Source organism: Neodiprion virginianus, chromosome 5 (assembly GCF_021901495.1).
Source record: "Neodiprion virginianus isolate iyNeoVirg1 chromosome 5, iyNeoVirg1.1, whole genome shotgun sequence".
In the NCBI taxonomy this organism is placed as follows: domain Eukaryota; kingdom Metazoa; phylum Arthropoda; class Insecta; order Hymenoptera; family Diprionidae; genus Neodiprion; species Neodiprion virginianus.
The window spans coordinates 10,712,366-10,784,454 of NC_060881.1; the positions used below are offsets into that span (position 1 = coordinate 10,712,366).

Here is a 72,089-nt window from a genome sequence, read left to right on the forward strand (position 1 = left end):
CACGATTCCTCTGTTTCAAATTATTATTGTTATTCTTTTTTTTATTTCTGTAATTTCGAGGCTTTGACTCTTCCGACTGCACAAAATCTCGTCTTTCTGAGGTGTTTTTGGACACCTCAATTCGACGAAGCTTGTTCAACCCAAAATATTGTTTTCGCATTGCCTCCACCTCAAGGGCTTTGGCCGTTGCCTTTCGTAGAGAAGTGAGACCCGATGTCCCAACGGCCTTTTTGATTTCTGGATCACTAATTGCGTTTGAGAAAGCTTGGGTCGCTAATAAGTTACGAGACGGCTCGTGGTCAGGCAAAGCTACACGAGAAAGCCGTTCAATATCCTGGCTAAGTGTCGCAAGGTCTTCGTCTCGTCCTTGTCTTCTGGTCTGTAATTGAGCTGTATATATTTCTGTCAGATGGTCATTTCCGTATCTTAATTTGAGCGCGGAGCCAAGTTTTCCGTAATCGGAAATTTCTTCCTTAGACAATGCCGTTAAAACATTTAAAGCCGGCGTTCGAAGACAAGAGGCAAGACTGTTGGCCCTCATGGCGGAGTCCCACTGATTATGCTTTGCTATTGTGCTAAATTGACGCTCATACTCTGCCCATAGAATTTTTCTATCAAAAATTGGCGGTTTTAAAGGACAAGAGGGTTTCTCGTTAATCTGAGAAGCAACCCCAGGAAATCTCGAATTATTTAATTGACTTGAATGAGAAGATCGAGGCTGAACCTGAGACAGAGGCTCCGAAAAACCAACCTCATTATTTACACTTGTTCTACAAATTGGGGATTCGTCTACCCCCCTAATAAAATGCAGACCTTGAGTCACGAACATCCTGGAATCGTCCTGGGTGTTGGACCTCCCGAACAGCGGGAACGTGAACAGGAGAGGGAAGCGGAGTAACGACTCTGGAACCTCGAGGGGTGACAGCCAGTTCTCCTGAGTCGCTCACCTGATGGATAGCCTGAAGAGCTGCCACAGTCGTCCGGAACAGTTCATGAAGACTGATTTCGGATCGTTCTTGAGCTTCTCTATCAAGCCTTCGCTGCTCCAACTGAGAGGCAAGTTCCCTTTCTCGTTGTTCTCGTTAATTAACGAGTTCTTGCTTTCGCTGCTCTTGTTGCTTTCGCTGCTCTTGTTGCTTTCGCAGCAACTGGACAAGTTGCTGTTGTTGTTGACAAGCCGCATCCAGAAGCTGCCGTTGATGTCGTTCGGCGGATTTTTGTTGTTGGCTTTTAATCTCTAGTAGGTCGATCGGTGAGACTGAGACCATCGCAGGGACAGGCAAAGAGTCCACTGAAGGTGCACAAATTGTCTCGGGAACCGGCGGATCTCCCATGATGGAATGTTCTTCTCCGCCACTTTCCCGACGACGAGAACGTGTCATACGACTGCTCCTCATAGTTTATTTCACGCACTGAATTGACTTATTTGAAAAGAAACTTAAGATCCCACTTTTGACACCAGTGTAACGATCTTAGACGTTACGGAAATAAATATGGATCCGTGAGTTTGATTAACAAGCCAAAATCAAAGGCGTAAATAAAACGTTGTGAAAATGCTTCAATTGCGTAATATGTGTTTCTCGTTTAAAGTCTGAAACAAGACTGTTTCTACAACAATGTTTGTTGATGCAGCAACCTTATTCGGCTAAAAGACATAAGAGGTTTCTAAAAGTCTTGTATCTATGATGACTATTAGATCATTAAAAAGGGGGCAAAACGGGTGATTTCACCCTTTGTAACAATATTATAACGAATAAAACATTGGGGTCGTGCCACTCCTAACTCCGTAAACCGTAAATCAGATAATCTGGATCCCCGGGGTACAGAGCATCAACTTGCTTGATACGTGGTCGTTGGTTATCGTTTGAGAAATTTTCAGCAAGTGTTGGAGGTCGAAAGCTCTTCATGGGAGTGTTCAACGCTCGTATCTCGCACTTGTTCATAAATTGAAGACTTGTATTTAATTTTACCTGAAACTACGTCCGCAATGTTTTAGCAGTTTCAATCATTGCATTCAAGATCTCGTTTATCTCTTCGAAATAGTTAACTGATATGAATTGTGACGTTGCACCTAGAGTGCAAGTCATAACAAACCCCAAACCCGCGGGGAAGAGCCGAACGGGTGAGTCCTGTCCCGTCGGGAAAGGCCCGAACATAACCGAAGCCCCCCGACGCTCGGCAGAGCCGAGCGCCAGCAGCAGTACGATCACGGCCGTGACAGCATCCAGACCAAAGCAGCCTAGGCTACGAGCGAAAGAGAGAGAGAAAGAAAGGACGAGAGAAACCACCAACACTCACACCGACACACCCCGCTACACGCACGCCGACGACTCCAGGAACCAGCGAGACCCAGCCACACTCCACCACACCTCGAGACACACACACACGCCGACGACACCAGGTCAGCCTGCATTCTACAGCCGATCTGCTCCTCCCCTCGCAATACCAACCCTTTCTACCCCACACTCCACGTCACACTACACCACCCCATCCCCTCGCAATACCAACCCTCCCGACTTCACATTCCCCGGCACCTCGCCCCCCCCCCCCCCCCCCCCCCCCCCGCGCGCGTACCTGTAAGTGGTATTAAGTAACGCTAAGGGCTGAGGCGTGATCAGCCCCCGTTCGAGTCTACAACCCTTTTGTATCTTTCTTGGTATAAGTCGACTCACCCCCCCCGATCGCAACGCATGTACCACCTCCCTCTTGTTCACAAAATACACACACCAAGTTTTACCTATTACATCCGCCCCGTCTCTAATTGTCTCCCCCCACCCCCATAGTATTCGTGCGGACTCAAAACCCGTCACAGAATACAGAATGAGATGGAGGCTTTTCACCCTACTAACAGCCGCGATTTTGGTGTTCTGTGTCGTATAAGGCGTAGTTCCGTTCGTACGGTCATGTAAAATCGGGTAGCACTCCTTGTGTTACTCCCGTCAAGCTCTGTACCTACTTGTTTCAACCTTTGTACTCGTTTTAACCTTTGTACTTGTTTCCTTCAATCATTTTTATTTCCAATTCATTATTTTAATTTTCAATTAATTCATTTAATTTACCACAAAACATTACAAGCAATGGATTGGGCTAAAATTGGCAACCTTGCCACACGTCAATTTAGCAGTCAGCTTTTGAAAGATCTACCGCCTCAAAGATTACCCATCCCCGGACTGTTAGTACCAATGTTAAAAAAAGCATTTGTGCCTGCAATCCTGATGACGACTACTATCGATCAGTATGTCCCAGAGTCTCAGACGCACCAGGATCAACGTCACCAGCACTTTTACTTGCAACAGATAGCTCAAGGTTAGGAATGCCAAACATACCTGCAATACTAAGCATTGCAAATACAATAATTGACACTGAAGGAGTATACCCTACTGACCACACTGACCTAGATACTTTTGATACAGAAGAAATACAGCTCACGAACGCTATTTTCCCAACTGGACTCAAGAGAATAGGAGTTCACTGTTACAACCAGTGAATCCGGAAAGCTGTCTTATACGTCGCTACTACGTGGCGAGTCCTTTCCGCTCGGGGGCGTATCAATATTGGATGTCGTGTTCCTTTCCTTTATACATTGTAACGGACAGCTCTTCAAGAACGCATAACAATGCCCCGTGACATACACAAATCACACTATAACGGACAACTGATCGAGACCACCATCAACACTGACAGTGACCTACAGAAATCCAAAATAATAATGAAAAGACGACGGACGTTGACCAACGCATACCAGGACGATGACCCATAACAGGATACACATATAGGGGAAGGACGTCGTTAAGATAATCTGGCAACAGCTCCGGGAGAGTAGAAGTTGAAGGACCACGAAGAGCGGTTACCAGTTGTCCGGCAAAGGGCCGAACTGCGTCATATTTAGACGAAATGTTACTCGGCTAGAGAACATTCTCGAACTTAGCTTCAAAATGAAGACGATTCTTCTTGACCTTGATGACTTGTTGACTAATATTTTTCTTGGATATGAAGATCACAACTCAAAACACTTTATATCTGCATAAACATCCTTGCTGATTATCTAATAGTCTAAGAGCCAGCTTAAATCTGACAACACATTCTTTACGGTATCTGAAATTTCGTCCAGTGAGACTTCTATACCCAGTAAACAAGCAATGGGTACTAGCTAAGCCCGGCCGCGGTAGGTTTGGGGTGCCTCAGGTGAGTCAGGTATGAAAATTAAGTAAATTTTTAAAGTATTTTACGGCGTCTGCCGTTTTAATATGTCATAATATACCTCTAGAAAAATTGAAAAATAAATATGGCTGCTGATTTTGAAGGTTGCAACATCCTGGCAGCCACTTTTCAAAATTCGGAAAAAAAAAATTTTTAAAGTATTTTACGGCGTCAGCCATTTTAATATATTATTTATTGAACTATTTTAAGCCAATATTAAAAATGGCTGACATTTTTTCCGGTTGTAACTATCCGGTTTACAGCGAAACATTACCTGCAGTCTATGCTTAGAAAACATGTGGTACAGTAAGAGTAGTAGTTTATGCTCTCTCTCTCTATCTCTTTAGTCAAACATTTTCTCCTTTTATGTTAGGGCTGAGTGGTGGGGATTTAGTTCCTTTTACGAACACAAAGGCACACCAGGCCCAACGGTTTATGGACAAATATATTTCAGTCAGTTGCATGTTGAAAGTATTCGCTGTGAGCCTCGCTCGTGCCGCCACCTAGCGGTTTCAAAAGCTAAATAGCCGGCGTGTTAATTTACATTAGAGGCATACTGATAAATATCCAAATCAGCAAAATATTATCAAATAAGTGATATTTCCATTGTAACAGTGAAGTGAAAAGTTGAAAATAATAACGAGTTGAAACTCCAGTAGTATGTAGCAATATAATATTAATAAATACACAATGAAAACCACTACCTTTTACGAATAAAGGTTTTTATTATTCTACTTGATAGTTTTTGTTTTATTAGAAAAAATTGGTGGCTGTAAATTTACTAAGCCGCAGATAACATGAATAATATTACCGATGCAAAAGAACAAATGTTCTGGAATTTTATACAAAATTTGATATGTTTTAAGTCGTTGCATAATTCTTTCTACATGAATTCGAACTCTTGCGATGTTGTAAGTCAGATCTGTTTCTTCTTTCGAAGATTCTGATTTTTTTTCCAAAAATGGTGGCATAATAAGTAATACTCGTTTACCACTTGCATCAATGATAGATCTGATTTCAGGAAAACCTATATCTGCTAAAACCACATCACCATCTTCCAATGAATCTACCAAATTCGATTCAAGAGTTAATTGGGAATCACCTTTTCTACCGCCAGCAACTTTCGATTTGAAACAGATAAACCCAGATGGTGTGATTCCAATCAGTACTTTTGCTGTAAAACCTTTCTTATAATGAAAGTAACAGTAAATACGGTCGTCAACACTTGACGGAACATCTATCTTGAATTCAGTGCAGTCTATGATAACCCGAGTATTAGAGTACTGAGGTTTAAAACATTCCGGCATAGTTTTCTGTACGGCAGCTCTACTTGGCCAAAACACTAAATTTGCAGTTGACGAATTCAAATATTGTAAAGTTGAAAAGAATATCTTGGAGACAGTTGACCGATGTAAACCAAAGAAAATTGCTATGGCTGAAAATGTCAGTCCAGTTTTTATTTTCACTAAAAAAATTAAAAGCCTCTGTTCTCTTGTTATTGTAGATCTTTCCGATGGGTTTTCAGTTTTAGATAATAAAAAATTAAAGTTCTGGAAGTTCACTCCAGCAATATCTAATAAATCTTCATCGGTCTTAATAGATGGAAAACCACAGAAACTACGCTGTTTCCTATTTTGTTCAACTACAGCCTCGTTAAAACCAACCGACTTATCTACTCTATCTGTTAACGATGTGCCGCATTGTACCTCTTCATCTTTCATTTTTTTCCTATTCACAATAGTTTTGAGAGTGGCAATTTCCGGTATTTCAGTTTGAACTTCAGCATCGCAGTAGTTAGTCATGTAAATATATCTGTTACAAGTGAAAGCTTTTGTTTGTTCGATACCAGCAGAACTTACAAAATCTACTTGACACTCTTGATCACTTTTTAAAATTACTTCGGCACTGCTTATATCCATAGGTTCACGTCCACTATTATTGACAACATTGTTGGGGTCGTTATTAACTTGATTTCCAGTATCACAATTCACTCCGATGTTACGCTTGTGAAGAGTCTTTCTTCGGTTCATGAGTCGATTGTACCTATAATTAATAGATACATAGGTTACTATATAAATATCGATGTATATATTATTCAATTTTAAAATTATTTTTTTACTTCTCATACATTTACCTGCTCAAAACAGCTCTTTCATTTACTTGCTTTGCATGATAAACTAGAGGGAATAGAGTTGGCGCGTAGCTTGGACTCGCAGGATCATCTGATTTTTTCTTGCCAATGAAATGAGCATTACATATTAAATGATGAGTTTTTGGACTCCACTTTGAACCATCAGGACAGTAAAAAACAATAATACTTATGTATTTATACAGTGTTTCATGCAGATAGCATAACAGTTCACCTATTGATATAGTTGGCTTGATTTTAAAAATATAGAAAACTAAGGCATCGAAAGTAAAGTTATTTTACTTACTTTTTTCTTTTCACAGCAGCAATCCATTTTTGCCTTTGAACTATTTTATGTGATGCAGTTGGAAACTTATAAAATATACAATCACTAGTTTTACCGTTATTTTTGCAGTTAACAACACAACAAGTGTAATTCCACATACCGTCTATTGTTTCTCATACAAAATGCTATCACAACACACGCTGGCTCAACTCACTACTCGCCACCCCGCGCGCTGCGATCGTTTCGCAGCTCCCCTCCAAGCAGCGGCTCACAGCGAATAGAGACATAATACTGTGAATAGTTTTTATTGCATTTATTGATTGTTAATTTATTTTCCATTACTTTTTCAATATGGCTGATAATTTAAAGTGTGTGATTTGTGCCTCGGAAAAAGACGAAAAAGTGCTTTTATTTTCTGAAGAAACTTTAAAAAGGTGTCAGCGTATTCTAGACTTACGAAAACATCATAACCTAAAATACAAAGATGTAATTTTACCTTCAGATCTTTATGACTGTGGATATCATCGCAGTTGTTATCGGATTTTCACAGCTTTAAAGACGAAGTTTTATGAAAAGAAAGATACAAAAATAAAAGATGTTGCGCCTTCAACATCTCAATCTAATACGTTATCAACGGAATCACTATCTGCTCAGCAGCCGTCAACGTCAACAGACAATTCTATGATTGCTGAAACTGTGACTCAAAATGTTGATTCATCTATAGATTCCTCTGTACTAGACGAAGTTGTAATAGAGGGTAATGATTCTCAACTGGATACATCGTTGGAAGCAGGCTTCGTTAAAGATTCTGATTTATTAAATTCACCAACGGATATTTTAACGGCAGAAAATGAAAGTCCAATCGTAAAAGGTTATATTTGTTTTTTTTTGTGAGAAAAAAAATAAAAAATTTCATGGTAAAATAGAAAATTTGCGCAGTTGTAATAAACACCAGTTTGAAGAAAGTATTATGAAGAATCTTAAAATTAATTCAGACTATTACAATGAAATGTTGGATAAGCCGCAGAATATTACGAGTAATAAAATATATTACAATGAAAAGTGCCGAACAGACGCCAGAAACAAAAAAAATTACAAAAAAGTCCTGTTAAAACATCGTGGCATATTTCCCGTGAATATCACCAAACTGTTTTTCAGGAAATATGCACTTTGATCGAAGAAAATGTAATTAAAAAAGGACGTTGTTATTTTCTTTCATTTCTGCATAGGCAATATATCGATTATTTCAGCGAGTTAAGTAATGATATGGGACATACCTTAAGTTCAGTAATTTCATCACAATATTTAGAAGAAAAAATTCGTGTTCAATTTGCTGGGAATATTCAAATACTACAATCAGGTCATAAAAAAGTAATTGCACCGAAAGGCATCACTTCTATAGATGAATCTTTATTTGCTCATTTAAAAGAAAGAGACATTTTACAAGCAGCAGCCTCGATTTTACATAAAGAAATAATGAACATTGAAAAATCGAAACTCCCAGATAATTTAAATAGTCAAAAATTGATCCAAGGTGAATGTTCAGTCCCATCAAACTTATCAGATTTTGTGGCTTCAGTTATTGGAAGTTATTTTCGCAAACGACAACAAAGTGAGAGTTTCAAACGTCATGTCAATTCTGTGAGCCAAGACTTAATTTATATGACTCACAATGGAAATCTTAAAACTCCCAAACATATATGTTTAGGTATGACTTTGAAAAGTCTCACTAGCAGCCGTAAGGTAGTTGATATTATCAACCGCTACGGACATTGCATTAGCTACAATGCAATTGAAGAACTTGAGACTGAAGCAACATATACATCGACTTCTCGAGCTGGACTGTGTCCAGAAATCATCAATAGAACTGATAATTTGTCGGTGGGTATTGCATATGATAATTTTGATAGATTTGTTGATACGAAAACCGGCAAAGATACTCTTCATGATACAGTAGGGATAATATATCAAAACATCGATCCTACCCTTGAAAATGTTGAAGAAATCGAAGATGTAGATGATTTGCGAGTAATCCATTCTAAAAGACGTCGAAGACGATCTTTTGAAGCAATTGATCCGGAATTACCGTTCTTTCCTAAAAAAAGTAAAATGAGCAGTGGTTTTCAACCTGAAGTTTCTGAAAGAGAAGAAGAAAATATTGTCATCCACGAAGATCTGTACAATCGTATCGATACTGTTTGGATGCTTAGCCATGCTGTACATTTACCAGATATCCCAATGTGGGCAGGTTTTAACAGTGCTGTAACAAAAGATGACAGTCCTCAGCAATTAATTTCTTATCTCACTCCAATTAATGCATCTCCAACAGCTCACCCAGTAGTTTTAGAAACAATGGAGCAATGTATGAAAATTTTAGAAGAAATCAACCAACCTTACATGCAAGTAACATACGACTTGGCTATAGCAAAAATCGCTTTTCAAATTAAAGCCACTGAGACAAGTCCAAAATTTTCCAAGTTATTTATACATTTGGGTTCTTTTCACATCATGCAATCTTATTTTAAAGTTATTGGGAAATTCATTGATGGTTGTGGACTGTCAACAATTATGGTTGAGAGTGAGTTGCTTGCGAGTGGGTCTGTAGCAAGTTTTTTAGATGGCAAACATTTTAACCGGTGTAAGAGGTTACATCCTATGATGGCCTTAGGATTGCAAATTCTTCATTTCCGATCTTTCTTGGAACAGGAAAAAATTGAAATAACTGATGATATATTTCAAGAATTGCAAAGATTAAAATCTTGCCAAACACCAATATTTTTTATTCACGACGAAAAACTCAAAGAATTGTGTGCAAATTATGCTAAATTTGAGGAACAAACTCTCCATGGTGATTTTGGTAAAACTGCTCAGTTTTATATGGTGTACGTAAAGCTTGTACATTATTATTTAACTCTTAGCAGAAGTATTCGTTTGGGAGATTTTGAGTTATTCAAAAATTTTTTACCTAAAATTACAAACTTATTTTTTTTATTTAATCACCAAAATTATGCAAGATGGACGGTTACGTATCATTACAACCTTCTGAAAGTTGCTTCAACTCATCCAGGGCTAGAAGAAGATTTTAAAAAAGGGTTCTTTGGAATTAAACGTACGGGAAAACAATTTTCGAGGCAGCCGATTGACTTAACTCTAGAGCAAACGATCAATGCGGATGCTGCTAGGCGACTAACTGGAATCACTCATTTGACAGATTCCATCGCAGCTCGTCAACGTTGGGCTCGTAGTCATGATATTCGATCAACTATTATTATCACCCACGTTTTGGAAGAGATAGGCATTAATAAAAAACAAGATATTTCAGCAGAGTTACAGCCATCGAACACCAAAAAAAATTGCGAGCAACTGGAAAAGTTTGTAAAATCTTTTGATCAATACATCAATCCATTTAGTGCCCAGTTACCTCCGAATCAATTGTTTAACATATCATCTGGTAAAGCTGCTTCAACTCAAGTAGAAGACTTTCTTCTGAACGTTGAAAAGATTGGTGATGATCTTCGCAAAGCATTCATTTCTGAATGTTCATCAGATATTAACCGGTTTGATAAAGCAATCAAGAAAATACCAATTCACAATTTTTCAAGTCAGATAGAAAAAAAAAAAAAACGTGAAAGTTGGAGGAAAAAATCAAGAAATCAAAATACAGCGGGATTTATTTGGACGCATGTTGGGGCTATCAATGGACTATAAGATCGATGTCCTCAGAATTTTATCATATCCGATAACTCCTGTGCCTCTTTCTCTATGCCATTTGGACGGAGGAATTCACAAAACAGATAAGTCAGCGCTTGCTAAATCTCTTGAGGCAAAAATCGACCATGATCCACCAAGTCACGCTGATGTATATTTGATTGACGGTTTCTTTATTCTACATGCTATGAAAGAAGTACCCAGGACTTTTGGTAATATTTCAAAGAAATTTTTGCAAATGATTACTAAATTTTCAGCATCCAGAATAGATGTTATCTTTGATCAATATTGGTACCCTTCCATCAAAGACAACGAACGGAGTCTTCGACATGAAGCACCACTAATTGATTACTCGATTTATGGACCAGACCAAATCAGATCAAGTGACTTTACGAAAGAAATGCGAAATACCAAATTCAAGGAAGCTCTTATTGAATTTTTCACTATACATTGGGCAACGGATGATGTTGCGCCGTTTATTGGAAATAAATTGATCCATTTGAATTTCAAAAATTGTTATTCATATAGATCCAATGACGGCAAAGTCGAGTCAAGTATCGTTGAAGATTTGTGTTGTAAATCTCATGAAGAAGCAGACAGTAAAATTATTTTCCATGCTTGTAGCATTATTGATCAGTCTAATATTGTTATTAGAGGTTCAGATACTGATATTTTAATAATCATGCTGGGCAACATGGTTAACTTGAAAAATCCTTCTTCTCACATTTGGATGCTAACCGGGACAGGAAACAACGAAAGGTTTATTGATGTCAGCAAAATATATACAGAACTTGGTCCACTTTTAGCTAAAAGCTTAATTGGCTTCCACGCTTTCACTGGTTGTGATTTCAATCCAGCTTTTTATAATCGGGGCAAAAAAAAACCTTTCACGTTACTAAAAAATAACGTTGAATTTCAAAAAGCATTCGCTGCTTTCGGTGACATTGGCCTGACTGAGGATACCATACGTGAACTGTTTAATGTTATCCAGAAGTACACTTGCAGTATGTACAATGCTAAAAAATCCATCGATGTTGATGATGGGAGATTTCAGCTGTTCGTTAATTTCTACAAGGCTGTAGATATGAACGAAAATTTTAATAAAAAAGTCCGGAGCTTTGATGCAAGTTTGATCCCTCCGTGTAAATCTGAACTGTACCAACAAGTTTTGAGGACGCATTATATTTCCAGCATTTGGAAAAATGCTCATGCGAATGAGCCCACATCACTGAATCCCCTTGAATACGGCTGGATGGAGATGGAAAACCGTTACGTATTTAAGTGGTTCGAAGGAGACCAACTTCCTTGCTTTGTCAGCGACTTGATTCTAAATCCTGAAGGTAATGACAGCATTGTAACATTTATTGTAACAGCATTTTAATTATCATAAGCTCATTTGAAAATTTGTATTTTATTTTTACAGAATCTGACTTGGAGGATGAAGATGACTTGTCACTTTCTGAAGACGATTCCGAAGATGAAAATTAATTATAAAATATTTCATGGTTATTTCATTGTTATAAATTATTTCCAAAAATAAATATATTCTGATATGAATAATGAATATATCTAATTAATGTTTGATTTTTTTTTTCCATCTTTATAATAATTTTATATTTGTTAAAGCCTTATAATGAACCTTTTTTTCTTTATTATACACATTTAAAGTAGTAGATCGTTCGTTTCATTGTGTATTTATAAAATTTTTTACGTTGACTAATATAATTTTAATGTTATATAAACTTGACGAATGTGAAAATTACAACTGTGAACATACATATGCACGGACTACAGGTAATGTTTCGCTGTAAGCCGGATAGTTACAACCGGAAAAAATGTCAGCCATTTTTAATATTGGCTTAAAATAGTTCAATAAATAATATATTAAAATGGCTGACGCCGTAAAATACTTTAACCTTCAAAATCAGCAGCCATATTGATTTTTCAATTTTTCTAGAGGTATATTATGACATATTAAAACGGCAGACGCCGTAAAATACTTTAAAAATTTACTTAATTTTCATACCTGACTCACCTGAGGCACCCCAAACCTACCGCGGCCGGGCTTAGCTAGTACCCATTGCTTGTTTACTGGGTATAGAAGTCTCACTGGACGAAATTTCAGATACCGTAAAGAATGTGTTGTCAGATTTAAGCTGGCTCTTAGACTATAAACCACTTTATTCAATTTTGTTATAACGGAGTTATACACTATTATAGTATTTTTGTTCGTGACAGATGTTTAAATAAATTGGTTTTGAGGAGGGCCCCCATCAGGGCTGAAACGCCAACACTATAAAAAAATTAGCTTCAAAATATTAGAAAGGAACTTCAAGCAAAGAGATTAGTTCGTAATTAAAAAGATATTGTGAATTTAGAGTCCACGATAGCCCGGGAACTCCAAAGAAAATTAGTGAAGATAGACTAGAGCCGCATATTTAAAAAACGTTAGAGCTGTAGGGACCATTTTTAGGAGCAGAACCAATAAATTCTGATCATTATTATTATTTCTCCATTTTTATTTTATCGTTTTGTTCTTTACTGTTGAATTTATAACCCAGATCGCCGACCTCGGACGATATCAATGTATTTGAATCATCACTATTAAAGCAAAATTACAGCCCAAACATACGCTCGTCCGTCTCGTAAAACATGTTTCTCTAACATAAACTTTCTCCTCGAAAAAGGGGGGGGGGGTTAAACCGACAGCCAGCCAAGGTAATCCCTGGTCTGGAGGGTAGGCGGTCTTTACGGTCGGTAACCCACTACTGAAAATAGGCAGTCGACTTAGTTTACTCCGAGTTCGCAATTAGAAGGGAGGACTGGTAAAAGCCCGTATCTCCGATTAGGTGACATACGCCTCTCACTTGTCTCCAGCTGGAAGCAACGGACAACAAGCCCTTGTCTTACCGGAGGGAGCAACGGGCGGAGGTGCCTGTTCACGCATCAAGGCGGCTTTGGTGATACCCAAGTTCACATGGTTCGACTGTTCAGGGTTTTTGGGTCTGATAAACTGATTCTGCTTTTTACCCATCAGAGGGGGTTCCTTATACATATTCGCTCATTGAAAATTGACAAACACCACAATAATGGGTTTTTCTCACCCGCTTTGACCTCGAGGAAAACCGTACCCGTTACAACATACGTATAAAGAATACATCCGTCATTTCGATTTATATGGAGGTGTTTTACAGACTACTTGGCCTACCTTTACCCCCCACCTTTTTCGATTTTCTATAACCATCGCGCAACTTCAATCGCAATGCTTACCGGTCAGCTATGGATCAATATTAAATTATTTCCAATCGCTTATAAATATTCGGCAGACAATCAACACTAGAACGACTGAAGTATACAATTTATTACGAGTGAACGCAGATTTATACATTAGGGCGGTCTTTGAATTGTCATGCTCCCAGGGACTTCTCGCTCTGAAAGTGATGAAAAAAATTCCCTGAAACTTTTCTACGATAGGCCATGAGTGTGACTATCTGAAAAAATACACATCATCATACCATGCAATCTGGATGAATTGCACTTCCTCTAAATAAAATAAGTCAATTTCGATGGTTTGCAATTCATAGAGATTGCATGGTATGTGTTTGAATCCGCTCTGTAAATTAGCGGCATTCTTTTTTACGTTCAATATTCTTAATCTTTATTTTACATTCTGTAATCCTAAATCTCTGCGTGCACATTTTAGTCACGTTTCAAGGTTCATAAAATACTCAACTACTGGAAGTTCCCATTGCTTATTGACGAATTTCTTCGACTGATTTACAAAAAACGATAATCCATACGCCTATCTGCCACATCTGGCAGCCAGTCTTGCAATCTCGACAATTTCTCTACTCTCCTACTAGTTGTTTACAACATTGTGATCGCAACTCGTTGGTCGCGCGCCTTCCAACCCACGCGAGGCAACCAGCCTTTCACACTTTCTAATCACGCGACCCAGAAGAAAGTGTGACGTCACGCGCGCCGCTCACGCCACCCACGCAGCCGAGCGCGTCGCGTAATCAGCCAACGTGGTCTCCCGCTGCCAAAGACCAAACGAGGCTGCAATCAGAGACGACCGATCAGACCGATCGGCAGGACACTTCGGGTTCACCTTGTCTTGACCGACTCTACTGACGCTGACGCTACAACGCCACGCCGACGTTACGCCACTACGACGTTTTACTGACGCTGCGACACGTTCTAAGACAGACCGGACAGCAGACTGATTGCATGACGGATCCTGTTCAGCTGGCTGCGGCCAGCCCACATACAAACACAGCAGCTTCGGACCCTCCAGCTCCTTGGGTACTGCACCCTATCGATATCCCGTCACGGCCTCTCACCAGACCTCTAACTGTACTACTTTCTTTGTGGGATGTAGGGAGAGCTCGACTAACATCACCTAGCTACTGCGACGCATCCCGGCTCCAGTTTCCCCGTCTCCCGAGCCGCAGCGCTCATTCGTGTCGACTGCCACCCAGGCAACCGACAGTAAGTAGGAGTCTCCAGTAAAGACGACTGAGAACCGCCGTCCCCCGACACCACCAAGCTTTCCAGAGAGCCAGTACACGCCACCACCAAGGACCGAGACCGACCCCCCTCGACGCCCGACATCCTCGCTGCAGCCTCCACAATTCAAGAAGACAAAGACCTCTCCTATTATCACGTGGCAACTATTACTCTAACTTGTACATATGTAAATAAAATAAATAAGATGTAAAATAAACTCAAAAATAAAAACAAACTCATCTTTGACTTCAGCGACCCACACCTTCCACGCGGTTCGGTCGAACTACTAGCTATCAAATAGCGAACACTAGTAAACACCTTTGCCTACCTACCAATCCTCTAATCCTCACTTTTCGGTCCTTGTTTTTTATGACGTGTATCATAAAACGCCCGCACGTGCATCTCACATTGGGAATGTACGTTTCCGTTTCTCGCTCACTTGCTCACTCCCTCTCATTCCTTCGTACCTACACACTGCAATCGTTTTTTTCGGCGCAAAATTTTCCTATGAGTGAACATTTCTCCCACTCCCAAGCAAAATTCATCCCTTCTCTCAAGGGAAACTCCTACCCCTTCCAATGGTTTGTTGGCCATCGGAACTCAGTTAATTTTCAAGAACTACTTCTAAGATCAGATTCGTTTCGACCAACGCGAAGAGAAGACCAACTTATTTCAACTTCCACAATTTCTTCTCACTGCCTTTATCCGGCGTGAATCTCGTACAACATTATATCAACAGTGTATTCAATTCATTTAAAGTTTTTTAATAAATATATTTGTTGATTTAAAACCTTCTAACATCGAATCATCTTTGAGGCAAACCCAATTGTCCCAAGGACGCCAGTGCATCGAAAATCTTTCCCTATTAGTTTGACGAGGATTTACAACCCTCGTTGGTAAAAAACTTCTTACCGCCATCGATGCCGAGCGCAAACATGATGTGTATTTTCATTCCGATCGTTGCACTCATACCCTCTATACTCTCGTAGTTACAGATTTTTTTGAACACTATAGATCTTCCAATGAAATGTACGGACAGAAAAAAATTTTTTGTCGGGTTATTTCCATGAGATACTTCGATCACAAAGTGGACCATCTCAGAGTTCTTGCAGAGTTTGAATATTCAGGGAATTATTTCAATTCATTTTAAAGCGCTCATTACCTCAAAGTATAAAAATTCAAAATTCACCCTGCTATACATCCTGAATACACAAATAATAATAAAACTAAGAATAAAAGATAATTTTTCATATATTTCAGAGAATGACATCGTTCGACCAACCATTTTTTGTTTGTTTTCGAGAACTCCATGATGACGAAGGTCGTGGAGTATTCGCTGTGAGCCTCGCTCGTGCCGCCACCTAGCGGTTTCAAAAGCTAAACAGCCGGCGTGTTCATTTGCATTAGAATAATACTGATAAATATCGAAATGAGCAAAATATTAGTAAATAAGTGATATTTTCATTGTAATAGTAAAGTGAAAAGTTGAAAATAATAACGAGTTGAAACTCCAGTAGAAAATATGTGACTAAATAGTTGTGAAGTAATTAAAACCAAGTCTTCAGTGACAATTTGTAGGTTAAGAAGTTCAAAACTAATATATTTCAACACATGGATAGATAGACAACATTGATACTTAAAAAACTGTCATGTATACTATTAAAATAAATAATTTTTCAATGGAAAAATCCGTAGTCATGGATGTTTTAATAAGGACAGGATTTGAAAAAATCACACACAAAATAAACTTCGAACCTGCAATGGAACTAAAAGGCATAAATCTATTTAAAGCCGATCATGTTCGGAGTGTACAAGAGTACAGGCATAATGGAGAAAGTTTGTTTATTCAAGCTGAAGTTGGTCGACAAGCATCCGTATCTTCTGAGCCATATAAAGTACAGTTAAACGTGAGCAATCATTATTTTTGTTGATTACGATGTTACTGAATAATATGCTTCACAAAAAATTCAAGTTCTGGAAGTTCACTCCAGCAATATCTAATAAATCTTGATCGGTCTTAATAGATGGAAAACCACAGAAACTACGCTGTTTCCTATTTTGTTCAACTACAGCCTCGTTAAAACCAACCGACTCATCTACCTCTTCATCTTCAATTTTTTTTCCTATTCACAATAGTTTCGAGAGTAGCAATTTCCGGTACTTCAGATTGAACTTCAGCATCGCAGTAAATAGTCATATACCTGTCACAAGTGAAAGTTTTTGTTCGTTCGATACCAGCAGAATCTACAAAATCTACTCGACACTCTTGATCAGTTTTTAAAATTACTTCTGCACTGCTTACATCCATAGGTTTACGTCCACTATTATTGACAACATTGTTAGAGTCGTCATTAACTTGATTTCCAGTATTACAATTCACTTCGATGTAATGCTTGTAAAGAGTCTTTTTTCTTGTATTGTATCTATAATTAATAGATACCTTGTGACGTTGCACCTAGAGTGCAAGTCACAACAAACCCCAAACCCGCGGGGAAAAGCCGAACGGGTGAGTCCCGTCCCGTCGGGAAACACCCGAAGGTAACCGAAGCCCACCGACGCTCGGCGGACGCGGAGCGGAGAGAGAGAGAGAGAGAGAGAGAGAGAGAGAGAGAGAGAGAGAGAGAGAGAGGGCTGAGGCGTTATCAGCCCCCGTTGATGTCTACAACCACTTTGTACCTTTAGTAGTTTCAAGTCGACTCCCCCCCCCCCCCCGATCGCAACACATGTACCACCCCCCTCACAAATCGCCCCGTCTCTAATTGTTCCCCCCTTCCACATTATTAGTGCGGACTCAAAACCCGTCACAACCTACATATGTCATTATATATATATAAATGTATATATCATTCAATTTTATAATTATTTTTTTACTTTTCAGATATTTACCTGCTTAAAACAGCTCTTTCATTTACTTGCTTTGCATAATGAACAGGAGGGAATAGAGTTGGCGCGTAGCTTGGACTCGTGCAGATAGCATAACAGTTCACCTATTGATATAGTTGGCTCGATTTTAAAAATATAGAAAACTAAGGCAACGAAAATAAGGTTACGTTACTTACTTTTTTCTTATCACAGAAGCAATCCATTTTTACCTCTGACCTATTTTATGTGATGCAGTTGGAAACTTGAAAAATACACAATTACTAGTTTCACAGTTATTTTTGCAGTCAACATCACAACAAGTGTAACTCCACATACTGCCTATTATTTCTCATACAAAATGCTACCACACACACGCTGGCTCAACTAACTATTCGCCACCTCGCGCGCTGCGATCGTGTCGCAGCTCCCCTCCAAGCGGCGGCGCACAGCGTTTTAAACCAATGTGTTTCTTTCATCGCACGAAAAATGTCCCGACAGCCATTTTCTTTCTTTGTGTGATTAAAATAATCTAAGCTCCTTAAGGTGCTTATAGAGTTGCTTGAACAAGCCGACGCTGGTCCCTTCCACCGCGGTCATGCAGAGCTTAGTACCAAGAGACCAAATGGCGAACAATTTTGTACCGAGATACCTCTGCACACCGCTAGGTGACGCAGCACGCATCTCATTATCAGATTTAATAATAGAAACCTGCATTATGAATATTCGTAAATCTTTCACAACAATGCTCATAAGCATTCCAGTGTATACTGTGTCATTGCACCACCACATGCACGTCACAATGAACCCCAAACTCGCGGAGCGGAGCCGAACAGTGGAAGACAAAACTCCGCAGCTGACCAAGAGAGAAGCGCACCAATAGTAAGCCGGAGTTTCAAGTACTCTCGCTCCAGGTCACACCCACCCTTATCTCACCCTCCTCCCTCGTTCCAACGCTTCCCCCCCCCTGCTCCACAACTCGCACACACCGACACACCCAGGCTTACTAATAAGTTAGGCTCAGTTGATATCAAGTACACACCACTCAGCCGGGACGAGTCAGGCTGCATCGCGGGACCCAACTTCTTTGTCAATTAGTTGTGAACTTCAATCGCAAACAAATATTAGCAGCAACTTTTATCTTCGACTTTGCCTCCTTTTACCTCCGACTCTCACCATCTTTCGTCCCCCCTCACGCCACAACCATGCGTGAAGGCCTCTAGCCGTTACAATACAATCAATTGCATCAAATCATGATCAGATTGCTTCGGCAATTATTTACACGCGCGAATTCGATGAATGTCAAATTGATGAGAAACCGAACTTTGATTTCATTAGTAAAATACGAACTTTGTGGAAGAAACGGTATCGAAACCTATCATTGGTGAAAAGTTATTCCAGTTCAATTGCTGGTCTTGGATAGGAAAACTTAATTGAAATATGGCAGACACTAACGTTAAAACGTACACAGCTGAAGACATAAAAAGATCGCACAAGGATATCGAGGAAAACCCGAAAACTTCAACCCCGATAAAATCGGAAAGAAGGATTCAAAGGCGCCGAGAAAACAATCCGTGCCGCGAATACTGGAGGTGGTTACCTCTAAACACACCAGTCAGACAAACAAAGTAGCCAGAGAAATGAGTCAATCGTCTCTGAAGCTGTCTTTGGCGTCGACGTAGGGACCAGAATCACGGAAAGTTAAGAAAGGCAGTGCAGATAAAACCTGGAAATTCATATTTACTTATGGAGCCTCTCAACACACAGTATTTGTAGCAACATATAAACAAGAAGGTTCAACTGACAATAAGACAAGCTCTGACAAGCACATGGTTGTATCAATAAACAGGCTGGTTTATTGGCTATTTCCACCTTTAATAGATTAACTAGCTTTGCAATGGCCATGCCAGTTCCTCAGTACCTAATGACACCTTTGGCTGGTGCTGTCTTCAGTAGGGACGATATTCAATCTATGGCTGAAAATTTGAATATAACTATATTAGAAGTATTGAAGAAAATAAACTCAAGTTGCCAAAGTGGTGGACACTATTTGCTAACATCCGACCCTAACTTTGCAATGTGCGGTTCAATTTCTGCAACAAGAAACTTGAAAGAAGCTACACAAAGAGCTGCAATTTTAGCTAAAGTCACCAAACTATACATAGCAAAGAATAAGCGTCCTAACATGGACACTTTCAAGATCGTAGCTAAATATGCAACTGGAGGAGTCCCTCATGAGTTCCAATATGAGAGGATTGTGGAGGAATTTGATAAAGCACAAGCTTCAAGAGTTAGTAGGACCCAAATTTTAAGATTGGTTAGTGAATCATCGATTGGAGGCAATACTACTTTCATGTCTGCACAAGGTATGTCTAGTGGCCCATCAGACCCAGCACCAGGTATACAACCTAGATTGCGCTAGGACAGGCAGCCTAATGTCACTGGAGAAAGCTCTGCAACAGTCAAAAAAGATTATAAAGAAAAGAGTAGAGCTAGAAGTAGAACTAGAGATTTTGTTAAAGAGAATACATCTAGAGTCAAACGTACTGAGAGAAAAGAATAGTAAGTAGTGGCATTAGGCAATAATTCATAATTTTATCTAGTGTTAACATCAGACGAATAGAGTCAAGGGGTTCCCGATAATCGAAAGTCAATAATATCAAGTTTATTAGGTTTATGAGTAGACTATATCTATATCGTACCACCAGGTTATGTCTTCAGCAGACTATATCTATATCGTACCACCAGGTAAATCGTACCACTTCGAGATCTCTAATAACCCTTCGAAATAGCCACTGTCCGGTGGTAGAATATCGAAGTGTGACGACTGACAAGCGCGAAAACGAAATTAGACGCTGTTGAACGCAGTCGTCAAAAAAGTACACATGATTATTATTTCACTAGTATTCGATAAGGTTTCCGACAGTCAGCTCTAAGGCTTATGTGTTTGTAAGGAACCAGATAATGCTTTTCAGTAATAACGCATTAAAAGTGTGATCTTTCATGGTTATTTTGCCGCGCTGACATTCAGGTTATGGTTGTTATGAAGCAAACGAGAACTGTTTTCATAAAACAGCTAGTCGGCTAATTCGTACCGATGCTGTTCAGGTAAATTGTACCGGGGTACGTACAGAGGTACGATTTACGCGACCAACCCGATATCGGTCATATGGTACACCATTATTAGTTTTTTTTTTTTTTTTTATAAACGTTGTGTACCATAACAAGTGTATATTATTTTTCCATAGTGCATTTTTCGAAATGGCCGACAAAAGAAAATATCGTTGTGCTCTCACGATAACATGAAACGAGCACTTGCAGCATACAGGAACGGAGACTGCGGCCTCAATGAGGTGTGTAGACGAGATAATGTCCTGAAACCAACATTAAAGCGTCATCTTGACAAAAAAAAATGCATTTGCAAACAACGACTCCAGCTTTTCTGGCCGACCACCAATTTTCTCTGACGACATCGAGAAAGAACTAGTGGACCACATTTTACGTTTGCATACGCAAATGTTTGATTTTACAATAACGGAGGTCAAAAAATTGGCATCCCCGATTGCTGAAAGTAATGACACGACATACATTTAATCAGTCGAAGAGGATGACTGGAAATGACTGGTATTACAAATTCATGGCTCGACATCCGAATTTGAGTTTAAGACAACTTGAGAGCACTTCGATGGTTAGGGCCAAGGGTTTCAACAAGCAGAACGTTGACGAATATTTCGATATTCTAGAAAAAGTGTGATCAACATGCTCTCGATGGCAGAAGAATTTTCAGTGTCGACGAATCTGGTTTTTCGACCGTACAAAAGGGAGACGCAAAGGTCATTGCCCAAAGTGAATCCAAACAAGTAGGTAATATCACCAACGGAGAAAAAGGGGTGAAGACTACCATAGTATGTTGCGCAAATGCGGCCGGATGATTTGTTCTTCCCATAATAATATTCAAAAGAATGAGAATGGTTCAAGAACTATAAGTTGGTGCCACTCCTGGTAGCATAGTTCACGTATCTGAAACGGGTTATATTAGCAGCGAACTCTTCTGTGTGTGGCTAAAGCACTTCATTTCTACTGGTCATCCTACTCTAGAAAAGTTCTGCTTTGTCTGGATGGCCACACAACGCACACAAGGAATTCGGAAGTTCTTAAACTATGCAGAGATACGGGCATAATTCTACTGTAATTACCGGGGCATACAACCCATCTTCTACAACCCCTTGATTTGGCCTTCTTCAAACCATTGGGAACTTACTCGCAGGCTCTTGAAAGGTGGTAGCAAACAAATCTAGGGCTTCGTGTGACACAACATCAAGTCACACAGCTGTAGGGCGAAGCTTACGCAAGAGCAGCATCGGTGGAAATTGCGATGAGTGCTTTTCGAGGAGCGGGGTTAAGGCCGGTCGACAGAAATCACTTCAACGACAACGACTTTGCTGCAGCCGATGCTATGACTGCGAATAATGTACCAGAGAAAAACGCTAACAATCCTGAGCCAATTCCAAAATTGGCTGACCTGACAAACAAAAGCTCGACCTTGTCTCTGATGATCCCTGTTGCAGAAATATCACCTATACCTGAACTAAGCCAACCAAAACAAATGAAGAAAGAAAGCACAACGAGCGGTGGAACTTACTAGCAGTCCTTACAAAAATGATTTACAGATGAAAAAGGAAAACCAAAAACAAAAGGTGAAACCGAAGGGTAAAAAAATCGAAAGATTGAAATTGTCTTCCACGATCATTTATTGTGAAGACGATTTTTCTTGACCTTGATGACTTGTTGATTAATGTTATTCTTGGATATGAAGATCACAACTCAAAACACTTTTTTATAGTGCTAACGTTTCAGCCCTGATGGGGGCCCTCCTCAAAACCAATTTATTTAAACATCTGTCACAAACAAAAATGATAAAATAATGTACAACTCCGTTATAACAAAATTAAACATATAATGGTTTAGATAATCAGCAAGGATGTTTATGCAGATATAAATGAGAGGAATTACCTAGTGTGGGATGACACTTTCAATTACAGCAGACAGGGAACACTATCAAGTAGTGAATGCGTGTTGGTAAATAGGAACAATGAAGAACAAAAACCGAAACACACTCCGATCGCGATACGTAGTTCCCAAGACTTCATCCTTGTTAATTTTATAAAATAAAACACACAGCCGTTATAGGTTTAAATCAAGAGCACATTTGCACATGTGGAACGTCCAGTGTGTAGTGGGGGGAGATCGAAATCGATAGTTATCAGAGCAAACGCAGAGTCAACGGGTTAAAAGGGAACCAAAATTTTGTTAAGAAGGTAAAATCGAGAGCAAGCTCAGTCGGTAATGGATAATTACAATGATTGTATCACAGAGGTGTGAATAGTACTCAGATAATCGATATCTTGTCCTTCGGTTGACAGAATTGGGATGTGCAACAATATTGCACATTTCCAACAATAGACTATTGTAATACAATGGTTTAACGTCAATAATGCTGGCTTGAGAATAATTGAAAGAGTGGTCGAAATCGATGGCATGCCTCGTCAGTGCAGTATAATTATCCTCGTGTTCATGGATATTGCGTTTATGCTCGGTTATCCTGGTGTGTAGTTGCCTACTTGTTTGGCCTATGTAGGACATGTTGCATTGGTTGCAGGGAATTTTGTAAACTACACCAGAACGCGTACCCGGGGGTAAGGGGTCCTTACCAGAATCAAACATAGAGGATAGATCATGTGCACATTTACCCACAAATTGAATTTTGTACTTAAAGAATGTTCTGTTGAGTGACTCAAACAACCTCGCAACGCATGGAATGGAAATTTAGTTCTTTTTTTATTAGCTTGTGCTTGTGCGGTATTAGTTTTAAAATGTCCAAGTCGCGTACTGTTTACTCACAGAATGTACACAAATTTCAAAGGTCGTTACTTAATCTAGAGATCAGTGACGCTCACGCGACCATCGTCAAATATCAAAATATTTTGTTGTCGCTTGAGAATGATATTTTAATTGAATTACCTGTTGAAGTGTCAAAAAAATTCTTCGACACACAATACCTGAAATTGGAACCGGTCTTCAACGCTTACAGGGCGGCTAACATCAACAAGTTAGCTAATCTAATTAACAACAAAAAACGTCCCACTTCTAATCCAATTGACTCGACCTTTGAAAATTGGATCGTAAACCTTAGCAATACGGATATTCCTGTCAATGTTACCGACGTGCTAAAAATGGAACCCAAATATGGCATTCCTTTCAAGCCTAACTGCATCCCAATCAACAAACTTATCTCTGATTTCGAATCAAAGATTTCCTTCATTTCTTCTGATTCTCGTCATACGGCCCACCAAGATTTCACGAACACTATAAAAAAGTTCATCAACACCCCTTCTCCCCTTCACACTGACAAGCATATCCTTCACAAAATTAAAGAAACTAAGATCTTTCAGAATGATAACCAGGATTTACTTTTCTTGAAGGCAGACAAGGGAAACACGACTGTTGTGATGAACAAACAAATGTACGAGGAAAAAATGTTGCAACAACTCTCCAACAACTCCTACAAAGTTGTTAGATACGATCTTACCTGTACCTTGCAACAGGAAGTTAAAAAACTAACAATGGATTGGTCTAAAAATAAACTCATCTCGGATCAACTTAGACGTCAAATCGCAAAAACTGATTGTTTATCACCTAGAGCCTACGGGCTACCTCATATTCATAAACCGGATACACTGGTAAGAATTATAGTTTCGTTCACAGATAGTCCGACTATCAATCTAGCTCGCTTCCTCAGTCAATGTATTGGTAACAACATCGTCCCTCCCTTGTCACGTGTAAGAGATAGTTTTGCTCTGGTTAATGCTATCAGGAACTTTCGTCTCCCACCTGATCATGTATTAGTTTCGCTGGATGTTGTGTCATTGTTTACAAATGTTCCACAAGATCTTGCAATCAACGCGGCGAAACAGCGTTGGCATCAGTTGGTGGACAAAATTACTGTGCCATCGAATCGAAGCATCGAATACACAGACAACGAACTGTTGTCCACAGATGTGAAACTTATTTACATGATCTTTGCAATCAGAGGCTCGTCATTTGCAATATCTGCAAAAATATCTGCAAAAATTAGCAAGGAGTTTAGCTCTTCAATGAACATGATCAAAGAAAAATAAAATTCAAACACCTCAAAACGAGCGACAGGCGAAACCCTCCCCGCTAGTGCTATAACAATACCCAGGGTGGCTGCTTCCATCCCTGCTTTGACAACGGGTTTCTACTACTCTGGCCAGGCTAGACTTCATGTTCAGCCAGAAGTGCTGTTTCCCGACTTTGCTATACCTTGTGCACTGTTCTCCCATCTTTTGCCGGCCTGCACTCCTCGCAGCATTAAAAAGGAGACCTTGAGTGTCAGCATACATCCACAACTTATGCTCATAGCTGTGTCAGTGGACGACATTATTAGCCCTCCCACAAAGCGCACACCACTTCAACGGATGTGGCAGTTTTATCTGGCCTCTTACCAGTCCCAGATGGTACCAGAGAAAGTCAGACTGTCATACTTCTTGAAGTAGGAACTACTGGATGAAAACAAACATTTCATTAGAGATAAAAGATGCAAAAGACCATTCCATCCGCTCCATCTCTCTGCTGAGAGCTACCGACCCGACTTCGCCTATCGTGCTCGCGGCCATGCAAACAACCTACTAAGTGAGTTCCGTGGCACAGTTGCATGTGTATATAAGTTGATATTAATATAAGTTAGTCAAATTTAATCAGAACATATATGCTCAAACTTGTGGTTTACCATATCACCATACCAAGAGTGGCTGCTTCTTTCCCGGCCATGACAACTGCCTTCTATTTTGCGGGACAGGCTCGCCTTCTAGTGCAGCCTGAGGTTCTCTTCCCGGACTTTCAACTACCCGCAGCTATCTTCTCCCCCCTAATTCCAGCATGTACTCCTAGGAGCGTCAAGGAGGAAGGAACTTGCTCAAACATTCACCCGCAGGTGATTCTTATAGCTAAATCTGTCGATGATATAATCAACCCTCCCACAAAGAAAACTCAGCTCCAGCAAATGTGGCAATTTCACTTAGCCTCCTACCAGTCTCAAATGGTGCCAGAAGACGTACGATTGACCTATTTCACCAAATGGGGCATGCTAGATGAAGGGGGATTCTCTAGAGAGATAAGGAACACTAGAGAACACTCAATAAGGTCAATTTCCAGACTGAGATCGAATGATCCCACACTTGCCATGGTCCTCGCAGTTATGCAGACAACATTCTAAGCTGGCCTGCTCACACCTCTATATTCTGTATCATAATCATACTGTATCTTATTTTCATTTATTTGGTTTATTTAGATAAAGTCTTCAGTTGGAGAGCCTGAGAAAATAGGTGGTTAAACTTGAAGATCTGTTCGAAATTACAGAAGTTACGCCGCAGAACATAATATAAAAATACCAAACTTCAAAATGTTACCAGCGCATTGAATTCATTATTCACTTGTTCGATCATTCTTACAGAACAAGTAAAGTGCGAGAGATGGTGAGAAAACTGGAGAATCGTGTGAATGGCGATTCCGATACGGAGCTAAATGAAACTGCCACCACGCTCCAGGCGCTTTCTGAAGCCCTCCACCACGTCCGGGAGGAGGCGGTCGCGATTCGAGAAAGCGGTCGCGAAGCGAGACTTTTCTTCTCGGGGCCGCAAGGGGTGAAGACCTCCAGGAGGAGGCGGGGGAGGAGGTGGCAGCGAGAGTGCAGGCGAGGGGGAAGCTGACAGCGAGAGTGCAGGCGAGGGGGAACCTGACAGCGAGAGTGCGGGCGAGGGGGAACCTGACAGCGAGAGTGCGGGCGAGGGGGAAGCTGACAGCGAGAGTGCGGGCGAGGGGGAAGCTGACAGCGAGAGTGCGGGCGAGTGGGAAGCTGACAGCGAGAGTGCGGGCGAGTGGGAAGCTGACAGCGAGAGTGCGGGCGAGTGGGAAGCTGACAGCGAGAATGGGGGCGGGCGAGTGGGAAGCTGACAGCGAGAATGGGGGCGGGCGAGTCGAGGAGGCGAGGGGCGGGGGGCGCAAGCCGGGCTGAGTGGAGAACAGAAATGGAAACGCAGCGCGTAGGTGGAGGCCTGCGATGCGAACGACCGTGTCCGATACCGAATGAGGGAAGAACCCTTCGCCCCAGGTAGGGTCGCGGTTGTCCACAGGTCGCCAAATAATAATTTTCTAACCGTCGTCGCGGAAGGCGACGAGGACGTAGCGTTCAATGAAAGGAAAAAATCAAGAATACATAAATATGAATAATGAATTAATAAACTACTTATTCATTTATTTGTTCATTATCGATCATGGAGATGATTCCCCTTTTGATCACTAATCCCAAAATTTTTTTCTAATACAAAAGTTGTTTGTTCGCGCGGCTTTGTTCTTATGTTGGTTTGCAAATTCACGACGGTAAATATTTCAGTTTATCGTTATATTCGTATGCTGTACCTATTCGCCACGTATCAAGTGAAAGAGGGGTCGCAACAACAGATTTACTTCCTCATTTCAAATCGCAATCGGTTCAGCGTTGTAGCTATTCAAATTACGTACTTAGTGTCCGCGCCAGAAATTCGCGTGCCGAGACTCGAAGTGGCTGTTACGTACATTCGCTTGTCCGGTGAAGGGGCAGCGCAAGTTAGTTAGTTTAGAGCGCTCGAATAGGTAGGACGTGTTGGGCCTTTACTTCACCCGCGCACGTCGATTATTTTGTTTCACGTAGTTTCAAGATTTGTGAGTTTGAGATTGGTCTGGGGAGACGCGGTTTACCCTCCGGTTGGACCGGAGGTGCCCGTCTCCGGGGCGAGCGTCATCGCGGCGACATACATTGTCGCCCGAGCACTTCAGCGTTGGTTTCCCGAGACGTCGGGACCGTTGTTTGCACGGCATTGGGCCACCCTGACGCTCCCCCTCACCCGCTGCCACGTTAGCGTTGGAAGTTGCCATTCATGGTTTACTCATACGAATTTTGATAAGTTTGCTAAGATTATTGAATTGATTATTCAATCTAGTTGACAAGAAACGCACCAGCGACTGTATTATCCTGTATTATGATAATCTAATTTACAGTTAATAAACATTTGTCTTGCTTCGGCTTTTCCCTCTGCACCGTGAGGGTTTTTATGCCGAAGCAAGCGTCCTGAAAAAAATTAAGTTTCCATGTTGGTTCATGTGAACTATTTCACTGAAGAAGCTTCAATTCTTACCACCTACTTACTAATTTCACTGGAGGAGCTTTTACCATAAAAGCACGACGAACGGTTTGGCAGCGAGAGAGTTCTCGTCAATCGCAAATAAGGTTCCGAACTGGGTCCGCGATTTTCGCGACGCAAGATTCGCGGCATGCTACTTCAGCGTCGCAGAGTTTGCAGAACAATTTTCAGGGCGCAAACAGGTCTAAAAAAGTATTAAAATGGTAACTGATGATGAAGGGAACTGTGTCAGCAAGTTTTATTTGATTCTGATTTAGCAAGAAATATTCCGCGCCAAGAATCTACCATGAAAGGACGATTCAACGATTTGGCAGCGGGAGACGGTTCGTAGTTTCATCAGCCCAGCCGCAAATATTTTTTCCCAACATAAAATTATACGAAACTTGTTGGGACAGATTAATTTAATATTAGTATCGTTTAAAATGATAACTGATATTGAATAAAATTGTCTCATCAAGTTTCAGATGATTCATCAATGGAAAGAAATATTTGCATTTGGATTGTTGTAACTACGAACTGTCTCCTGCTGCTAAAGCCGTTCGTCGTGCGTTTATGGTAGATTCTTGACGCGGAATATTTTTCGCCAAATCGGAATGAGTTAAAACTGACGCATTTTTGTCTATCATCAGTTACCGTTTCAATACTTTTCCAGGCCTGTTCGTGCTCTCAAAATAGTTCTGCAAACTTTGCGACGCTGAACCAGCATTTAAATTAGCAGCACATTTTTCAGACCGCGAACATGTCTCTCCCCTAACAGCAACAGAAATTGCACCGAGACAAAGTTTCTCGACCAATTTCAGAAAAGTGGTTGATATAGCCGCTGAGACATACGATACGTACCAGTCAGATGATTCTCCGTGCACATTGACAGATCTCACGAAACTTGAAACTAAGACTATCGCTGATCGTTAGAAGGTATTTTCAGAGACAAGAAGTACTGTGGTTTTGTGGATTTAGTGGACACATACCTCTAAAGATGGCTGAGGGCAAGGGTAAATCTGTCACTCTCATGAGTGATGAGCTTATTGCTGAATACTTCCTGAGGCAAGATGAGTATAATAGCCCTGGAGTAAAGGATAAGAAGTTTATACTATCTGCTCCAAAAGCTGTGGAAAATGAGATGGCCAAAAGAGGAGTGTCTCCTAGAAGTGGCACAGAAGAATCAATAACTACTGGGTCTGAGGAGACAGGAGCATCAGATTCACCAGAAGAATTGCCAAGGATTAGGCGTAGTCCAGTACAGCCAATCAACTTGCCTGCTTCTCCTAGGGCAACTAGATCCTCAGACAGACGACTAGAACGATCTCCGACAAGAGGAAGAGGCAGAGGGGGCATTCCCAGGCAAATTCTTAATGAACCTTGTGATGCTAACATTGATCCCAGATCAGTGTGTCAGGAATCAGGAAGGCAGAGAGAAGAAACCTTCCTCGCTCTTTTGGAGAGCACATATACAAGTTGTTTGTAATAACTAATATAAAAGCTGAGGATGTGGAAGACTAGATAGACACAGCTTCCGATCCATAGCAGGGATGAAAGCAACTACTGGCAGAAGATGCTAGAATGCACCCAGTATGAAGGATTCAATCCCATACTATTGATAACAATAATGAATAATTCAAGAAAAGCTCGAGCAAGAGCTGTTACTTCAGGTGAAAGATCACTTCAGCGTCTCACTCTCTCTGTTTCAGTTGACGAGAGGACTGAGAGTCTAAAGTATGTTGATAACGAGCTTTTGTCAACTGATGTAAAGCTGCTGAGCATGATCTTCTCAACACGGGGATCATCATTTGCCAAAATTGCTTCTAAAAGTAGCAAGGATTTTAGCCAGCTTATGAACATGATTAAAGAAAAGTATAACTGGAACACTTCAAACAGAGCAACTGGAGAAACTCTGCCGGCAAGTGCCATAACCATTCCGCGAGTTGCCGCTTCATTTCCTGCCATGACCACAGCGTTTTACTATGCAGGTCAGGCACGGCACGTCTATTAGTGCAACCAGAAGTCCTTTTCCCCGATTTTCAGATGCCAATGGCACTATTTTACCCTCTGATTCCTGCATGCACGCCCAGAAGTATTAAAGAAAACGAAGTCTGCACCAACATTCATCCTCAGGTGATGTTAATTGCCGTCTTTGTAGATGACATCATCAATCCCCCAACCAAAAGAACACCACTTCAGCAGATGTGGCAGTTCTACTTGGCATCATTCCAATCACAAATGGTGCCAGAGGATGTGAGAAACTCATACTTCCTTAAGGGGGTATTCTAGTGTAGAAATTTGAAAAAATCGATTTTTTTTTTTTTTATATTTTCAAAGCTTAACCTTTTAAGAATGTGTCCTCGAAAGGACAATTCAAAATTTCAATTATTTTCAGAGATATAGCTATTTTAGTGACACGTCTTCAATACTGGCTCGGCTGGAACGAATTTTACTCGAAACTTTAAACGCGTTTTTCTCAAAACTACATTTTTCAAAACGGTTGACATGATTTCTCAAGTTCTATTGAACCGATTTACTTGAAATTTGGTGAGAATCTTCTCAATACATGTGTCTATCGCACGAACCAATATTATAACGAAATAATAAATTTTTACTATTTTTATAAAATTCAGAAACGTCCAAAAAAGTCAAAAAAAACGTATCATTTTTTCGGACAGCCGTAATTTGGCAAAAAAAAATTTTTTTTCGACTTTTTTTTGGTTAGTACGATAGCTGCATTTATGTAGATTAATAATCTTTCTTTTTTTTTTCTGATTTTGAAAATGCTTGCAATCGTGACACAACATTGGCGCGCAATTTTTTTCGTACCCCCCACTTCAACAACTCATAGCACTTTCAATTTTGTATTTTTTGACTTGTTTTTTTTTTCTTTGTAATCGTGAAATGATAATAAACGCCTGATAAAAAAATGGATGGTAAAAATATTTTTTGTTTTTTATTTATAGCACTTCAAAAAACACCTCAAATTCATGCCTCTACACTAGAATACCCCCTTAAGTGGGGTATGGTTGAAGAGGGGCTTTTCTCAAAAGAGATTAGGAGTGCCAGGGGGCACTCAATCAGAGTGTTGTTCACTCTAAGGGCAACAGATCCAACCCTCCCTATGGTGCTAGCTGCCATGCAGACCACGTTCCAAATCTTCAGTCAACTTCAATGGCAACTTATGTTTACATTATTTGTTATATGTTCAATTATAACAATCTATATCGTTAATATGTTTAGTTCAAGTTATTGTTTATTAAGTTAAGCTTATTAGGTTAAGCTCGAAAGAGTCATCGTCCGTGAAGAAGTATCATACTACGCAACAGCGCTACATCCTAAACTGATAGTGGTCGAAAGCAGACAAGGCCTGGAAGCACTCACTAATGCTGAAAAGGACATAAGAAAAGCGGTCGCTGACCACGAATTCAATGTTCTCGCTGACCACGAATTCAATGTTCCTCAGCCGCTAAGCTTCCATTATCTTTACTAGGGGATAAAATTGATAAATCAATAGATATCGAAAAGTATTACATATTTTCTACACAACTGACGAATATCTTTCCGGTCGTCTCTCGCTCTTGAGCAGAGCGACGTTTTCCAGTGAAAATAACTTTTGAGTAAGAATTTCTTCTCTGCATGCACGATGTAAGGAGACTGTAGTGTGTAGATGTTTATGTTTACCCTTTTCAATCCTTTGCTTCCGATGAGAAGCCCGTAAGACGGCAATGCCGTCTAATAAATGGGATGCGGGTGTGCAAATCATTAATCTACGAGAGAATTTTGTTGCGAATATGTAAATGTGAACAACTGGTGAATTTGAAAAATTAACGACGGAGCCAGGAATCGAACCTGGAATCTAGCGATTCTTTACCGGAGACTTACTCCACTAGACCACCTAGCCACCCTGACTCTGTTGTCATTAATTTCTCTCATAACCAGTGAGTTCAAATTTGTCTTCACGTGCCCGATTTGTATGAGTGAGAATTTCTTCTCTGCATGCACGATGTAAGGAGACTGTAGTGTGTAGATGTTTATGTTTACCCTTTTCAATCCTTTGCTTCCGATGAGAAGCCCGTAAGACGGCAATGCCGTCTAATAAATGAGATGCGGGTGTGCAAATCATTAATCTACGAGAGAATTTTGTTGCGAATATGTAAATTTGAACAACTGGTGAATTTGAAAAATTAACGACGGAGTAAAAGTCTTTTACTTTTACAGGAGTGGCTCAAGGTGATTGATCACCATGAGAGACGCATCTCCAAGATAGCCGCAAAGCTAACGAGTATAGGTAACAAATCAATCAACCGAGACCTAGAAGCACTCCAAGGTAAAGTGTGTCACTTAGAGATTTCAAAGATTAAAGATAAATCAAAAATTGACGCCATAAGAAGGACTGTTTTCGTAAATTGCGCAGAAGATGCGTTGATTAAGAAGAGTGGTTCATTGAGGTTAATACTAGGGGATGTCTATGGAGTAATTGATCACACCACTAATGGAATGTGGGTCTATGGTAATACGACGAATCAGAAGCTAGAGAGAATTCTCAAGGCATTAGGTTCAAATCGTATAATTCTAAATCGTAGATATAGATTCAACAGTCAACAGACGTAAAAGACAACAGAGTCAGGGCGGCTAGGTGGTCTAGTGGAGTAAGTCTCTGGTAAAGCATCGCTAGATTCCAGGTTCGATTCCTGGCTCCGTCGTTAATTTTTCAAATTCACCAGTTGTTCAAATTTACATATTCTCAACAAAATTCTCTCGTAGATTAATGATTTGCACACCCGCATCTCGTTTATTAGACGGCATTGCCGTCTTACGGGCTTCTCATCGGAAGCAAAGGATTGAAAAAGGTAAACATAAACATCTACACACTACAGTCTCCTTACATCGTGCATGCAGAGAAGAAATTCTTACTCATACAAATCGGGCACGTGAAAACAAATTTGAACTCACTGGTCATGAGAGACATTAAAGACAACAGTCAGGGCGGCTGGGTGGTCTAGTGGAGTAAGTCTCCGGTAAAGCATCGCTAGATTCCAGGTTCGATTCCTGGCTCCGTCGTCAATTTTTCAAATTCACCAGTTGTTCAAATTTACGAAAATAACTTTCATTACTTTACGTGTATCTATAACAAGGCGTAAAATCAATGAAACAATACAGAGATTGAAATTTAGCATAGATATCCTTTACAACTGACGGGTAACTCTTGTCTCTTGCTCTTGAGCGGGGTAAAACTTTAGGTAACACATTTTCACGGATGATTCGTATAAATCAATAAAATCAATCCCGCCCAAGTTCAGGTTTAATGCAAGAACCTTGCGCAGAGTACATTCAAAATGTGGTCATTACTGTTTCGGCAAAGTAGCGATGTGTAAGTTTGAACACAAATATTTCTCGCTCATCACAATCTCATTTCACTCGCTATTTGAAATCAACCTCACATACATGTACTCACACTCGCTTGCAATGTTTATCTGTTCTCTTTACCTCAAATCAAGCCGCTTGCCCATGTCGCGACACAAAACAAATCAGCTCCTACATCTTATGTACTTTTGTTCCGAAATCATGTTTGTGTATCATCTGTGTATTTTCGACTTGTAAATCCTCAGTCATGTTCTGATCTCTAGCGATACCGTTCATATCGTGTGCGTTGATGAAGCATATCTCTCGTTCGTTAATCATCAACTATCCGTAATCATCATCCCGCTTTAGTCACTCCTGTCTGTCAACACTAATTCGCGGATTCTACGTCAATGAACCACATCTAGCGCTCTCTCCAGACAATTACATTCAAAAATACCTATTCTGATCAACAATGTATGCATGTCATCAAATCGTACAAAAAAGATTCAAATCACCTACTACTGCCAAGTACATGTCTGTTAATTCACAATAAAGGCATGTGACGTTGCACCTAGAGTGCAAGTCACAACAAACCCCAAACCCGCGGGGAAGAGCCGAACGGGTGAATCCCGGCCCGTCGGGAATCACCCGAAGCTACCCGAAGCCCACCGACGCTCGGCTGAGCCGAGCGCCAGCCAGCGGTACGACTGCGTCTCGCATCGAAGATCGACGTAACACGACCCGAGCCCCAGAAAGAATATCCCAGTTATATCTCTGGTCCTTGATAGGGAGAAAAAGATAAAAGACAAGTACGATGGCCGATGCAAAAAGAGTTTATACAACCGAAGAGATTGCACAGATCGCGCCTGGATACAGAGGGAAGGCCGCAAACTTCGACCCAGCAAAGATTGGAAAGAAGCGCGTTCCACCCAAAAAGACACAAAGGCAAACAATGCTTCAAAGGCTCCGATGCCCAGAGACATTGCGCCACCGACTAATCTTGGTACAAAACCGACACCTCAGAGGAATGATTCAATAATATCCGAATCAATCTTTGGGATTGATGTCCGTGTAACTGAGATTGCGCCACGCCAAAGCTTCACTACCAACTTTAGAAAAGTGGTCGACATCGCAGCTGAAACGTACGATGCCTACCGAGCTGACGAGAAGCAACTCGAAAGAACACTCACCAGAGAAGAGGTCGCGTACTATAGTACCGCGATGCTACACCTCAAACTAATAGAGGTAAAATGCAAGCAAGGCTTAAGTTGCTTAACAAGTCCTGAGAAGGACATTCGGAAAGCGACAACAGATCAGGAGTTTAATATACCGCAACCATTGAGTGCGTATCTATCCGAGATCGGCGCTGTGACAGACAAGATGGGCAAAGAAACTTTACTCGAAATACCACCGCTGCCAACCACGGTAGTTCGGGGATTTGGGGGATTCGGGGATTTGGGGGATACAGAGATTGTGATACGACTCCCAGAGATTGTCGAGGAAGTTTACTCCGTCATCGGAGGAGACGACCAATCCCTCAATAAACAAATGACTAATGGTATGCTGATGTACTACACAACAGCAATGCTTTGGGCACGTTTATTGGACATTAAAGCTAAGCGTGGCAACACAAACTTAAGCTTTGAAGAGTTAGAATTCTGCAAAGCCGTAATTCAGCACGATTATAACATCCCCCAACCTATCTATCTGTTCCTAAATGGAGTAGGTGAAGTCAAGGATCCTACAGGTAAAACTGTATACCTTTTTAGCAAAATATGCTACAGGTGGGGTACCAGCAGAGTTCCAATATGAAAAGCTGGTTGAAGAATATGACAGAGCTCAGGTGACGAAGACTTCAGTACTAAGGCAAAGAGCTGCTATCACACAATCAACTCTTCATTCTACTGTTCATGCTCCAGGGCATGCTAGTAAAGTTAAAGAACCACATACTGGAACCATGCCTGCAGTTCCTGGTGGATCAAAATAGGATAGAGCCCCTATCGCTGGTATAAGCCCTGCTAGGAATAGTGCATCAGGACAGATCAGACTTCCAACAGCTATCCGTTCACAGGGTACAAGAAAACATGATCATTATAAGAAAAAGAGGTCCTCCTCAAGGAGGAAGTAGTATGTATAGGGATAAACTAGTGATAGGGTTATATAGAAGAAAATAGAGCCAAGGTCCAACCCAGTAATCGAAATCTGCAATTATTTAGTAGTAAATAATCTCACATATATTAATAAACATTAACTCTTAAACATATAACGCTAAGGCCTGAGGCGTGATCAGCCACATCAAACGTCTACAACCACTTTATATATCTCTTTTTATAGTTTTAAGTCGACTCCCCACCAATCTCAATACATATCTATGCTCACCAAAATACACACACAAAGTTTTACCTATCCACTCAGTCTTGACTCTCTCGCCCCGTCTCTAATTGTTCCTCCCTTCCACATATTTAGTGCGGACTCAAAACCCGTCACAGGCATAATTGAAACTTGGTCCTCTGTTTCCACATCTCTTTCGAATCACACTGCTACCACACAAGAATCAGACCGAACCTCAAACTTATTTAACTACAAATGATAAGTATGAAATAAAAAAAAAACAAAATAATTCATCAATTGATGAAAATCCGGAGAAAAAATTAATTTTTTTTTTTCAAGCCGAGACAATGTCACAAAATTCAGAGAGTTGCTCTCGAGAGTACTATCGCGACAATTTCTACGTGAGAGTATTTTCTGTGATGCAGCAGTTCAGACAGTAGCCTGAGTTACTATTGCACATCACTCTTGGGCCTGTATCAATTAGAGAGCACCTATAGCTCCTGAACATCACGTCACGTCAGTAATGTCCGAAATGGCGTCTCACAAACAAGTCACCGCAGCGATAATAGTTGCATTGGAAATTAAGAGGGAAAAAATCACAGAAAATATGGAGCTGACGGGTTGAACACTGGGTAACACAGACTGTAAAGCGGTGGTACAAATAATCTTGTATGTGAATTGAAAAAAGAGGACGCGTTTCAATTTCGGAATTACATCCGAATGACCGCAGTTCGATGAATATAATTGAACAGGATTAGTTGGACCGACTATTGCTAAAGAATGTCGACAAATTTTAGATCATATTCTTCGGTTAATGTACACGTATTTCTTCGGTCCAACTGCATGGTGCCATCGCCTCAATTCTTATGTGCTATCAAAATTCGAACTGGGTTCGAACCTTTACGAGTAACAATCAGTATGTTTGAGCTTGACTACTTGAGAGCAAGCTCTCACGAGTCTTTTGTCGCAGAGTTAGACGTTACTTACCTGCGAGTATTGCTAAAGTCGACGAATTTTAGATCATATTCGTCGGTTAATGTACACGTATTTCTTTGGTCCAACTGCATAGTGTCATCGTCTTAATTCTTAGGTGCTATCAAAATTCGGACTGGGTTCGAACCTTTGCAAGTAATAATCAGTATGTTTGAGCTTGTCTACTTGAGCGCAAGCTCTCACGAGTCTTTTGTCGCAGAGTTAGACGTTACTTACCTGCGAGTACTGCTCTCGAGAGCGACTTTAGAGTATTACTCTCACGTGGGCAGTCATCTTATCTGGACCGGCTTATACATGTACGTGTATGGCCAGGCGTATGGCAGTTCAGCGTTCGTAATTTTTACAAGTTCTCGTCATTCTTCGCCAAGCAGCCAGCATGACGAAAAGGTAAGTGTTTTCTAATCTGCATATTATTAAAAAAAAAACATGTGAAAATGAATGATTGTTGTTACGTCAGTAGACTACGCTGGTCCCTTTACTGTTAAAACAACGCAAGGGCGTACCCAACAGATAGACAAAGCCTATCTCGCGCTCTTCGTCTGTTTAATCGCTAAATGATACCAACTAACATAATTTAATTTGTTACTCAATGCATCACTCATACATATATATAGGATTAGCTCTCTCCCTCTCTCCCTCCCTCTCCCACTCCCTCTCCCTCTCTTTCTCCCCCCTCCCACTCCCTCTCGCTCCCGCTCTCTCCCTCTTTCTCCCTCTCTCTATTCTATTATATCCGACTATTCGTGCAACAAGTTTCTCGCGGCATACCGTCGTTTTGTTGCGCGTGGAGAGCTTCTATCAGACCTTTATAGCGGCAATTCGGACTACCTTTCAGGGTGCAGCCAAGGAGCTGCAAGCATCATATAAAGCAGTCGTAACCGATCAAAACTTCGGCAATATACTCGCAACTGACAAAACAAATTGCCACTTCATCCCTCCCGGTGCTCCTTATTTTGACGGCTTATGGGAAGCGTGGGTCGAATGCACGAAGCACCATTGGCGACGTGTTCTTGTCCTATCTTCCGAAAACCACCTCACAGATATAGTTGACATGTCACGAGCGCCGCATATTTAGCCAAAACTATGATATATTACCGATGATATCAATCATTATTTTACATATATTTATCATTTCTAGAAACAAGGAAGCATAGTTTTAGTTAGTCTATACAAAATATTCTATTATAACCAGTTCGTGGAATAGTCAAGCGTAACGGCGTAGTTGGACAGCCAGCAACGTCAGCGTCTTCGCGCCCGCCGGATCCCGGGCGTAATCAACACCGGGATGAGGCGAGCGCGAAATCACGCGCTTCGAGAATGACTGTTGCGAGGCGAGCCTTTGTTCGAAATTGTAAATTCAGCGGAAACTCGCTCGCCGCCCGACGTTCCAAGGAATGTCGGACGAGCGATCGAAGACAGTCCCGTTAGAGACAGGATCAAACCAACGTCAACGGAAACAGGCTCCTTCAAAGCTGTCGAGTATGGAGTTATAAGCCTTGGGTCTCCGACGATTAGAGAGATCATTCCTTTAAATCTACACGCGGTGATCCAAGCGTCTCGCGTCGCGACGTTAGTCTTCGAAGTTAGACTCTAAGTGTAGGAAGCTGTGCCACGAACTTAATGAAGTTGTGTAGTCTTAATTGAATGTGAGAGTGAAAGCGTGAGCCGTTCTGCGAATTCGGAGCTGAACCACCGAAGAGTAAGTGCGAAAGAGAGAGAACGAGAGTAGCATAAGAACATAGTGTAAGCTTCCTTGTCTATAACCTTGCTGCTTTTAGTTGATTCATCAAACATTTCTACTTGCTTCCTTCAAAATATTGGTGCAATATAATTGAAATCCTTCAAACCATTTCCCACGGAACGCCCTGTAGAGGACGTTCACCTCCTAATCCACTAAAAAAATTAAATATAAACCTCAGTAAGAACAAAGAGGGTGAAGTCGTCGCGTGCGAGACCGCTCCGCACGTGACAGACATAACCTTATTCTACGTAATCCAAATCTTCGGCGATATTAAATTCTTTGTTTAGTTCCGTCTCAGATATAACAAATTTCTTCTTGCACCAGCTCTATATTGCAAATATATAATCCATCCATGCATTTATTTGAGGTTCATATTTCTGTAAAATGTAGTTGGAACGTTCAAACATTGTCATAATTGAAACTGTTAGCAACGATCGTTTATCAAAGTATCACTTTAATGCCCATAGTAACAAAGATAGGTTCAATAGAATAGTCCGGTCAATTTAGACATAAAATTAGTGATCGAAACACAATAATTCCGACAGAGCTAAATTTTGGTAGAGACCTTGGGTTCACCATTATAAAGAAAAAGAAAAAAGTCCCCATCGATACCATGCGTCCTGAAACAGTTATTCATAGTCAAAAGTGAAAATTTTCGGTTTTTTCGATTTTTCTCGTTAACGGTTATTTTTATCAAAAAAATAGCTCAGACCAAAATCGTAGATTATAAAATTATCCACAAAAATGGTCTTCGTAATTTTTTTCCTGAGAATTATCATTTCTGAGATATCGCGATTCTAAAAGTCGATCGAGTTACATTCTACATAATATGCACGCATATTATATGTGTCACGGATTTACATAGTATATACATAGTATATATACATACATAGTATATATAGTATACATAGTATATATAGTATACACCGTATATATAGTATACATAGTATATATAGAATATATAGTATACATACATACGCTTCGTAATATCGACCGTACAGTTGAGGCGGGTGGAATGTTCACGCCTCAAGGATCTCCGTAGTATTCCATATGCGTGATAAAATGTACATTTATTCCTAGATTTAAACATCGCGCTCGTCGAAGTCTTCGACCACTCTGTGAATGTAACGATGTAGTCGAGGAAATAAAGCACTAAAAACGGCCCAACTGTGGATTTTTGAGCAGTAAGACGGATTTTAATGCGGTTTTTTGCATTCGATTCGTAAGAGCGCCTACAAACTTTGTGAACTAAATTGATTAATTAATTTTTTGAAAATGCATTATGGCATTAATAATATGCATTTTGCAAGTGCACTTCCAAGAGACTCGGTAAATATTAATGGAAATGAGTCCAGTTTTGCTACACGGGGGTTTTTGGGGTCGCTGAACACGAATATCGCCACGGCAACCGTCTCCGAGGTACCTGGTGCCCAGGGTGGACAGTATCAACGTCTTCTCCTAGAGTTTTGGCGAAAATTGTGATCGAATTTGTTGAAACTCGTTGCTTGGGGGTTTTTGGGGTCACTGAATACGAATATCGATACGGCAACCGTCTCCGAGGTACGTGGTGCCCAGGGTGAACGTTTCAACGTCTTTTTCTGGAATTATCTTGAGTATTATCATTTTTACCACAATTAAAGTATATTGTTCTTAATTCAATCACAAATTCGATCAAAATTTTCGCCAAAACTCTAGGAGAAGACGTTGATACTGTCCACCCTGGGCACCAAGTACCTCGGAGACGGTTACCGTATCGATATTCGTATTCAGTGACCCCAAAAACCCCCAAGCAACGAGTTTCGACAAATTCGATCACAATTTTCGCCAAAACTCTAGGAGAAGACGTTGATACTGTCCACCCTGGGCACCAGGTACCTCGGAGACGGTTGCCGCGGCGATATTCGTGTTCAGCGACCCCAAAAACCCCCGAGTAACGAGTTTCGACTCATTCGGTCACAATTTTCCACAAAACTCTAGGAGAAGACGTTGATACTGTCTACCCTGGGCACCAGGTACCTCGGAGACGGTTGCCGTGGCGATATTCGTGTTCAGCGACCCCAAAAACCCCCGAGTAACGAGTTTCGACTCATTCGGTCACAATTTTCCACAAAACTCTAGGAGAAGACGTTGATACTGTCCACCCTGGGCACCAGGTACCTTGGAGACGGTTGCCGTGGCGATATTCGTGTTCAGCGACCCCAAAAACCTCCGAGTAGCAAAACTGGACTCATTTCCATTAATATTTACCGAGTCTCTTGGAAGTGCACTTGCAAAATGCATATTATTAATGCCATAATGCATTTTCAAAAAATTAATTAATCAATTTAGTTCACAAAGTTTGTAGGCGCTCTTACGAAGCGAATGCAAAAAACCGCAATCAAATCCGTCTTACTGCTCAAAAAATCCACAGTCCATTGCTTTATTTCCTCGACTAATGTAAACCCTGTATCATCGAATATATGTCCCCATCGCGAGCATGACTCGTGGGTATTGTATACACAATTGTCGATGCGTACACACGTTGTATATACTGCGATTTTGTGGTTATTGATTTCAGCCCTCAAGATTACAACAGTACAATGCCGAACTATAATAATAAAGTTTACCGTCCACGTCCATCCTACAACGCAAGTTTTATACATGAGGATGAAACTGACAGAGCCTATGATGAATCTAGTCGGCAGGTACAACCTGTCGTGAGTCGAGGAAGAGCACGCGGATCAAAACCGAGTACATCACGTGGTGCCTACCAGAAACAGCGCTTTTCTGCACATCGATCTGACAAGAATAATGAAGCACGCGCAATATTGAGCGACGAGCTCAAAAAGAAGTTCTATCCGGGAGTCAAAGATGAGATGACCATCATGGATAGATTGGAGGCACACAACACGTCGAAGGCAATCACTTTAACAGTGACAACTCGTGCGATTGGATTTGTAACTCTGCACATATTTTCGTGCTTATTTGAGTTTAACAACGTACCCATGAGGGTAACAATCCAACAACTTCATCGTGTCGCTCTAGCTGTATTCGAGGCCAAGGTCCAGTTTACACAGCGAGGCATATCGGCGATCCAGAATAATGAGGATGACCATAAGAATCACACAATGAATGAAGAGTGGATTCAAGCATCTAAGGCAGTAGTAGTGCTCCCAGACTAGTTGAGCACAGTAATAAATGCGATTGGAAAAGTAGTGGTATACGATGCCACTTATGTGCCTAAACTCGCTAAAGATAATTATCATGAAGGGAGATTCGTACCCCAAAGCGAGCAAGTAGTGCTCTCTAATCTTAGAGAAGTCGTTGAAGCGTTGTCACATGAAGACACGCCGGTGCAACAACGGCGCGCATTCTATCAACACAAGCCTATTCCTGGGGCTATCTGGCACGGGCATCCTGAGAATCCAATTCTCCAGAACCCCAATGATGTAATCCCGCTCAACTACCAAGTAGTGGACCTTCAAGACAATATTGATGATCTAAGGGCTAAGATGAACTATCTTAACAAGAAGGCCGGCAAATATTTCTCCGAGCCAATTGTCTTTACCCCAGATGGGCAAAAGACACAGCTGATTTATAATTAGCAAGATGGATTACGGGTTAGTAGTGATCGTGGTATAAATGAATCACTTGACCAATACTACACGCATTGCAAAGTCGAAGGAGATATTGACGACTATTTTAATCTTGCCTCATTATCTGCGCCCGAGCAACTCAAAGGTAATCTCCTATTGCTCGGTGAAAGTCTGATAACTAGAAGTAGAAAATACCCGATCTACATCCTACGTGATGTCAGAGCTTGCACGGAGTTTTCCAACCTCTACTATAAAGCAGCTCGGAATATGAGGTATACAAGATAGGACTCCACCACGGCCCTTCATCGCAAATGATAAACTTTTAAAAAACTTTAAAAAAAAACCAGCTCAAAAGCACGCTGTAGCTTATCAATGTACTACTTGTACGAAATCGAATATTAGTAGATGGTACTAGTGTTATATTTAGTTTTATTTAGGACAAATTCACTTGTTTTTTTTTCTAAGCACAAAACTTGTGACTAGTTACTTTTGCACGAAGATTTTAATTCTACGGAACGGGCGGAAAATGGCTCACTCGTGTGAATATGTGAACAGTAATAAATTTATAAAATACTTATACAATGTGTATGATTCTTATAAGAACTTTACATAGCAAAAATGTTGGATCTGGTAAAATAATCGTATTGCATGGTGACTGAACACATGCGTGTAGCGTGTAGGATGCGAAATAAAATCTTCCATTTGAACAGGGACGATTTGCTGCAGCGTTGTTTGGGCGGCTATACGCAAAACAATAACGAAAGTTACAATAAATCAGTTTGGGCAATAGCCCACAAGTCCCACTCCGAAGGCAAAAGAATCGTTGATATTGCAACTGATAACGCGTTATTATTGTTCAATGATGGTCTGAGAAGCCTCATAAAAGTTCTGAAGACGTTGGGGATAATCATCGGCTCAAATTGTTTCACCTTTTGCGTTGAGACCGACGCAGCGCGGATCCACCTGGCAGAGCGCTTGCTCACAGACGCTGCAAAAGAAGCAAGAAAAGCCTTGACAAGTTCGAGGAAACATTCAGGAGACAATGATTTGCTTCTTGAAGGCCAGCTATATGGTGCCGGCACCGCTGATTGAAGGTACGGAATTTTTTTTTCAATTCATAACATAATTTAACAAACCTAAAACTTGGAACGCGTTTTTTTCAAAACCACTTTTTTGAGTGCGGCCCGCAGCAAAACTCAAATTTTTACTGTATCAATTAAAATAGGTTATCTAATGTACTACATAGGATTTTTTCCATATCTGAATAATAATAAAAGTTATAGTTTATTTTCGGGGAGAAATTTTGCTCAAAAATCATTCTTCAATTTCAAAAGCGTGCCTATTTTTTAAAAATCAATTTTTCCCCAAATCCCTACGTGCTTCACTTCAAAATATCATTTTAACGAAAACACTGCGTATTTTTTTTTGTTTTACAGATCGACGTTGAAGGTTTTCTGCGTACCGCGAACCACTGCGGAGACAACAGCACCTGACGCGGAAGCTTCCCCAGCTCCACCATGCAGCGTGAAAAATGTGTACAAAAATGTATTTTGAAGAATTAATAAACAAGGAAAAAAACGCAAAATTTTTTCGATCAATTCTTATTTTTTTAACAAAAAAGAAATTGTTGAAAAATGTAAAAAAAGACAGGGGGTCACAGTGGTGTTGTCCATCAAAGACAGATAGCATTTCATCGACTTTATTAGAAGGAACGGCGGTAATTATGGCATTAACATATCTGAAATGGAATGGAAGCTCAAAATCAAGTTTGTTTGAACAATGTTGTTCCAGATCATCCATAACCAAATCAGACAAGATTGGAGAGAGCGGTGAGCCCATAGGTAAACCAAAGATTTGAGCATAGTTGTTGAATTTAAAAATATCCAAGAATAATATTTACTTAATCATTACCGAGGTCAGGAAACCATTATTATCAATAAATGTGTGTTCTAGATTTTGCAGAAACGTGTTACTGCTGTCGGTTATTACCAAAAATCCAGCCAATTTCAAAATAAGTCTAAATTTTCGTGTTTTCCCAGTTGTCGAAAAAAAAATTTGAGTAAAATGAAAAAAGGAACGAAACGAAGACTGATTTTTCCATAAGATTAGCCGATTCTCAGATACATCGAGGTTAAAACAGTGATAACGTAACTAAATATCCAATTCCTCACTAGCTATAAACGATTGAAAAAATCATTACACTGTGTTTTTGTGTTTCTACTCATATTTAGTAAAGAAGAATATATCATGAACAGTCTAAAAAAATTAGGATGCGAAGTTTTCAAAATGTATTATTGATATGGAATGCTTCACATTGAAAGAGTCGACACGTACGCGTATGTGAGTTCAATTTTTTTTCTTCAGATCTGCATAAAACTTGTTTAAAAATGGTTTCTTGTCAGCTTCCAGAACTATAAGTTCCAATTCTAAATGCTAAAACTCAATAGTCAATTACTCATTGAATTCTGCACGACGAAGAGTTTATATTATTGTGAAGGCTCGATTGAGTCTATTGAAAATAAATTTGATCTGTGTCAATTCATGTATGATGTGCGTGTTATGCCTCTGCAGGGCACGACGCAGACGAACCTTTTTTTCATTTCCAAACACCGCTCAACGTACCAAATGAAACAAAACCTGCTATGCAGAATTCAATAAGAAATTCAGCGATATTCCCCGGAATTTTTTTCTTTTGTCAACTTCCTAATTCTTGATACTATTATCTGAATTTTTCATCACTCAACAAAACAAAGTTTTGCGTAAAAGCTGATTCTACATGCTTTCAAATCTGTGTTGTAACGTGGCGTTTCAGAATCGCCCGTCACAAGGGCACACAACCGCTATTATTTTTAATTTACGCGTCCTCAGCAGGGTACTCCAAACGAACTCGATACAAAATAGGCAATATCTACTTTTAACTTATTCTTTTCTGTAAATTCTTTATTTCGCGCTTCGGCGCAAGCTAAAAAGGTACTTGGACGACTACGATCCCGATCAACAAGGGACCACTATCTACCGTTTGCAGCTCTCGACGACTTCGCCTACTGACAGTCTCACCAGACTACACTGGCTACCTTGGTGCACCTTTATATACACCTGGGGTAGCACCCATCCGAACCTTCCGTATCGCCTCGACTGCCGGTGAACAGGGAGATAAAAATCCTCCCGGCGGCCGGGGGCATCGTTCTTCAAAGAGGAACTAGCCGCCTCCCTATCGACGAGGACCGATTGTGTGGGTCGTGGTCCACGGTTTGGCCAACCGTCTGACTGCACGGCCTCAGGTACAGGCAGCTAGCTGCTGCCTGTACAAAAGCCGGTGGAGGTGAACAATGAGGCGTCACTCTCCACCCGCTAACTTTGACCGAGAGGCACCCTGTGTGTGCCTCTGTCGAAGAAGTCCCCAAGGATAGGCAGCCTGGACTGCAAACTGGAGCGACTATCAAACCGTACGAGTTGGTGTCAACGACGAAATCGCGAGCAGCACATTGCACAACATCTAGCGGTAATTTTTGGAAAACGTACGACCACGCAGTAACCGATATTCGCCACAGGGGGATGGCCTATTTGCGGTGGGGGTCAAGCGACCAATCAAAGAAGAAGAATCACCTCACGACAACCGCGAGATCGGCGAGCTGAACTACGACCTGCTATTCTACGCTCGACCTGTTGAGGAACAGCTTCGTTTTCGATTATTCTCCCGACCATTACTACCGATTTAAGCTGCCGACACTTTTTCCTTCTTTTGCTACCGACCTATCGTTTATTCTACCGCTATCGTTTTTCCTTCTAAACTCTTTGCATCCTTTTTCCTTTCCTTATCAGTTTTGCTTTTGTGAAGTATAATTTAAATTAGACTCAGTTTGTGTGCCTGAGATCGACCGTTAAGGTAAGGCTTTTGCCTTTGAATTGTACTGTTACGAAGTTGCTCACAATTTCTATTCTTTCTCGTAATATTTATCGATTTTGCGTGAATCATGGTCCACGGTTAAAGTTGCTGTAAGCCGCCGTGTGGCTGCATGATTCCGGTCATTAATATTATATTTATCGTTTCTTGATTGCATCGTGTGATGCCATTTTGTGTGAATCATGGTCCACGACTTCCGTGTGACTGCATGATTTCAGTAATTCATTATTTTCGTATCTGAGCGACCTCGTAACTGCCAAATAATTATCTCTTGTATTTATGACTTTTCTAATTATTTGTGAATCTCTATTATTTTGCTTCCGTATTTTCTATCGTATTTTGAGCGCTATTGGCTTCATATTTTATTCCATTCTCTCTTTGTAATAGTAGTGTGCTTTATATTTTATTTCTGTTATTGCTTATTATATTTTTATTTATTTTTGTGCCTATTGTATCGTATATCGAGTTCTATGGAGTACAAGCGAGCGTAGAATCACCTTTAGATATTACCGCATTTTTCTTTGTTACTATTGACCATTTTATATTATTTTTGCCTGTTATTTATTTCCCCGTATTTTGTTAAATTAAGTTCTGTAAACTATTCTTTTGTATTGCGGTGTATTTTTGTATATTTCTCTATTTTGTAAATTCTCCGAAATTCTCTCACTCTCATAACTTTGTATTTTGGTATTCTCTCAAAAGTTATGTTTAGGAATTCACTATTTAATTCCTCAATTATGTAATGATTATAAGTTATCGAATCTACCGTATGAATAACTCTACCGAAGGCTACCGAGTCGATCGTTTGCCAACTTAGTAAATTATTACTAACTGTCAATCTCTCATCTTGGATATGATTTATGGTAAATTTGTCGTACCTCTACCGAACTACCGTTTCGTTGTTTTCTACCGATCGCAGTAAAATTCTCTCGTTCTAATTAACAGAATAATAATTTTCGTAGTGTCATTTGCAACTTGGGTAAGATCACGTCGCCCAGTGACGTGTAGTTCTAAGTCAACTCTTGCATTATATCGCATCTCTCGGCCTACGTCTATTTTTCTCTGTTAACTACCGTCTCTCGTGTTAAAGCTACCGTTTACTGCTATTCTACCGATATTTTTTTATGAACAACGACTATTTATTTTATTAACTACCGCTATCGATACCATCTCCTTTGCCTGTCTCACCTATGTAACCTTTTCGCCAATACATGATCGATTGACTTATTCATTTTCCTTCTAACTGGAGTTTATTCTTTATTTTTGTCATTTTCTTCAATTCTGGAATTACTGCTAGCTGCCTTGAACTCCGCCACTCTACCGGGATGTACGCGATCGTACCTGTGCCTAGCCAGCCATACAACGGGTTCTCTATTTATCCCTTTTGCACGGTCTTGTGTTAATTTTATTGATTTATATTATTCTTTGAGAATCGACGCTACGCGTCTGGCGCCCAACTTGATTATTTTGTTGTAGTTTAATATTGCGGATAAGTAGAGAATCGCGCCAAAGTGTCAACGGTAAGTCCTCATCCGAAAGTAACAACATTTAGCGTTACAAATTAGCGCTCGACGAGGGGCAGAAAAGACTTAACGTTACAGTGTTTATGCATCTTTCAGCGACCAGCAAGACAAGAGATAATAATTCATTAAATTGACTGCGCGCTTATTTCGCAACAAAATTCAATGTCTGTGAACTATGGAAAAACAAATATATCTGTAAAAAATGCGCATCGACTTTTTCGATACGTATTTCGCTAAATACGAGGTCAATTCTTTACGGATGTGACATGCGTTATCCGGTATGTGTACCAAGCAGTGCACAGCTACGATTCGAAACAATAGTTATGGATACCACTTCATAGAATATTGCAATTTATAACACAAAAATTGCAGACAATGTTCACTGAATGATAACGATTTTCATGTGACAGAATGCAGAGCAATAGCAGTGGCTGATTCTGCCGTAGCCACGACAGTCGGCACGCCAGGCACCGCGGCCGCAGCCACAGAGGCCGCTGCCACACGAGCGGTCTTGATCGTCTCTGCTGCTGATGCCACTGAACTCTATATAATACTGGAACGAGCGCAACCTAAGTGTTCCCTAACCTAGATGCGGAGAGATAGTTGTGTTAGGGGTCGGTATGATCTTGTACTCACAGCGACTTCTAGCGACTATCTTGCATGAAGGCGTTGACCTCAGGCTAGAATTACAGACCATTGACGACGATTGTTTCGGCTGACAGTTGTGTTGTGTGACTACTGCGTGGACGTGTTTCAGGTTATGGTGGAATTCAGTGGTTGTATACGAAATTTTTCATCTCACTGAAAATCATGACTGTGTTCTGTGCAATATTCATGGTGAAATTTGATAATGGTTAAAACGTGTCGCATTATTTCTCGTAAAGGCCAGTATACTCCTGGCCGCGGCATCATCCATCAATTGTAAGTTTAATTGATTAAAATATACAATGCAATTTTATTGATGAAGACGATTTTTTCTTGACCTTGATGACTTGTTGACTAATGTTATTCTTGGATATGAAGGTCACAACTCAAAACACAAGCAATTTTATTGAATCCGAGGTTGAGTGGTTCAAGGCACATGAAATTTTCGACTCAATTGAATTGGTAAAATTTTTTGAAAATTGAACATTGATTTTCAAAGATTTCCAGTAAAAGACACAGAGCGGAAGAAATGGATTGATTCAATTCCCTGTAATCTAATCAAGGGCTTACATACACTTGTAATTTTCAAAAAATCGATTTTTTTTTTTTTTTGTATTTTCTGAATATACATATATTTGAGCATACACACTCAAAATGTTATGTCAATCAGACGAATATTTTCCAAGTTATAGACACATTTATGAAGGCGCATTAGGGAGGTGCGTCTCACAGTCGGGGTCCGGCGCGCCAGCTGTCTACCTGAGGCGCTGTCCCTTCCTTCCTTGTCTATCCTACTCTCTTTCCTTTGTCATTTCCCCATTGTATGTTTCTCAGTTGCCTAAATTTGAAAAGTAGTCGTCAGTCTCAGCAGAGAAGCCTAACAGTAAAGTCGTGTCAGTGTACTTGTGCCTTCGATAATATCGTGAAAATGAAGTCTAGCAGAGAACTTAGAAAATCAACGAAAGTGTACAAGTCAAGAGCGAAGAAACGAAAGAATGTTTTCAATCCGAAAGCAGCTGAAACGGATGAGTCCAGTTTCAGTGCCTCTGCAAAAAAATGAGAATGCAGGAGGAAATCTTGGGTGCCGCGTGATCCGTCCGTTGAGTACCGAATTTTGAATTTTATTACTGTTTTCGCGGCCATCTCCGAATTTGTGCAGTGCAAAACCTGTAACGGAAATGTGAAATTTGAAACTGCTTCTGAACGAGGACTCGTGTTTAAAATTGTTTTGTCGTGCGATCAGTGTCCATCTCGTAGCACAAATTCTAGTCCTTTTATCGAGCATTCTTATGAGATAAATCGGCGTTTTTTGTTTGTCATGAGAGTTCTTGGATTAGGGTTAAAAGGTGCTGCAAAATTTTGTGGATTAATGGACATGCCCGCTTTCCTAACACAGCCCACCTACGATTTAATTATGAAGAATATACATTCCTGTGTGAAAACAGCAACCGACAAACTTTTTCAGCATGCTTGCCATGAAGAAAAAGACTTGACTGCTAAACACCAAGGTGACGAAAAATCTGCAAGCTTACCGTGTCCGGCGATGGAACTTGGAAAAAGCGAGGATATACTTCCTTGTATGGAGTGACATCATTGATCGGATATTATTCTGGGAAAGTAATTGATATCCTTGTGAAAAGTGCCTATTACAAACAATGTGAAACTTGGAAAAGCAAACTTGATAGTGAAGAATATCAACAATGGTATGAAAACCATCAAGATGATTGCAGTTGTAATCATTCAGGTTCTTCTGGAAAAATGGAAGTTGATGCAGTGATCGACCTATTCAAGCGTTCAGTGGAAAAATTCGGAGTGCAGTACAGAAATTACATTGGAGACGGTGATTCTATAAAACGTACTCCGGGATTTTGAAAGCTGCCCCATACGGTGATCAAGAAGTCGTGAAGAAGGAATGTATTGGACACGTACAGAAGAGAATGGGAACGCGACTCCGAAATTGTGTGAAAAAGAAAGTGGAAACGGTGGAAAAAGAGGATGGAAAAAAATACAAAAAAAAACTCTCGGTGGAAAAGGCAAGCTGACAGCAAAAATGATCGACAAGTTGACAGTTTATTATGGCTTAGCAATTAGGAGAAATTGTGATTCGGTTGAGAATATGAGTAATGCAATCTGGGCCACATTTTATCATTACTGCTCGACAGACGAAAATCAACAACACGCAAAGTGTCCGATCGGATTGGACTCATGGTGCTCTTGGCAGCGGGCAGCAGCTGCTGATAACTCATCAGTTTATAAGCATGATTATCAGCCATTTCCACAAGAAGTTGCTGAGGCCCTGAGGCCCATTTATGAAGATCTCAGCAATGAAAAATTATTGGAAAGATGTGTGGGTGGTTTCACCCAAAACAATAACGAAAGCTATAACCAACTGGTGTGGAAGATCTCTCCAAAAGTACTTCCAGCCGGATCAAAAACGGTGGAAATGGCTGCATATATGTATAGCTGCTGGCATCTTCAATGAAGGGCCAGCTGTCCTTTTATATTATATGAATGCAATGGGCGTCTCACTTGGGTCCAATGCGCATTCATATACAGATAAAGAAGATGCGCAGCGCATCAAGATCTCCGACCTGAGATCACACGAGAGCACCAGAGAGGGAAGAATGGCTCGCAGACAGCATCAAATCGAATTATTAGAAGCTGCCAACGATGCGAACGGATTATTATATGGCCCTGGAATAGATGACTCCATGTAAGTTGAAAAAAGACAAAATTTACCACATGTAAATCGCTTTTGAAACTTTAAACGCGTTTTTCTCAAAACTATGTTTTCAAAATCGGTGATCAGGATTTCTCGAAAACGGCTGAACCGATCAGTCTCAAATTTTAACAACCTTTTTAACTAGATTTTTTAGTAATTAATCGAAGATTTTTTTTCTCCGATAAATATTTTTCATTTTATAAACAATTTAAGGCTTAAATTTTCGTTCAAAATCGAGTCTCTTATTTTGAGAAGTCGCCATTTTGTGAAAAATTATATTTTCGCCAATTCCTTCGATTAAATACTAGATAATGTATTATATTAACAATATTTATTTGGTTTTTTCATTTCAGATAATCCGGTCCAGAGATATCGTGATCACCGCAAAATTGGTTTTTTTTGCGGAGCTCTAGGAGATCGGTGATAGCAACATTCGCGATGATTATTTTTACAAATAAAAAATATGTTAATATATTATAAGGTTATTATAATATGTACACCAATTTTTAAATTAATAAATTGAATAGTCTGCGCGAAAAAAATTCTTGAAAGTCCGTCTTTTTAAAGCCTTATAACTGTATGTAAGCCCTTAATAGAGTGCCAGCAGGGACGTATGTATGTAGTCTACACTAAAGTAGCAAAAAAAAATAATGATTAAAAAAAGACTCAAAATTATTGACGGCGGCGATCGGCGTTAGGCAGCGATAATGGAAGGTGTAAAGCGTTCTTATCGGCAAAAAGCGTATCGCTAATCGCTGTTCACTTTTACGTAAATTGCAGTGATTGTGTGCGACAATCATCGTTGATGATAATTAATTGAAATAAAATATTATTTGGTTGTTATGTTTATTCAAATTGTCAATGAACAACGAAGAATATCAGTTGTTAAAAAGATTTACTGTTATCAATATCACCAATTTACCTGTACCATGACTAATGTTTACTCAAATTCGATGCTCAACCGTTGTGAAACCGTTGATTACAACTTATGGTCACAAAACTTCATCAAAGTCGAGGATGTTTTTAGTTCTAATGGCACGTCATCGAATAAGGATGACAAACAATTATAGATTGTTTCCACGATGATGGGCAGAAGACTATTATAATACTCCGACAGGGAGAAATCGTCAAAAAAAAAATGCCGTGCCAATCTGTTTTACACTGTTACCGAAAATGGAGGAATATAGCATAATGTGTCTTATACTTGATAACATATTGTAACGTGGCAGTTCGGTTAGGCCTGCCCGTTACAAGAGACTCCCTGAACCTTGGGCGAGATCCCGGAATAAGGGTCTAGAAAATCGAGTCGCGGAATAATCTTAGAGAGCGCCAGAACTGGAGTCACGCACCCGAGCTTCGACAGGGACGAAATAGAGCATTTGCGACCCAGATATTTCAGGCTTTTGTTTTTTATTTTTTTTTTGAGTGCACCGGCTACCCTACAGCGACCGACTCCGACGCTGAACATCTTTCGAGGCAAGGCGAAACCACGGAGATCTCGCGGGAAGGACACTGAGGCTGCGGAGGGGGAGGCAACGCAGATCCCTGCAGCGCGGGAATCCAAGGCGGACGCAATTCCGGATGGCGGCCGGCGCGCCGCAGCCTCCCCGCTCACCCCGCTCGCCGCGCTCAGTCCGCTCACTCCGCTCACCGCACTTACGCCCAACCAAGGCACCCGCGAGGTACCAGCTAGCGACGAGGGAGCACCACCCCGCCCAACCCCAGGACTACGTAGAGCTGCGCGGGTGACGACATCGCGATCTAGCCCTAAGTTCTGCGCCGCGTAGACGACAGGTGCGCGGCAAGTTGCGCAATCCCCTAAATCGATGACCGATCGATTGTTGCGCATTCTTAGGGTGATGACGTCACGAAAAATTAGCGCGACGAGATCGGCGTTGCGACCATCCGAGATCACTCTAGTTCTGGCGAGTGAACAAGGTAGTAGAGTTGTTTTGGAGGTAGAGTTTGCGGTAGTTTTGCGCCAGTGAAAGCTTGTTTCGTTGCGAGGACGAGGGCGATGAACCGTCACGAGGGTGTAGGGGAGTTCGTCCACTGGATGTGGAGCGGTAAGCGCTGCTGATATTCTCGCGATCGAATTTCGAGCGTAATTGAGTAAAGGCTGATCAGATAAAGGATCGCCATTTTGGAGTTTGCGTGTCGAAAAGTACTCGAAATTCGTTTGTCGATTCTTTTGCTTGGTGACCGTAGCCTGAGTTGCGCGCAAGGAAGTAGCGTTAATTTCGGGGGATCCAGAAAATCGAGTCGAGCCACGGGTTGAGCCGAGACGTTATTGTCTCGAGTTTGAATGTGACCGAAGTCCGTTACACGGGGTCATTTTACTTCGTCCGGTACACACTCCATTCTCGTGTAGGTCGCGAGTAGTCTCACGGGGAGCATTCGAATTCGTGACTGCGTCCCGCCGTCGCAGAGAAAGTGAAGCTCGGGTGCGCGCTGATAAAAAAATACGCGTTCTTAGAGGGTCGTGGGTGTCGCGACGAGCCTCGCCTCAGTCTAGTTTTTTTTTTTTTTTGAATAATCAGTTAGTATCAAGTTGGCGATCAGCGCTGTTTTGTAAAGGACGTTGGCGATCAGCGCTGTTTTGTAAAGGACGTTCGCGAGCAGCGCGTCGCGTCCGATTTTGCTATTGGTTTCTTTTAGGGTGTCAATTAGCGGTCACTAGTAGTATAGTGACTGGCGCACGTAGGCCGGAGAGGTCTTCGGGATCCCTTCATATTTTTGTTTCCTTTTTCTTTTTCTTCTTCTTGATTATTTTGTTTGCTCGTTCTTCTTTTTTTTTGGTAAGCTAAGCGCTTGCGTTTGGGATCGCGAGGACGAGCTTCCGCAGTATTATTTATTTTAATTTTTTTTTTGTATTATCGCTGTGTTGAAATATATTGTTTAACTTTCTCGCTGCTTTGTGAAATAACTTGTCAACGTACATGTGGCGTATCTCTCTCTACCCAAAGATTACCCCTCCCCTCTCCGCGGTACTGAGCTACCGAGCATCTGGTCGCGGTATATCGTATTAACGATTTCGAGGCGTGTTGACCACGCCAGGCGCCCAACAAATTTTGCGGTCTCATTGCCGGCTCAGGGGACACCGTGGACGCCAAATTATTGTGCACGCGGTAGGTTCTCGGTTATTTGCTCCGGGTGACCGAGGTGCAGAAAAATCCACGTCACAATATATCTAAAGTGTATGTTGAGATACAGTTATTGGTGATGCTTAATTAATCAATGTGTTATTACACTTCCAATTGCAGGAAACCATGTCACCATGTCACCCGAGTATCACAATACTCCGACAGCGACCAATTGTGTGAAAACGAAAGCGGTTGATCTGCTTCAAAGTGTCTCCGGAAATGGAACACTTAGCAGAAGAAAATGTCAATTACATCGAAGGTATTGGTTCTGAAAATAAGGTAGGTACAAAAATCACAGTATACTTTGTCGTGTACTTTACAACATATGTCCAAAGTGTACGCTTGAGATATAGTTGTCGGAGATATAAAATTAATAAGTATATTATCAAATTTCTAATTGTAGGAAAATATGTCACTCGAGCCTACTTCAAACACAATTGCTGCTGCTGCGACCCAAGTTTCTCCAAAGCGTTTAAAACCATCCCCGAGAAAAGAAACACTGATGTCAAAAGTTGATACACTGCAGAAGCGTTTCAAGCGTCGGGATAAAAAAATTATATCATTGGAAGGCGCTATTGCAGTCTTGAAGAAAACCTCAACATATTCTGAAGGTATAGAAAGGATTTTAAGTAGGCATTTCTCAGACACCAAGTTGCAACTGCTGCTAAATGAGATCAACAATAATAACGTTACACCGAATCATAGACAGTACCCCGAAAAAATTAGGCAGTTAGCATTAACGGTTTATTTCCATTCGCCTGAAGCCTATGAGGTCCTACGGCAATATTTATATATGCCTCATTCTGCTACTTTCAGGAAAAGGATGTCGTCATATGATTGTGAGCCGGGGTTATTAACTGAAGTCTTTCATTACTTGGAGGCAGAACCTAAGAAATCGCCTCTGAGGATTGTATCTTTGGTATTTGATGCAATGTCAATACGCGCGGAGACTGCTCATGATGTAGCTAAAAACAAGTACTCTGGCTTTGTTGATTATGGTGACCTTATTGAGGGAAAATCTGATACATTCGCGTCACAAGTCTTGGTCATCCAGATTTTTCGACTTCCAAGTATTTGGAATGTGATTTTTCTACAGATAACTTAGATGAACTGAAAACAAGCTTCCGTCATCCATGTCAACCAATCTAAATCTACTCTATGTTCGTGTCACATGGTAAAGTGTCGCGTGCCAACACTATTCAATCAACATAATTAGCCTATTCCGTAATTTTCAATATACATAATTCATACGGCTTGGATGTCCATGGGTCCCAAGCCGGGTCAAGCTGTTCGGAAGGACAGGGGTCCCGCATCTGGCAAGACAGAACCGCGCTGAGAGGAAAACGACCCTGAACAAAAACAATATCGAACAATAAATGAACCGTCGAAACGTTGTTCGGTACTTTCAGCGCGGGTTCTTTTCCTACCTAAATATCCCTGGGTTTTTACCAATTTATGTCACACAGTTGGCTGCCAGATGTGGACGCTGGACAGTAGGTACGCGAAGGGTCGCGTAGTGTTGACTATAAGACGCCTGTATGCCCCCAGTTTTCTCATACATACAAAATTTCCGTCGATTTTTTTTAAAACTAATTCCTTTGTGCAAACAAAGATGCAACAACGTCGGATGGCGGAAAACATTCAGGACGGAGCACCCCCTATGAATAGAAGTCAACGAAGGACGCAAGCGTTCAACACTGCAAAGTATGAACAATCCCCTTCTCCCTCGAATTGGGCTGACGACTGGGATCCTGCTTGGGACCCAAGAAACCAGAACCCTCCTCGAGAAGCTAAGCCAAAATCCAAACAGATGGATCGGGCCAAGAAGTGGCAAGACAACAAAAATTCGCCTCAGACCACAAAACGAGAAATTTCCGATGCCTCGGAGACTACAGGAGTGACGAAAGCTACAAAGGAGACTCTGCAAGATGAGCCTCTCTGGGCGGACAGTCCCTTTTCTGGAACTCATCCATTGGCACGGATCTATGCTCAAAACATAGATATGTCCACCTTCCCTCTACTATGCGAGAGGACGTTTTCAGACCTAGAGGCTAAAAATCCCAAATTACGACGAGCCGCCTGAGACGTATCTACATCGCAGGCACCTGAACGGTAAGCTCGTTTGGTTAATCGCCATTTCCTATCAAATTTCATTGTTTTCCCATAACAAATAACCCACCATGACGAAAGATACCATAGTCACTCTCAAACGCAATCGTGCAGAAATCAAAAGGAGAGTCACGCATCACAAAACGTTCATCGTAGAACAAGTCAATTCACCAGACTTAGACTAGCTTCAAGTGAAAGTCGAAGCTCTTGGTGAGCATTTCAAAACAATTTACATAATAGACGAACAGTTACTAGAAGAGGATTTAGACGCACAGGGGACGCATAACAAGGAATTGGAAGCTATAGAGGACGATGATCACGCAATACTAGCCGAATCGCGAAAATTAATTCGAAAGGCAGAAGACGGTCAGGCAGCAGTCGCAAATTCAAATTCTAGTCGCTCTGTCACGCCAGCTTCTAGTTCACCTCAGGTCACGGGACAGTGCCGCATCATAAGCTCCCCGAGATTGCATTACCTAAATTCGATGGAAGTATTGAAAAATGGCATTCATTTCGCGATAAATTTCGTTCACGGATCGGTAACAATCCCAACGTACCCGCGATTGACAAAATTCAATATCTACAATCATCATTACAGACAAGGCTGCCCAGGCTATCGAGGCTATCGAGACTGCTGAAGAAAACTATTCCGTTGCGTGAAAAATGCTCACAACGAAATACGATAATACGCGAAAGCCGATTTAACGACATTTGTCCATTCTTTAAGACGTTCCTCGCTTACAAAAGGACACACCTCGAGCATTGGAAGAACTAGTAGATACCTTCAGGCGACATCTTCGTGCTTTGAAGGCTCTTAACGAACCAATAGAACATTGGAATGGCTGTATCATTTTACTCTTTCTCTCTAAATAGGTGGACATACCAAATATCAATGGGAAATCACACTCCCGGACAACAAAATGCCGTCATAGACGTCATTGATCGACTTTTTAGAGAACCGTGGTAGCTGTACAGATTACTCAACATCGACGATGAAAGCCAACCTCAACAAACACATAAGCGAAATGATAAATCAAAAAGTTTACGCCACAGTAACTGTAGAGAAGGGCAAGAACCGAATACTAATGAAAGCAACACACAGTCAGACGATCTTAATAACGATAAATCTGAACGATGTACCAATAACCAAATTGTCAATAATAGTGAAAATCACAATGAAACCAATAATGTAAACGATATCTGTGAAAAACAATCTTCTGGGGGCACTGCGCTCGTTAACGCAGTCAAAGAAACCGGAAACGGAAACATATCTCCGTTTTCAAGCATGAAGAATATGACATGTCATCTCATAAGTATGAACTACGATATTAGCAGATTCTGGGAGATTGAAGAAGCCACCACCACAAGGCACTTATTCAGCGAAGAGGCTGCGTACGAAGATCATTTCAAGAAGCACGTAACACGGAAGTCGGACGGGAGGTACGTAGTTGCGCTCACGTTCAATGAAAAAAGGGATCATCTCGGCGCATCACGCGCCATGGCTCTCAAACGACTCATAGGCCTCGAGAAACGATTAAAGAAGGAACCGGATCTACATTAACAATACAAGTCAGTTACCAACGAATGCATCAAAATAGGCCATATGGTCAAGGTCAACGGAGAACCGACAGGCGGCTTTTGCTTACCTCATCATGCCGTTATCAAAGAGTCTAGTCTCACTACTAAGGTACGGGTGATATTTGATGGATCAGCAGCGTCCAGCACAGGAATCTCACTCAACGATGCACTCATGGTTGGACCACTTATTCAAGACGACCTTTTCACACTCGTATAATGGTTTCGAATGCTAAACTACTCAATTACGGGAGATATCGAGACGATGTTCCGACAAATAATAATACGAGAAGAGGATCGTAAGTACCTCGAAATTCTGTGGAGAGAAGACGGATCCATCACCACCTGTGAGTTGACGACGGACACATTCGGACTAGGTCCAGCGTCATTTTTGGCAATTCGTTGTGTACATCACTCGCAGAGGACGAACGAGCGGTATCCACAAGCGGCAAGAAGCCTGAAAAACGATTTTACGTTGACGCGACGATCTGCTGAATGGTGCACAGACAATTGAAGAGACAATTCAATTCAGAGACGTAATCATTAATCTTCCGAAGGCTGATGGATTCAATTTACGTTAATGTGCATCCAACTTACCACAGGTGTTTTGCAAGGGCTTCCTGACTGCGGCATCAACCAACAACTACAGGACAAGAACGACCCACATCTCAAAACTATCGACATGCACTGGGACTCACGTCCAGATCGAATCATCTACACCGTCAAACCTATCGATATCCACTCATCATCGACTAAACGAATCATATTTTCTGAAATTGCCAAAATTTTCGATCCACTCGGTGTACTAAATCCCGTGATAGTTACCATCAAACTATTAATGCACGAGCTTTGGAAACTCAAGCTAGACTGGGATGAATCTCTGGCATTAGACATTCATGTGAGATAGAATACATTCGTCTCACAACTGTCCGCATTGAAAGATGACTCATTGTTCGGACTCAGCTTTTCTGTGCAAGATCAAGGTGTCACACCAATCAAGATGCTGCAAACAATCCCACGATTAGAGTTGTGTGCAGCGGTGCTCCTCGCTAGTCTAAATACAACAGTCAAATCAACTATAAATGACAAAATAGATCAAACAATTTCTTGGTCGGATTCTATGATCACGTTGCATTGGATCAATACATCTCATCTTCTTAAAACCTTTTTTGCAAACCGTGTGGCTGAAACACATTCGAAAACGAGACCATTCATACTGGAGACATCTACGAAACAAAGGACAACCCTGCTGACGTACTTTCACGAGGTCTGTTACCTCAAGATTTCATACACACGATTATCTGGAAAATGGGCCCGCCACGGCTGGCCGCGGGAGCAGAGGGGTGACCGAAACCACATAACTACCAAATACCAATCGAGAAGAATTGCCAGAAATACGACAGGCTACATGCCTTACAACTAGGATAGCCGATGACGACATCCTGTTACGATACTCGTTTTATGCAAAATTACAACGCATCATAGCTCTATGTCCGAGATTCAAGACACCCAATCAGAAACGGGGAACCTCAGCCGTGAGCGAACTTCGAGTAGCGTCAGCAAAAATATCAAACTTAGTACTCTTAGTACAGGAATCCACTTTCCAACCAGAATTAAAATGTCCTTGAAAAGGAGAACTCGTATCAAAGAAGAGTAGTAGACTACTGACTTCAAGCCCATTCATCGACAACAACGGACTCCTACGTGTTGGAGGGAGGCGACAGAGTTCAGGTTCTTTCTTTTATACGCCGGTCCGATTGTCTTGAGAAATGATATTCCTGAGAAGTTATACAGATATTTTTTGTTATTGCACGTCGCATTCCGAATTTTATATAGCGACCAGTCTGCAGCATCTTCCAATGCAGTTGCTAAAAGGTATTTGCAAAAATTCGTTTTAGCCCTGCCCCTGTTATATGGCACCGCAGCGCTCGTGATGAATATGCATAATCTTCTCCATATAGCTGACGATGTTACAACTCTTGGTTGTTCGCTGAGTCAAATCAATTGTTTTCCGTTCGAAAGCGCTTTAGGCGCAATCAAACGTACGCTTCGAACTGCTGTGAAACCATTGGCTCAAGTCTGTCGCAGAGAGCATGAGCGCAAAATGCTCCAGAGTGAAAACGTCACTTTGCCGAAAGAATGCACAATTCATAAAAGCGATACCGTAAACGGTAACCTGATAATGAAGAAATTGACTACAAATTACGCTACTTTACCAACGACCAAAGCACCTAGCAATATGGTTCTTTTAAAAAATGGATACATCATGAGAATTGAAAAAATTTTTGGACATGATACTACATTATTATCTATTTCGATTACAGGACATATCTGGAAGTCAAAAAATGACGCGTATTCCTATCCACGAAAATCTGACCTTTTCGGAACTTGGGAGATTATCGTAAATTCTTCGCGCATCATTATGACTTATCCTCTAAGTCATGTCCAACGAAAGTTAGTTGCTATGAAACTTTCAATGAAACCAGAGGGGAGAAATCGATTATACGTCATGTCACTACTTCATACATCAACAATATATTATGCAAAACGCGGTTTTAATGATAATTTTCTGAATATATCCATAAGTAATGCGAGTATTTATACAGTTGTTATCATTGGGTCCTTTTCTGACATAAAAAACACAATCAGAGTAAGAAAATAGCTGAAACATACACAGCCCATAAATATTTTAACGAAAGGTAGTCTTCTGCAACGCTTAATATAATGATTACCTAAATAAGCACACTATGCACATATATTCTCCTCATGGGCAAGTGAATTGCTAGAGGTGGGATTAGTCTACGCCAAAAATCAAGATTGCTTAAATAATGTTGAATAACAGTTTTTATCTTTCTCGTCTCTTAGCATATTGCTAGCAACAGTTTTTTTTCTGAAACGAAATTTTTGGTGAATGTTTTCGAAGTAAAGTTCTAGTGTGAAACTGAAGCATTGGTGCTTCCAATATGTACTCATTTTGATGCGAATGGACTTTGTTGGTAAATAGAGATTATATTTGGAGTCGTATTGCACAATAAATATTGCACATTAAATATTGCACATTAAATATTGCACATTAAATATTGCACATTAAATATTGCACATTAAATATTGCACAATTGTACGTATTAATGTAGTACGTTTGGGTATGACAATTTCTCAACATTTTTTTCAGCGTGTTTCTATTTTCCTAACATTGTAATTCTTTAATCAACTTTAATTATAATGAATTTGTGGAATTTTAACCAATAGAAAAATATGAAGGTAATATAGATAAGTGTAAAACGGAAAGAAGATGAAGGAAAAATTGAATAATCAACTGAGATGAAGGGTAGTGTAACTATATCGTTGTATCATATGTTATTATTATAATTGAATATGACGAATAAAGTATTAAAAAATAGTTACAAATATAATAAACAGTTTTGTTTTTCATGGTAAATTTTCCGGAAGCCGAAATAAAATTACCTATATATATATATATATAGGGTTAGTCTCAGAATGGATTAAATAATCGAATAACCCTGAAAATTTTATGGGTAAAAAAATGTCCCCTAAACTGCCGCCTGACATATATATATAAAATTACCGAAATAAAATTACCTATATATATATATATATATATATATATATATATATATATATATATATATATATAGGTAATTTTATTTCGGTAATTTTATATATATATGTCAGGCGGCAGTTTAGGGGACATTTTTTTACCCATAAAATTTTCAGGGTTATTCGATTATTTAATCCATTCTGAGACTAACCCTATACATTCGTTCATGTTTTATTAATCCCATACAGAGATATGTGAGAAAACGTATGCATTGTTATGTTTCGGGACTCTCATTCAATCGGTTGTTTTCAGGACGTCATATATGTAAAACGAGAAAAGCTCATTGTGGCAGCTTTCAGGACATCGAATTAATGGTCGTTTTTGGGACACTGTATGTGTATAATAATTTTCAGGATATTGCTGCAAATAACATGATAATAATACGAGGTCCTCAAAAATGCCGTCAAGCAACTTGTGGCACCTCCTAACAAGGTAGCTATCACTGGCTTTTTCATTATCAATCGGAAAAATATACATGAAATATATATACAACAACAGTTATAATCAGAAGAGTTCTCAGCCAGTAGGCCAAAGATCAGAACTAATTGCTATTGACATACGTTTAGCTCTGATTTCCAGCCTACCGATCGAAGCCGGGACTCCTCTGATTTTAGCAATTTTTCGTATTAATAAGGAAAAGTTCCTGGAATGCTGCCTCGTGCAACCTACCGCGATCGCTATCCCTTTCCTGGTTGAAAGATATCAGCGATCATCCGTCTCTTATTGAAAATACAATTCATTGTTTGATGAATTTTCATTTCCAGCCGACCGGTAGATTTCGGGACACATTCCGTTAAAACCTAGTTCTCTATTGAATAGAATATTATTGTAGATACATAAATGGTGTAACGAGGACTGCCGTGTGGAGCTAAATATGATTGATCTTTATCTCGAGAATCTCGAACCTGATTTTTCATTTAAAACGCTTTCCAAATGTCGTTTATGGCTTTGATTTCTGGTCTGGTGAAAAGTGTACAAGTGTAAACAATGTGAACAAACCTCATGAGTTGGATATTTGAACATTTAAAAAAGATACCTATGAGTAAAGAATATTCATTTTCTGTAACGACGGAAGTAGCCGTTACCAAGACTAACCCATTTCCGGCTCTGTGGCAACCGCGCTCCTGGGCGGGAAGAAGTACTACGCCACCGCATCTCGACGAGCACGTGTACGTTTCGTTCACGTGCTTCTTTTGTATTACTAATCGGGTTTTTTGACTTCAATTGATAAAAAAAAGTTCACGCACATTTTACTCATTGATCATCATTAAATGGGTAACTATGTTTGCGTTAGTACAATTCGACGACGGTGTATATTTCATATGCCGGGCAAACCGAATAACCTCAAAAAGTGGCGACACGTGTTGCGTAAAATATACCGATGGTGGCAGATATCCTGCGCGTCAATTGTCTCTCAATGGTAAGTGAAACTCATTTATTTAAACACAACCTAATAAACACAGGTACGTCGAATATACGTATACGAAAAGTGTTCAATGCGGAAAGGTGGTATACGTGAAAAAATTATATGTGGTCCACGCATCATTGAATAAACGTATCTGTGTAGACAAGGGAAACACGTGAATATATGCCGGTGAATTCCGCATTAGACGCGGAATAGTCGTATAATTCACGCGGAATAGTCGTATAATTCACGCGAATTGTACAAATTTCATGAACTACAAGAATTCCGTATGACAGGCGGGCATCGTATCTGAAAATACACAGTATTTAACACGTGTATTCTGAGTAGAATAAACTTTATAGGCCATTTCAACCTTTCCTCAACGTGTTTTAACACGTTTATTATATATAATTTCAACCACTGTGTGTTTATTGGGAATTAACAAGTATCAAAGAAGAGTTTTAGCTCAACTAAACCGGGTCAAAGAAAAGTTTCAGCTCGACTAAACCGAATCAACTTATCATGTGCTGTTCAATTTATTAGCCTTAGTTTAATCTGTATGAGAATTCTAATTCTGCTCTACAAAGCATAGAACTAAATTTTGAAATCCAAAAATATTTTCATACAGTAACATGATACATATATTCAAGAAAAAAAAACAATGAAAAGCATGATCATTAGTAGCTGGTTCAGTCAAAACTTATTTCTGTCTATTTACATTCACAGCTGATCGTGAATATCTTGAAAATCTTAAGAAAAGGATGCAAGCATGCAATGTGTCCGAAAATAATCCTGTCATTACCTCGACTACCAATATGACCAACCAAAATAAACGAAAAAAGAAAATTAATGGAGCGGAGAAGAAGGATATGCTTAATAACAATAGACTTGAAAATGATGCTTCAAAACAGAAGAAACCAAAGAATCGAATTCATAAAGCGAGGAAAATTCTTGATAACGACGGAGTTCTGACTGATACTACCAACCAAAACTGCTACAATACTACTAACCAAAACGAACAAAAAAATCCAAATAATGCAGCGGAGAAAAAGGATATGCTAAATGACAATGGAGCTGAAACTGATGCTTTAAAACAAAAGAAACCAAAGAATCAAATTCATATAGCGAGGGAAATTCTGGATAACAACGGAGTTCTAACCGGTACTACTAACCAAAACTACTACAATACTACTGAACAAAACGAACAAAAAAATCTAAATAATGCAGCGGAAAAAAGGGATATGCTAAATAACAATAGAGCTAAAATCGATGCTTTAAAACAAAAGAAACCAAAGAATCAAATTCATATAGCGAGGGAAATTCTCGATAACAACGGAGTTCTAGCCGATAATACTACTAACCAAAAGGAATCGAAAAATTCAATCAATGCAGCGGAGACGAAGGATGAATTAAATAACAACAGAATTGAAACCGATACTTTACAACAAAAGAAACCAGAGAATAAAATTTATAAAGCAAAGGAAATTCTTGATAATGACAGAGTTCAAACCGATACTACTAACCAAAACGAACCGAAAAATCCAATCAGTGCAGCGGAGAAGAAAGATATGCTAAATAGCAATGGAGTTGAAACCCACTCTTCAAAACAAAACAAGCAAGAATTGACTGTACGTAGAAAGCTTTTTGCGAATGATTCGAATGATTCTGGCTGTAACAAAATAGTTTTGCCTACTTATTCTGAACTCAACGATGCTCCCAATATTACTGCCTATGACAAAACTTGTGACGCTGATGTAAATCGTACATTCACTATGTTTGGAAAACAACAATCTGCGGAATTTCTCTCACTTGATGGTACAAGTGACGTCTGCAATATAACGTCCCCAAACGCTGCTCATTTGTCATATTCTGTGAATTTTTCGACCAGTATGAAAGCTGACGGGTTTTCTGATGATATTCGTTGTGGCAACCAAAGTATAGCTGAGCAATCAAACTTGAACGGGTTCTTCATCGAAGCACCTGAGGTAAATACAAAGAACAGTAATGTACAGCGCACGAAAAAGTTGAGTATAATATCAGATGAGATAATCAACATTTCCACCGAAAATGAAACAACTCATATCTCAGGAACGGATACGTCTAGTGATTTTACAAAAATATTCTATCCTGGCATTAACAACGAGAGCTTACTTAGTTATGAAACAGCATTACCACTCATAGATACCGCCAACATTCCTTCAACCAGCTTAGCTTCAGAAAACGTAGTTGATGCGCCACATAACTCGGGCGCAACTAGTACACCGCTAGCAGGAAATCCAACTTTTGAAGACACGAATGAGAATGGTGAGTCTGATTTTGAAAAGATAGTATACCAAGAGTTCTCCTGTATATCGCACCTGTTACAACTATTACTTAAACTACTAGTCGGTTAGTGATGCTGCCTCGACTATTTGAGTAGCGAACAGGGTGGTGTATGGGAGTCAGCGTTAAATTTAAAACATCGGGGTTGAGATTTAATTGTAATTGAAACAACATTTTGGGTTAATCACTTTATCACAATGGACAGTAGAATTAATGTCATTTCAGACCAAAATGATGTATTTTATATTCTTAAATGTTTGAAATAACGATAAAATAAGAAACTTGTAATATTCAAAGCAACTAATTTTTCTTACTCATATAGAAATTCTTATTTTTATAGGTCTAAAAGAATAACAAAAATCCATCTTTGATATGAATATCATAAATTACTTGCTGTGTCGTTATTTTGAACTTTTCAAGTTTTAAGAATATGAAATACACGTTGTTAGTCCGAGATGACACAATTAATTGTTAATTCTATTAATTCTGATAAACTGATCATCCAAATTGATAATCAAACTGATTATAATTGAATCTCGACACCAATTTATCAATTTTGTCATTGGGTATGATACGCCACCCTGCTCTCTATTTGAATAGTCGCTGACAGTCGGTCCCACGTACACAGGGCGTGCGTGTAGTAGACGAACTTTAGCTTTGACAGGGCAGTACTCACGGTATATGGTAGGTTTGTTCATACAGTGCGTCACGATCTAGTTTCTTACGACAATTAATACAAATTACAGGTATGGAGGAAATTAGCGACAGTGCGTCTGAATATCAACCATCAGCTGATAACGATTCGTCGAATGCAACATCTGGAGAAGAAAACAACAGTGAAAATGATGAAAAGCAGAGTTCAAGGCAGAGCAAAAATAGAAGTTATAATGAACGTCGTAAAACTTGGAATTCATCACGAAACTCATCTACAAATGTGTCCTCAGCATTTGAATCGAAACTTGTGCGTGATGACGCACACATGTTTGTCGTGACGTCAGACACTAACAGAGGACAGGGGAAACGAACGTTTTGTATGTATTGTCAAAAGATGCAATCTAAATTTGCTCGTCACCTAGAATTTGTCCATAAAGATGTAACAGAGGTGAAGGCGTTCTCTGCTTTGCCAAAGGGTACTGCTGAAAGAAAAAAAAGAATCGACACAATCAGAAAAAATTGTCAATTTTTCTTCAACACTAATAATAGCGTGAATGACGGAGAATTGATTGTCTGTAGAAGACCTAGAGCTAAACTGCGAAGAAGTGCTAGCGATTTCCAAGTCTGCCATCATTGCAAAGGATTCTATTCTAAAAACAATATCAGACACCACGCTCAGACCTGTTTCGGTTATAATGGCAAAAAAAGCCGAACACTGATGATAATGGGGCGCAGGGTTGTCGCACATCTCCACGAAGCAGCATCAGAGCGTTTGATAAATGTATTTGCTGTTTTGCGAGAAGATGCAATTGTACGACTCATTAGATACGATAGATTACTTATACTTTATGGCAACAAATTGTGCCGTAAATACAAAAAGCAGCACGACGGCGACATGATTAGGGCTAATCTTCGAATGTTGGGACGGCTTTTATCTGCATTAAAAGAAATTAACAAGAATATAATCGAATTTGCCACTATATACGACCCCAAGTACTATGACGACGTCATTTCAGCAATAAATATTGTTAGTCTATTCAATGAAAAGACAAACACGTACACTCATCCATCAACAGCTTATAGTTTGGGATCACTCGTGAAGCAGATTGGAAATTTGCTAATTACAGATTGCATAAAGCGTCATGACGCTATACAGAAAGCGAATACGGAAGATTTTCTCAAGCTAGCTTTCGACGACATCGGCGTAAGTGTGAACAAAACTGTTGTGGAATCACAAACTCAACAAAAACGGCGCAAGAAAACTGAGCTCCCATCTGTCCAAGACATCAAAAAATTACTTGCATACGTGGACAAGAAGAGAAAATCGGCTTACCAAATCCTTGAAACTAAGTTTACGTATGATGCGTGGTTGGATTTAGCGCAAACTACCCTCACATCAGTCCAAGTCTTTAACCGTCGCCGAGCTGGTGAGATTGAACGAGTTTTCATCGAAGACTTCGAAAGTTTTGAAGGTATCAATGAAGACCACCTTGAAAAGCTATCAGCTGACTCTCAGGTACTAGCAAGGAAATATGTGCGCTTTGTCATCCGAGGGAAACTCAACCGAACTGTCCCTGTTCTGCTATCTTCGGATTTACTGGCATGCATTCAGATGATGTTGAAGTATCGGAATAAAGCCGAAGTACCCTCAGAAAATCGTTATGTATTTGGTATCCCAGGCTTCGAAAAAAACAGATATAAGTATCTACGGGCTTGTTATTTACTCCGAAAGTTTGCACAAGAATCAGGTGCTGATTTTCCAGCAAAATTAACCGGAACAAAATTGAGAAAACATATTGCCACGAACTGCATAAATCTGAATTTGTCCGAGAATGAAGTGAATGACGTTGCCAACTTCATGGGACATGCAGACAAAATTCACAGAGAACATTACCGTCAGCCTATTGTAAGTCGTGAAATTTTGCGCATGTCAAAAGTCCTAGAACTGGCACAAGGGTGTGTTGAAGATGCCGAAGAATGCACTGACGATGAGGAAGAGGACAGCGATAATAATCTACTGGATGATCACAGGAAAATCCAAAAGGGTAAGCATATTTCAGGGCATATTCCGTGGAAATCGCTCTGATCCAGTTATTCACTGTTGAGTACGTTTTTCAGTACTACATGTGAGAATGTTATCAACTGGTTTACGTTCTTGTTGCATTCAATTTTTCTATTCATAGCGTTCTTGTAGAAAATTTATTCTCCATTCTTTACATGATTTTGTTGTACATTGTAATTATAATGTAATCATTTATGCGTACAGAGATCAACACCAAACAACAACCCATCCAAACCTACGACGCTTCTTGTGAAATAGATGACATTTCTAACAATCTTGACGCAGATTCATTATCTGAAGTAGAAAATAATTTAGCAGCAAAATACAAGAGGAAGGCAACTTCCAAGAGTAAAGCTATCAACCAAAAAAAAAAAAAACGATCCAGTAAGTACTCCATCTCTGACCCCTTTTAAACAAAATTCGTACCTCTTTAATCACTACATTACCTTTTTCATACTTCTAGCATCACCATATGGTGCAGTTAAAAGCAAGCCCCGATGGACTCAGGAAGAGAATGAAGTTGCCCACAAATTATTTGGAAAACACATACTATCTGCGACTTATCCATCACTGAGAACTATCCGAAATCTCTGCACTAATTATCCGAGTTTGGCAAAACGATCTCCATCGGTCATTAAAACCTGGATTTCGAATAAAATAAAGAAAAATAAGTTGGAACAGTAATGAGAATACTGTCCTATATTAAAATGTGGTATTTAGAAATTTATAAAATAATCGTCAACTATTTTACCTGATCTTCAAAGATGTTGAAGTTACTCCACTGAAGAAAAAATTTAGAGACTTACTATGTTATCTGTATTGCAATATGATTCTGGTGATAAACTAGTTGAAAATTAATATAAATCCAAAAAGACATGAGCTTGTGATTAGTTTAAGGCAAACTTTTGTACAGCGTTATAAAATGTTAATTATTCTTTTACGAAACCACATTTGAAACTTTTTTTTTATCTACTTTAATTTTACTTTAAACAGGCAGGACTCTCCATGAGAATACCGTCCTATATTGAAATGTGATACTTAGAAATAACATAATCGTAAACTATTTTACCTGGTTCTCAAAGATGCTGAAGTTACACCACAAACTTGAATGTATTTTCAAGAAAAATCGTATTGGTGAATCGATTTTTCATTCACAAGACTAATCCTGAGTAATGATATCCATCATACCCTCGATATCTTTGAACGTAAACAAATGAATTCCCAAAGTATCGCGGAAATATCTACGGTTTTCTACAGTACTTGACAGGGCAAAAATATCAGCAGACGAGACGGTCGGCAAAATTGGAATTAACAAACGTATAAGTAACGCAGAGATTGTCACTCGCGCGAATAGGATAGAGAGCCAGCATTCATATGCCACCCGTAAAAGTTATAGCCAGACTGTGGGCGGTGATTTCAACATTATGGGTAAACCTGGAGGTGTCCTGCAATCGACCACTTAGCTGAAAGTAACTGCAGATTAGGGAACTAGCATAATTTTTTATTCTTGTATACGAATGAGCGAACGGAGTTATCGTTCACGAGTTCCGGGGCGACTTCATGTACGTAGCTTTGGTTCGTGAAAACCTGCAGACTTGTCAATACGATTCTGAAAAATAACTGAATTCAATCACGTCCCGGAATCCACCGACAGGCCTAAATTTTAAGATTATGTAGTTATTGAGTGAATTTTGAGGAGCGAACGTATTAATAAATAAATTTTTCACCCACAAGACTCGCCTCAGAAAATCAATACAGCTTTGATTTATTAATATCTTCACACTTGTCACAGTGATCCCAAAAAATAGCTGGAATGAATTACGTCCTCGAATCCACCGATCGGTGAAATTTTAGAGGTTATTGTAAATTTACCACAGAAAAAAACAATGCACGACTCGGTGAACAGTCTTCTCATTTTCAATACTCGTCTGAGGCGATCATATCTCTCGAATTTTGGATACCGTTAGACTTTTGATGAGAAACGTGGAGAATAGCAAAGATATACGAAGGCTGGAATCGGCCGAATTAGCCAAGGATACACGGCAGTTATTTACGTCTATGCTGGAAATATTGTATAATCGGCTATTATCCTCGGCTTTTCAGTCGATTGCAGCCGCAATAACGTACGAGTGACAGGAATTGTCACAGGAGAGACTGCGGACGATCGTATGCAATTGCGACAATCATCGGCAGACTTTTAACGTGAATTTTTGTTATAGCAGTAAAACTGGAGGTGTCTCGCAATCGACCGGTAGGCTAAAAATTACAGCCGATAAGAAAACTAGCAAAATTTCCTAATGCAATGTTGTACGATTGAGGGAACGGAGTTATCGTCCACGAGGTCTGGGGCGACCTTATACGTCGCTTTGGTCCGTGAATACATGCAAACTTATCACTATAATTCTTCAATGATAGCTCAAATCTATCACGTCCCGAAATCCAGCAATAGGTCAAGATTTTGAGGTTGGGTACTTAGTTAATGAATGGATTATAAGGAGCGAAGGTATTGGTGAACGAATTTTCCACCTACGAGACTAGACTGAGAAAATCAGATCCCTCACACCCTTGATTTTTTCGAACTTGCAAAAATAACGAAAACTAATACGGTTGTCAAGCATTAGCCGAAAGGTCGAAAATGTCAGTTAGTCACACAATAGCCAGGATTCCGAATAACGGGCGTATGAGAATGACTGGAGGCATTCGTGTGCCTGCACCTGCGACAGTCATCGTCAGAATGTAAACGATAATTTTGATCTACAGGTTAACCTGGAGGTGTCTTGCAATCGACCGGTAGGCTTAAAATCACAGCCGAATACAAAACTAGCAACATTTTTTTTAATTGTACTAATAAAAAAATGGAGTTCTCATCCACCAGTTCTGGGCCAACCATGTGTAACTATGGTGCGTAAGTAATTTCAGACTGGTCTTAATAACCCTCAAAAATAAGCTGATCTCTAAAAAATAAGCTAAAATCAATCACGTCCCGGAATGCATCAGTAGGCCTGATTTTCTAAGGTTATTGTCGATTTAATGACCGAAAATCCAAGTGTGTGCTTCTCAACGAATAGATTTCTAATTCTCGAGACTTAACTGGGGCAATAATATCCGTTGAACTTTGAATATTGTTAGACTCTTAATAGGAGATTCGGAAGATAGCGAAAATATATAATGATACAATATTTTCAGCATAGACGTAAATAACTGCCGTGTATCCTTGGCTATTCGGCCGATTCCAGCCTTCGTATATCTTTGCTATTCTCCACGTTTCTCATCAAAAGTCTAACGGTATCCAAAATTCGAGAGATATGATCGCCTCAGACGAGTATTGAAAATGAGAAGACTGTTCACCGAGTCGTGCATTGTTTTTTTCTGTGGTAAATTTACAATAACCTCTAAAATTTCACCGATCGGTGGATTCGAGGACGTAATTCATTCCAGCTATTTTTTGGGATCACTGTGACAAGTGTGAAGATATTAATAAATCAAAGCTGTATTGATTTTCTGAGGCGAGTCTTGTGGGTGAAAAATTTATTTATTACTACGTTCGCTCCTCAAAATTCACTCAATAACTACATAATCTTAAAATTTAGGCCTGTCGGTGGATTCCGGGACGTGATTGAATTCAGTTATTTTTCAGAATCGTATTGACAAGTCTGCAGGTTTTCACGAACCAAAGCTACGTACATGAAGTCGCCCCGGAACTCGTGAACGATAACTCCGTTCGCTCATTCGTATACAAGAATAAAAAATTATGCTAGTTCCCTAATCTGCAGTTACTTTCAGCTAAGTGGTCGATTGCAGGACACCTCCAGGTTTACCCATAATGTTGAAATCACCGCCCACAGTCTGGCTATAACTTTTACGGGTGGCATATGAATGCTGGCTCTCTATCCTATTCGCGCGAGTGACAATCTCTGCGTTACTTATACGTTTGTTAATTCCAATTTTGCCGACCGTCTCGTCTGCTGATATTTTTGCCCTGTCAAGTACTGTAGAAAACCGTAGATATTTCCGCGATACTTTGGGAATTCATTTGTTTACGTTCAAAGATATCGAGGATATGATGGATATCATTACTCAGGATTAGTCTTGTGAATGAAAAATCGATTCACCAATACGATTTTTCTTGAAAATACATTCAATAACTTGATAATATCAAAATTTAGGCATATCGGTGGATTCCGGGACGTGATTGATTTGAATTATTTTACAGAATTGTAGTGACGTTGCCGAAAGTATTCACAAACCAAAGCTATCTGATACGATGGCTCCAGAGTTGGTAACTGAGAGAGCTTCATCAGCTCATTCGTAAAATGATGAAAAAAAAAAAAATTTCATCCGACTGCCATTTTGAGCCTACCGGTTGATTGCGGGACATTTTCAGGTTTACCTGTACATATATCACTATTAATGTTCACAGTCTGACGATAACCGTCGCAGATAGCATAATATCCTCCCCATTTTCGCGAGTAACAATTCCTGTTATTATACG

At 40.1% G+C, this 72,089-nt stretch overlaps 3 protein-coding genes and 1 long non-coding RNA gene across 12 annotated transcripts; 3 read left to right on the top strand and 1 right to left on the bottom strand.

The window, feature by feature from the left end:
* The first annotated feature begins 4,068 nt into the window (after positions 1 to 4,068).
* On the top strand, positions 4,069 to 11,824 carry LOC124305088 (uncharacterized). Of its 5 annotated transcripts, XM_046764111.1 has the most exons (5): positions 4,077 to 4,185; positions 7,117 to 7,485; positions 8,323 to 8,495; positions 11,514 to 11,662; positions 11,746 to 11,824. In XM_046764111.1, the coding sequence occupies exons 3-5, from the start codon at positions 8,401 to 8,403 to the stop codon at positions 11,808 to 11,810; spliced, it is 309 nt and encodes a 102-aa protein (XP_046620067.1). In that variant the 5' UTR covers positions 4,077 to 4,185; positions 7,117 to 7,485; positions 8,323 to 8,400; the 3' UTR covers positions 11,811 to 11,824. The 5 variants fall into 5 exon arrangements, 3 of the variants coding, with proteins under 3 accessions (XP_046620067.1, XP_046620068.1, XP_046620069.1); XM_046764112.1 differs by lacking the exons at positions 4,077 to 4,185; positions 7,117 to 7,485 and adding an exon at positions 7,848 to 7,985; XR_006908321.1 differs by lacking the exons at positions 7,117 to 7,485; positions 8,323 to 8,495 and having other exon boundaries at positions 4,069 to 4,194.
* Positions 4,670 to 6,869, bottom strand: LOC124305087 (uncharacterized). Of its 5 annotated transcripts, none has more exons than XM_046764110.1 (3): positions 6,636 to 6,869; positions 6,335 to 6,422; positions 4,670 to 6,243 (listed from the first exon to the last, which is right to left on the bottom strand). In XM_046764110.1, exon 3 carries the CDS (start codon positions 6,228 to 6,230, stop codon positions 4,932 to 4,934), a length of 1,299 nt encoding a protein of 432 aa, XP_046620066.1. In that variant the 5' UTR covers positions 6,231 to 6,243; positions 6,335 to 6,422; positions 6,636 to 6,869; the 3' UTR covers positions 4,670 to 4,931. The 5 variants fall into 5 exon arrangements, with proteins under 5 accessions (XP_046620066.1, XP_046620063.1, XP_046620062.1 ...); XM_046764107.1 differs by having other exon boundaries at positions 6,335 to 6,432; XM_046764106.1 differs by having other exon boundaries at positions 6,335 to 6,483.
* Positions 11,825 to 45,424: 33,600 nt separating the features above from the next.
* LOC124305299 (uncharacterized) lies at positions 45,425 to 52,943 on the top strand. The gene is made up of 3 exons (XR_006908362.1): positions 45,425 to 45,891; positions 51,122 to 51,128; positions 52,934 to 52,943. It is a non-coding gene; the product is annotated as an uncharacterized LOC124305299 (long non-coding RNA).
* Positions 52,944 to 66,259: 13,316 nt separating this feature from the next.
* On the top strand, positions 66,260 to 68,281 carry LOC124304842 (uncharacterized). The gene is made up of 3 exons (XM_046763543.1): positions 66,260 to 67,580; positions 67,802 to 67,945; positions 68,061 to 68,281. The coding sequence occupies exons 1-3, from the start codon at positions 66,260 to 66,262 to the stop codon at positions 68,279 to 68,281; spliced, it is 1,686 nt and encodes a 561-aa protein (XP_046619499.1).
* The last annotated feature ends 3,808 nt before the right edge of the window (positions 68,282 to 72,089 follow it).

Coding starts and splice junctions, on each gene's coding strand:
- LOC124304842 (XM_046763543.1), top strand. CDS start 66,260: ATGGGGCGCAGGGTTGTCGCACATCTCCACGAAGCAGCATCAGAGCGT. Junction 67,581..67,801: donor TCACAGGAAAATCCAAAAGG/GTAAGCATATTT, acceptor TTATGCGTACAG/AGATCAACACCAAACAACAA. Junction 67,946..68,060: donor GAGGAAGGCAACTTCCAAGA/GTAAAGCTATCA, acceptor TCATACTTCTAG/CATCACCATATGGTGCAGTT.
- LOC124305088 (XM_046764111.1), top strand. CDS start 8,401: ATGCAATTGAAGAACTTGAGACTGAAGCAACATATACATCGACTTCTC. Junction 8,496..11,513: donor ATAGAACTGATAATTTGTCG/GTGGGTATTGCA, acceptor TTATATTTCCAG/CATTTGGAAAAATGCTCATG. Junction 11,663..11,745: donor CTTGATTCTAAATCCTGAAG/GTAATGACAGCA, acceptor TTATTTTTACAG/AATCTGACTTGGAGGATGAA.
- LOC124305087 (XM_046764106.1), bottom strand. CDS start 6,662: ATGGATTGCTGCTGTGAAAAGAAAAAA. Junction 6,484..6,635: donor GCTGCTGTGAAAAGAAAAAA/GTAAGTAAAATA, acceptor GATGGTTCAAAG/TGGAGTCCAAAAACTCATCA. Junction 6,244..6,334: donor GAAAGAGCTGTTTTGAGCAG/GTAAATGTATGA, acceptor TATTAATTATAG/GTACAATCGACTCATGAACC.